This window comes from Lygodium microphyllum, chromosome 3 (assembly GCF_053477565.2).
Source record: "Lygodium microphyllum isolate KBCC chromosome 3, Lygodium_microphyllum_v1.1.10, whole genome shotgun sequence".
In the NCBI taxonomy this organism is placed as follows: domain Eukaryota; kingdom Viridiplantae; phylum Streptophyta; class Polypodiopsida; order Schizaeales; family Lygodiaceae; genus Lygodium; species Lygodium microphyllum.
In genome coordinates, this window is record NC_141137.1 from 177666247 (window position 1) to 177738335 (window position 72089).

Sequence of the window (72089 nt, forward strand, 5' to 3'; positions counted from 1 at the left end):
CTAAAGAAATAACAGCTGAGTTGGTGCATAAATGTTTTGCATGAATTTCCCCCAGGGTAGTTGAGCAAACTCCAGTAACCTCAACTGAGTCAGCCATGCCACATTGTTAGTATCTTCCAGAGACAGAATCACCTGAAAATCTTGTAGTGGGTGCATGAAATTTGATGCCAAGTCCTTCGCCGCCCTAGGCTTCAATTCATAGCCTGACATGTCCTCCTCCTCATTCAGGTCAACATCTTCAGGTAAAGGCTGCTGTGTTATTGCTTTTCCCCTTGAAGAACGCCGAGTTGGCTCGTCAACAGGCTTGTCAGGTGATGTAATTTTCTTCCTCATTATGAGAGAACTCAGGGCTGAGATAAATGAAGCAAGGAAACAATAGTTGCAGAAGAGAGAAGGGCTGTGAAAAAACGCAGGCAACCTCCAAGCTTCTAACGCGCTCAGGGCAGAAAACGCAGAAGTACAAGGTGCAAGGTAGCGTACAAAACGCAATACGAAAGCCTCCCGTTGAGTTATAATGAGAATTCGAATAAATCCCTCCACACATGCGGTGATATGACCCTTGTCACATTCAAAGTGTTGATTTATAATGGCACTTTCCTCTGGACGGAGAGCCACAACACTCTCTTCAAGAAAAGGATTAAAATAATTTTGCACTTCTAGCCAATGAGAATCCACCACTGGCAACTCCTGATTTTCCTCGTGCAAAAACAGTTTTAACCTGAAACCATTCACAGGTTTCTTTAACAGTGTGCCTTGCAAATCCATCAACTGAAATGTCCCTTGTCCCAAATCCTTGTAAATTCTATATGGTCCAACATATCTGAGTTTCAGTTTCCCTGGATGCTTTCCCAACTTTGAGTTGTATATCAGGACCAAATTTCCTTCCTTAAATCGTTTCTTCTTCAAATACTGATTCACCCATGCAGCTCTCCTGTTTTGAATCACAGTTGCGACATAAGCACTCTGAAATCTGTCTTCTTCCAGAGACAGTAAGTGTTCCAATCTGTGTTTCAGAGAATCCTCCTGTGTTAGCCTGTGTTGTATTGCTATCCTCAAAGATGGTACAACAAACTCCATAGGCACTACAGCCTCAAGGCCATACACTAGTCTAAAGGGTGTGAGACCTGTACTGACTTTGTAAGCTGTTCTGAATGCCCATAGTGCTGAATTCAACTTCAAGTCCCAATCCTTTCTGTTTTCTGAAACTGTTTTCTTCAAAATTTTAACCAACACCTTATTACTACTCTCAGCTAATCCATTTGCTTGTGGATGATATACAGAAGACATTTTGTGACTAATCATGTGTGTTTCTGCAAGCACTTTGATAACTTTATTCAGGAAATGAACACCTTGATCAGATACAAGCTCAATAGGACAACCAAATCTGGTCATAATATTGTTATAGACAAAAAAGGCTACACTCCTGACTTTATTATCCTTCAAAGCAACTGCTTCTACCCACTTGGTACAATAATCAATAGCCACTAGAATATATCTGTTTCCTGAATGTTCTGCTGCAGGTTTGAATGGACCCATAAAATCCATACCCCACTTCTCAAATGGCCCTAAAGGCAGCACTGGATTTTGAATCATCCTGTCCTGATTCCTGGGATATCCATCTCTCTGACACTGTTCATAGGTTTTTGCAAACAGGTATGAGTCCTTAATAACAGTTGGCCACCAAAGTCCACTCTGAAATATTTTCCTGCTTGTAATGTCCCCTGAATAGTGACCACCTGAAATTCCTGTATGAGCTTCAAACAAAACTGTCTTTTTCTGACTTTCAGGAACACACCTTCTAAGTATCTGATCAACTCCTTTCTTGTATAAATGTCCTCCAGTAACTGAAAATGTTGCACTTCTGAGTGCCAACTTTCTTCTGTGATCACTGTTCATATTTTCAGGAAAAACTCATTCAGTAAGATAGTTCAGCATTTGTCCATACCAGTCTGTTGACTGAGTTGGTTGAATCTGAAAAAGATCCGCATCAGGAAGATCATCTGCTATTCCTTCAGCTGGGTCTCCTGATTCCAGTCTGCTCAAGTAGTCAGCAATTATATGATCTTTACCAGGTCTGTGTATGATGCTGTAGTCAAATTCCTGCATCTGCAATATCCATCTGGCAATCCTTCCTGTTGGATTTGGTTTATTCACAAGATATACCAAAGCTTGATGATCAACATGTATGACAATAGGGTTTCCCAACAAATAGTGTCTGAATTTTTTCAGAGCAAAAATCACTCCCAAACACTCTCTTTCTGTAACTGAATAATTCCTTTCAGCTCCTGTCATTACTTTGCTTGCATAATAAACAGGCCTGAACCATCCTTTCTGCTTCTCTTGCATCAAAACTGCTCCCACAGCTACATCTGATGCATCTCCAAAAACATGGAAAGATAAATTCCAGTCAGGTGGTTACATTATAGGTGCCACCTGTAACATCTTCTTCAGTAGCCTGAATGCTTTTTCCTATTTTTCTGTCCATTCATACTTCACATCCTTCTTTGTGAGCTTAGTTAATGGAACACAAACATGGGATAGGTATTTCAAAAATCTGCTATGCCATTTTATCTGACCAACAAATCTACTGAGTTCCTTCAGATTGACTGGTGCTTTAGCCTTCTGAATGGCTTGAACTTTTCTTGGATCCACCTGCATTCCATCTTCTAAAATAATATGGCCTAGTAAAATCCCTCTTCTTACTGCAAATGCACACTTGGCTGGATTCAGACTTAACCTAGCCATTCTGCATCTTTCAAAACAGAGTTTCAACTGAGTTAAATGATCATCTGTCTTCCCAAACACACTGAAATCATCCAAGAATACTCTCATAAATGTGGTAAGATATGGAGCAAAGACTTCCTGGACCCACTTTTGAAAAGTAGGTGGAGCATTCTTTAATCCAAACACCATGACAGTGCTTGCATATACTCCCCATTCTGTAATAAAGGCAGTTTTATCTCTGTCCTCCTCTGCCATCAGAATCTAATTATAACCACTGAACCCATCAAGGAAGCTGTACATTTGATGACCTGCAACTGCATCCAGCAATGTGTCTTGAAAAGGTAGGGGAAAAGGATCAGTGATAGTGGCTGCATTTAACTTTCTGTAATCTACACATATTCTTAATTTCCCATTCTTCTTTGGAACCACCACAATAGGTGATAGCCAAGTCACCTTCTCTACAGGATAGATGAAACCAACCTTAAGTAGTTTATCCAACTCCTCCTTAACAGCTCTAGCATAATTAGGATTCATCCTGTATCTTTGGGAAATGACAGGTACTGCATCCTTTTTGAGATTAATCCTGTGCATACAGAATTGTGGATCCACTCCCTTCATGTCAGTATAACTCCATGCAAATATGTCCTTAAATTCCTATAACAGCTCCTCCAAATCTGACTTAAATTGTCCTGTCACATGAATACTGACTTTTACCATTTTGGGATTCTGTTCAGTCCCTAAATTCAGATCCTGAAGATCATCCTCTTGCACCCTAGCTGTTCTGGCCATCTGTTCTTCAAAGGCTTTTTCAGCTTGGATTTTTTGCTGAATGTGCATTTTCTCCTCCTGTTCAGTCAGAATTTTGTTTACATCCTCTCCTTCTGGTACATCCTGTAATGCTTCCTCCTGTTGTAATAGATTACCAGAAAGTTTATTCTCCTTAAACTGCTGCACAATTTTAACCACATCAATATCAAAGACAGGAATCACTGACTCATTGGCTTTAAGAAAAGCATCTTCCTCATCATCATCTACTTCTTCTAACATATTCAGTCCCTGTGCATACAGTGCTCTAGCCTCTCTGGGTAGAGTTGCAGTAGGAACCATACTCAGGTGTACTTTCTTCTTTCCTCTTCTGAGTGTTATTTGAGCTGCCCCCCAATCCTGTCTAACCTTGGACTGTTTTAACCATGGTCTTCCCAACAGAATAGGATATGGACTGTCTCCCTCATCCATTTTCAGGACTACAAAATTCACTGAAAAAGTGAGCCCTGCAACTGTAATCTGTTGATTCCTGAGAATTCCCATAGGTTGGATTCTTCTCTGATCAGCCATTTTTAACTGAAATGGAGCTTCCTCAAGATCCGGCAATTTCAGCTTAGTATACAGGAATTCAGGTAAAATATTTACCCCTGATCCTCCATCCAGAAGTGCTCCCTGTATATCCTGTTGCTGAAAAGTCACAGTAATCTTGGGAACTTTGTAATCCACATCTTCAGGTTCAATCTGACAAGCTTCAGGTTCAACTTGCTGAACTTCTTCACAGTAAAAGGTTCTCAATACCTGTCTTTTAAACTCAGGTACCAGACTGAGAATTTGATCCATTGTGATAGTGGTTGCCTTTAGCACTTCTTCTGTCATATCAGCTTCCTTCAATTCTTGCTGATGGATCTCCTCTTCTATACTGGGTAGTACAACAGGTAATGTTTGATGCATCTGTGTCCCCATCTTATCTGTCTTCTGACTTTTCTGAATTTCTTTCACACAACCCAATCTGACCTGTCTCTGTGTATCCCAAAACTTAGGATTCTTCATCTCCTTATGGGAAATAACTGGGTCAGCAACATATTGTGCACCTGATCTTGTAATCACCAAAACAGGAGCAACTTTGTCAGTAGTCACCTGTTCCTGTAAACAGTTAGAACAGTCACATTGTACATGCATAGCATCCAGATCCTCATAATGAACATTATGGCTCACAACTCCATGAATCTCTTTAGCCTGTTCTACAATTACTACATTTGCCTGTGGAGGTCTATTTTGTTGTTGTTGCACTGGTGGCCTTTGATTGTTGTATCTGACAATGGGTATGCCTCTTTCCTCTCTGTGTTTACACCATAAAGGACAGTTTGGACCCTGTCTATGACCCACCTCTGCACAGTAAGTACAAGGATCAGCAGGTCCTTGTTGATTGGGTGGTACCCAATTATTTCTTCCTCCAAATCTATTTTGTTGGCCATCCCCTGCTCTGCTCCTGTCAGGTTGTACTGCATTAGCAGCAGGTACATTGGCTCTCTGTGTTTGCTGGTTGGGATTTGCCCTGTTATTAGGGTTGTACCAACAGTTAGCATCACTATGACCATGTTTCTGGCAAGTATTACAATAGGGCTTTTCCTTCTTTGCTGAAGTGGAGATCCCCATACTTTTAAGAGTGGCAGAAATCTGTTTAGTCAGGTCTTGAACCTTCCTTTTGGATTTTCTGTGTTCTTTCTTGTCTCTAGAGTCCTTACTCCTGCTTTTCAGTTTGTGTTTCCTTTTCTTCTTCTTTGTTTTAGTTTTTCTTCCATCTTCTTCTGAATCAGTATCCTCTGAATCTGAATCATATGCTTCTGACTCTGAATTTGGGTCAGAATCTGTATCTGTACCTGAATCTGAATCCTCCTCTGAGTCAGAGTCAGTATCATGTTTTTTCTTCCTGGATCTGGTAGAACCTAGTCTCTTCTCTGCTCTCCTTGCAGCTGCCACTAGTTCATTAAAGCCTCCAACACCTCCAGGTATTTCAGTACTTGCTACTGCTGTCCTTAAAGTTCCCCTGAGTCCATTGCAGAAATATTCCCCCAACATCTCATTGGTAGGTCTTTCTGCAAGTGCTAATCTCCCATTCAGATCTAGAAACTGTTGTGCATAATCTTCAACAAGAAGTCGCTTCTGTTTCATTGTTTTAAGCTGTTTCAAAATATCAGTTGGTGTCTTCCATTTTCTGAATCTAGACAGGAATGCTGTCTGTAATGCCACTGTGTCAGGAAAATGAGCTGCCCCATACTGAGTAAACCAATTCATGGCTTTTCCCTCCAATGTGGCAGCAAATTGCTGCTTTTTCACATCATCCCCATACACTCCTGCTAAGCCACTTGCCTCCCATTTAGTGCTGAACTGTGCTACATGGGCATCAGGATCCTCTTTTTTTGAGTGACCCTTGAAGTGAGCAAATCTGACTCTCAGGTCTGCTGGGTTAGGGGGTTGTGCCATTATGACTGGTGGTACTTTTGGTGCAGTCTTCTTCCTCCCTGACAATTTAGGTAATGGTTGGAATTTCAAACTCCTTTTAGACTGTCTTTGAAGTTGGGACCATGCCAAACTTTCTAGAAACCTGTTCCTGTTTCTCTGTTATTCCTCTGGTGTAAGTGGTGTAAATGAAATAGGTGCAACATCAGGGATACTCTGGCTTGGACCAACTTCTTCAGTTTGTATCTCCTGATTACTCAGATAGCCCAGATCCAAACTGTCTACCTGACTTCCACTGCTGGACCTGTAATGTCCCTTTCCTTTCTGTTCTAATTTCTGCTTTTCCTCTTGCTCTAGCCTTGCCTGTAATCTTGTATAATACTTGCCAAATCCTTCCCCTCTATACTTCTCTGCTGACATAAAACAGGGATTTCTCTGTCATTAGCCTGTCTTAGTGCTGTTCTCCTGTAATGCAGCAGTGACAATGCTGACAAGTCAAACACAAGTTAGAAGTTCTCCCCCGTCTGTATCTGGATGATATGGAATTAAAGCCATATGCATGGTGGAACTGCCATTTCTCATGATTAACCCATATCCTCCTGATCTCTGCAGTTGTCCGACTTCTGGCTATTGGGCAAACCTTGCTCAACTGAAATTTCCAGACCCTATCCCTGACTAATCTGACCACGTCCACAGGTAAGTCAGGAAAATAATCAGTCAGGAAATTTTGGCCATACACCTCAAATTCCTCTTCTGGTGTAGTCCAATTGTAAAATTCCCTGCAAAGAGATTGCGCGAAGGCTTCTTGCTCCTCTGCTTCTGTTGTCCAATGTTTAAAATCCTCCAACCAAGACAGTAGGACCTCTTCCATTCTGAAAGCGAGAATTAGACAATTCTGCCATTCCCATGCATAAGACCTGTGCCGTCTGAACAATTCGCAGGATCGCCAAGTGTTACAGGCTAATTTACTGCCTGCGATTTACTCCCTGAAAAACTACTCTACCTGACATTTCTAAATCCAACTGACTTACTTTCTGACTGCACTGACTTCATATAACTTTCATACACACATTCCATCATTACAGTACACCTTTACAGAACCATCAGACTTCATTTCAGCAATAAATAACATGAATACTGAAAACAGTTTACCACTTCAAGATAGGGAAACAATATCTGACTCTGAACTGTTCTTCATAACTTCAGTTTCTGCTTACAAACAGACGCGCAGACATGATCTACACCCGCATATGCGCTCTGACTTGAACAGTTACATTCGGGGATTGATAACTCCTCACATCCCTTACTTATAACTATTCATTCCAAAAACTTACACCCCTTCATATCTGACTTACCCTAAGGCTTAACTTGACTTCTAAACTCCTAATACATAACTCTAAGGTGTGATGTCAACTCAGTCTTAACAAGGGGAGATAGATGGCGAAGAGATGGTGGCAAGGCAGCTCCTCCTCAATAGCGGCACAGTGTGACGATGGCCCTCTCCTCCTCTCGACGAATCAGTCTACTCTCCCTCCTCACAGTAGTTAGATGTCGACTCCCTCTGGGTGCACAGCAGTCCAGCTTCTCATCCCCTCCCTTCGACAGCCAGTAGAACCGTCGTTCCCTCCTTCACGGCTGATGTCCCACAGGCCTAGTGTAGCAGTCCTCTCACGACCACCCTCTCCCTCTCAACTCGGCATCAACAAAGTAGCGGTACCATTTTAGGCTTCACATGGCAGCGCCTTCGTCCTCTCTTTGCATGTACCTCCCCAATTTATACAGGTAAGGGGAGGGGGATCCTCCCTCCCCTGCGTGGCAGCGGCCGTGGCTACTTATCGCCTCTGAGCTCCACCGAGGAGCTTAGTCACTCCTTCTATTCCCCTCCCCCTCCAGCTCGACAGTTGGCTGGGGGGATAAGGGGAATAACTAAAAAAAAAGTATCATTATCCCAATTCGATTATCCAAACCAAATGTTATTATCCCCATGAGGGCTTTCATATGTGTTTTGTATTTATTAGCATTAACATATTTTTAAAAAATATGCATGTTTAAAATTTTACAAACCAAATCATAATGTTTTGCAAATCATATATCAAGGTTTCTTGTTTGAAGAGCTTTCTAATGATATAACAATTTCACATTTTGGATAAGATTTAGATTTGGCTAACTCACACACCAAATTTATGCTAGTTATCATATCTATGGACATACTATTTGATAAAAGTTAACCTGCGTTCAATGTGATTACACCTAATAATAAGAGTTGTGTTGAAAGCATTCATTACTTAAATCAATGTAATGCACATAATTGTCAATCACAATACTTTGTGAAGCTTGTTAGTCACAGCAAGATCCTCTAGAAGTTCTTGATGGTTAAAAATGAACAATGGAGCTTGGCATCTGCCACTAAAGGGAATTGAAGAGTCACAAGCTCGTGTAGATATGCATGACAAATACAATCAGATTCCAAGAGCATTGAATAATCATGAACCAACAGTGGGATATACTAAACCATTATTATGAGAGTGCCATTTAGACTGTCAATGTAAAACTCATATACACATACATAACCATAGATCAAAACTAAGAAGAAATCAAGGAAGAGACCCATAGTGCACAAGAGTAGATTAGAAATCCTCAAGCAATTAAAAAATTGACATAAACATTTTGGACATAACCTATGTACAAATGCAATCAAAAGCTTCATGAGATTGTAAGAAACGGGCACCCATAACCCTATAATCAAGCATGAATATCAAATGAAAGTAGCATAATGTCACCTAGATAGAGATCAAACCTGATAGAATATGACTAACTCGTACAAGACTAACCAATCGAAAGACAAAGTGGGTAGATAAGGACTAATAAAACCACCCCATCCTTGTTTGCACATTTCCTTAGTCCTAAAGTATGGTGCATTTAGTCTAGATAACTAATAGAATTTCTTATTGAATGATAACTTAATATTTAGCTCATTATTAAATTAGCATGCTGATGCAAAGTGAATCACGTTAAATACATCCCAAAGCCACTCCAACTCAAATAACAAGAGGTCTCTATAATGCATTTCATTTTAGCAATTACATGATTTGTAGTGCTATCGTGATGTAGTGTGTCTACTTAGTAAAAACTTATGGGTTTTGCACAAACACTAATATTCTATTTGTATGTCAAGATAAGGAAGTACAAGATGACAAAAGACTTGCCAAGGGTAATGAGAGTAAAATAGAGTCAAATATGACTTGCCACATATATGGTAAAGTTTACAAGATCTCTAGATGATCTATCAAAGCCTTGAGATAAAGATTTAGGGAAATTCAATGGATTAAGAGCTTTAGAATAAATAACAAGACTAGATATGACCTTTATGGGATGTCAAGAGGTGGAATAAAGTGGTTAGTGCAAGTGATTATGTCAATGACAATGTGAACATGGGATTATCCAAGTGGTTTGTGCTTGCTATGTGTGAAAAGGAGAGCTTGGATGAGTAAATGTCTTTGATTTAGAAATTTAAGCTTAATATTCTAAATCTTTATGGATCATGAAAAAGTGTAGAAGAAAAGGAAACATATCTAATCCTCAGAAAGGAGGCCACCACCCTTGAGTCTACATTTACTAAATTCATTTCAAGGAGAAAAGAAAACATTTCAAGCTATGGAAATCCTGAATCATAAAGCAAAATCCACAAGCCAAAATAGAGGTAGAATCAAAATCTCTGATGACGTAGCACTATAAAGAGGGGTTGGAGTGATTGAATGTCACCTGGGTGAATTTGGAATCAATGTATCAAAGAGTTATTGTGGAGCATTAGATGGGTGCCTCTAGCCTAGAGAGGCTCGCTCAAGAGTGTTTTAAGCTTGATTATTTTGCAAGTATTGTAGGGTTTATGATGTAGCAAGTGATTCTTTGATACAAAGAGCAATCAAGCCAAACTCTTGACAATGTATTGCCTTACTAAAAAACTGAGGTGCATCGTTTATAATCGAAGAGTGTGTCTACAATATACAAATTAGTCTTTTATAAAATAATATTTAGAGTAGTTTTGGATCTCTAGATTGCTTCTTCTGTCTTGTCTATTCTCTTGATCCACTATAAATAGTGGCTTGACACATACCCCCTTGACATTTGGTACAATTGACATTGTCATGGGAACTATTGTCCTATGTGTGAAACCTCCTAAATGAGTCATGTGATGGGGTAAATTTTATAATGTTTTTTATCTTGCACATTCTGGAGATCTAGGAGTACAAAGATGTGCTTTGAGTTTGGTTTAGGGACTTAGCTTTGAAGAAGAGATCTATCAAATCAAGTCAATAGACCCTGAGCTTGCAACGTAAGGCTATTTCTAGTCATGAGAAGGTTATCAAAAATAAAGAGGCTTGAATGTTATTGTAACCACTTAATAAGGTATTCATTTGAGAGGAGAAGAAGAGGATACTTGCTGATGGTAGTTGAGGGCCTTTAGATTGAAGGGACATCATGTGAAAAGGGAAGGTTATATTGCATGCAAAAAGCACTGATAGAGGGTGGAAAGCAAGGCTATTTTCGTGTGCACGAAAAGGCTTTTATGGGCCTGCATGAAAGAAAAAGAGAGCTATAATATTTTTGCTCCAAATATTAAGTCGACCTTAGACCCCACACACCCCGTGCAATAAGGCACCCCAAAGTGATCTCCCACATTGAAAAATGTTGACAGTTAAATGCTTACCCCGCGCGCGCGTTAATAAACCCCCAATTGTGTTGTGCCAATAAGGCCGAGGCTAAAACCTACAAGCCGCACGAGAACACCCTTATTGGAAAAAGGGGAAAATGGATAATGGTTAAGATTTAGGCAATTTTTTTTATTATTTACCCCCTCCCCTCAGCCGATGCATGGTAGGGGAGAGGAGTGTGAGAGGGAGGGTGAGTAGTCCTTGAGAGGTGGAGTGCATGGGGGAGGGAGAAGTCATGCAAGTATGCCACGCGGGTGGCTATCCCCCCTTTAAAGGCTATATAACCTCCCCCTTAAGCTTGGGGGGAGGTACGAATGAAGAGAGAGAAGGGGGAAGCCGTGCTGTTAGAGGATTGCTGCTGTCGTGAAGACCACCAGGCTTCCGCCTGCTGTCGCGCTCCTGCCGCCGCCGCCCATACCACTACCATCATCGTCATAATCTCCCCCCCTTCGTCGTCAATCTCCTCCTCCCCAATCATTTCCCTTCACATAATCCTGTTGAGAAGCAAAAGCTTCGTGGAAGCTTCTTTAGAAGCTTCTAACAAGGCTTTCATAAGCCTTGTACACGTGTGCTTCCCCGAGAATTAAAATCCAAGCCTTCAAGGCCCCTGATCCTGCGCAGGAGAGGAAGTTCGCGGACTGTGAGTCTTCAGGAAGCGCAAGTAACCCAAGGGAAGCTGCTGCAACAAAAAAAAAATATACGCTGTCGTATTGCTGCGCATTCGAGATGTGAAAACCACCTGAAAGTAGTGTGTGCGATTTCATACTTTATGCACACTTATGGTATTTGTCCAACTATTAAGCACTATAATCGCATGGTTGTCCTCTTTGGCCGTTTGGGACAACTCAATGCAGCTCTCACTATGTTGAATAAGATGCATCTCCAACCTGATCAAGCCTCCTGGAATACTGTGCTAACTGCATGCAGAGAATTGGGCAGCCTAGACCTCGGTAAGAAGGCATTTGAGTTGGCAGTTGATGCTAATGAATGAAAGTCTTCGGTTTACATTTTAATGTCCAACATCTTTGCTCATCAGGGTGTGCAATAGTATAGTAAGGGTGTGCAGAAGTTTAATGATAGACATAAAAGCTGAGGAGCTGAAAATGGAATATCTTTTCTAGTTCCATGGCCCACAATTCTAACTGATGCTTGACGGAAATAGCTGGGGGAAGAAAAGGAGCGAGGCTAATTGGGGGGATGAAGGGGGATCAACAAAAAAGGCAAAGCTCTGCTTTTTGGGGGGCAAGAAAGGATTCACTGGAACGGCTTTGCTGTGCGTAACATGAGGTAGACAGACCCCTATTATTGGGAATTTACTCCCTTGTATACAAAATCTACGCTCGCATTGGAGCAGTGGGGACAACGCTTCTTTTTTTTAATGTCATGCCACAAGACATGGGAGTCGTGTAAGGTGATGAGACGGACTGAGATCATTGACGAAGGAGACGATAAAAGTGACAGAAGACGATGCAGAACGATGGAGGTGCTGAAGTGTAAAATTTCTTCCTGACAATCTGAAATCGATCACAAGACGTTGCTGTGAAGGAGAAGAAAATCCTGAGGGTCGACAAGAGGGAATTAAACATGGATTGGAAAGTGGAATTAAGGAGATATAGAGCCTGGGCTTTGCCGTGATGTGGGAAGTTTCCTCTTCGTCTTCCACCACAGAGTAGTCAGTAAACAGCGCTGAATTCTGGATATAGGAAGGAAAGGACTTCGGAGGAACAGTTTTGTGATATCAATGTTCCAAGACAGAACAATGATTTAATAATAGATATCCCTAACACTGCAGATAAACCGAATGGAGGTTTTGGTGAGATCACTTACACGAGGAGCAAAAACAAACTTACTAATAATGCTACAAATTCAGGCGGTGCTGAATTACCGGACACAACTCTACCATCAGATCACTCTGATGCATCTGAAAGTAGTCCAGATTGTGTGGCTGAACAACTGGAGACTGTTCCTGAGTCTTGCTTGGAGGAAGGTGTGCACGATCATCTGACTGCAGCCAGTTCATATTGTGAGAAGTTTCTATCTGCACTAACCCGTCTTCCTAGTTAAAGGAATTTCCCAGGTTGATACTACTTTGTGCAATATCCACAAGGAAATCCAGCAAGATTCAGTTGGCTCTCACTCATTGCAATGTAGACCTCCTAGCCCTACCTCTGAGTTGGTTCAGGTTCATTCGCAAATCTCCCTGTGTACCAGTGAAGTGCAAAGTGATGGTGTGACAATCCTCAAGTCACCAGCAGAGACTGTTGTGGAAGACCATAAGCTTCTGGGATCTACTGGAGGTGTGAATCTTGACTTGAAGAGTCGCGATCCCAGGAAGAGATTGAGAGATGGTGGACAATTCCAGGCTGGTTCTTCCAGAGGTACTTGCAATGAGAATTTGCAGTTGACATCTTTGGAGGGAAGAAAACATGAGAGAGACGAGGAATTGTTTGGTGTTTCATTAAAACGTCAGTGTTTGCATTCGGATCAGCATGGTAGGTTAGCTTTGGAAGAAGAACCCCAAAGTTCGTACTTGATCTCCAAACAAAGTGGTACAGAAGCAATAGAAAGCACTGAATCATCTATAGGAAGGGGTTTAGTGAGTGTGGATGTGAATAAAATGGACTCATCTGAACTTCCTGACAGTGCAAGTATACTTAAGCATAAGAGAGCTCTCTAAGATGTTCTAAATGCTGGAGAGACAATTCAGTCTACCAAACAAACCCAGACCGAAACTGAGAGTACAATGGTAGAATCATCTGAAGTAGTTTCAGATGTGAGTTGTTTATAGCTGAACACAAAAGACCAGTCTCATGATGATGCCCTGTCAAAGCCACCTTCGGATTTCTCTAATCTGGAAAGTATGATGTGAAGCATGAGAATTTACATGAAAGTGGATGAATGCTCAAGCAATCATGATATGTCTAAGGAACATACCCCAAGGGAAACTTTAGAAGAACAGGCATATAGAAACAAAACATCTATAAAGGACCAGCAGATTGACATATTATATAATTCTTCAACTGAACATGAAGAAATGGACGTTTTTGTCAAGACGTTTACTGGAGATGCTCTCAATCAGATGTAGCTGATTATATGTCTCATATTATCTGAAATTGAGTTTTTAAATTGAATCTGATCTCGCTAGATTGATATTCTATCTTGAAATTTATCAAGGTCTTTTGAAGACGCGACTTTCCTTTCACAAACCCTTCGACAACGCTGCATAAATGGCCCCAAAACAAAAGATGCAAGGCGCATGTGTGGACATCCCTACGATTCCTCATGCCCAGGTTCTTAAAAGAATAATTCTGCATTAAAGCAATGCATTAGGCACGTTTAATTTTCATAGGAAGAATGCATTTACGCATGTCTCTAATTCACATAGTCAAGTTAAAATACATTTGGGAATTTATCTCCTTGGACAATTTACAAGAGATAGTGCATGTCCTGCATTTGGGTTTGCTTGCATTTCCAAGTTACAAATCGTACGCATATTGCTTAGGTTTAAAAAGATGAAATTGTTTAAATGCATCTTTGATTGGCCGCGGAAAAGAAAAGCGCATAAGGCATTTAGGTAGTAATTTTCTACTTGTGGATTCATATGAGATAATCATTCTCGATGTTGTCCAAGTACTTGCATTGCATGGAAATGAAACCATGAACTTGCCTATTGCATGCGAAGATGCTTGCATTTTAAGACGGATTAAGTGCCATAGAACAGATTAAGTCAGCATAAGTCTTATGACATTCGTCATACATGAACTTCATTTATCGAAGATGTATCTAGAAAAGGTTGCAAGTCATATTAAAGCCTAAAATTCAATTGCAAAGTTTGTAGGCAAAGTTCTTGACGTAAATCTATGTAGGTTTTATGCAAGTTATTCCCCAAATTGTCAATCATCATGATTTTTGCAAAGAAAAGAAATGGTCTTTGCAAACCTTCTAGTTGCATAGAAGTAAAAATCTATGATTCGCATACTTGCATGGAATGTTGCATCTTGAATTTATTTATTTGCATCTCTTAGGAAAAGTATTTGCATATCTTCTAAACAAAGATCACTCTTGTCGCAAGACAATTAGATCATTTTAGATAGATCACTTGTAAGAGTATAACCCTCAAGGGATTTGTAAAAGCATAACTAGTTGGTACGACAAACACTTCAAAGTGCTAGGTAGGGTTTGGTACGTTAAAAATTCTTCCTAGTATCGCACTTGGGACGCCAAGCCGAGACTTTCGAATCCAAAGGTCCTACTACCCACATTCACGGAATGCTTGGGTTAATTGGATGTCCATACAATAACGATCTATGGTTTTTACCCTAAGGATCCAATGACCAAATACTAGACTTCTGATTGAGTTTAGTAACCCTAGGGCCAAACGTTATCGGCCTAGCAAGGTTAGGGTTGGGTTGGGTCAAGAGGACTCCCAAACCCTACATCTTGACCAAACATATTTCTTGACCAAGAAATGTCGTTTGATGGGAGAAATGATCCCACTACTTAGGTGCGACACATGTGTAACAAGTTGCAATGTCGCATGGTTTTGTGTTAAATAAAAAAGTATAGTTGCCACTCCTTAGAACAAGGTTGGTAGGTTCTAGCGCAAGTCTAACTTGCAAGAGGATGAGTAGTCATCCTGCTACATCACCCTTCTTGGGCTGATTTACCAAGTTAGGGGAAGTTATGTATTTCCTAGCAAGAAGTTGACCAATCAAGTTAGGACGACAAGGTTGCCCAGGATTTACTATCTTAATTTAAGGTGTTGATTAATTTGGGTTAATAGGGTATAAACCCTAACCCAAGGATAAAAGGGTAAAACAAGCAATAAAACCCTGGAGGGATCTTGCCAAGTCACAATTGATCCTGGATCGGATGCTGGACGCATTTGGAGAAGAGGATTCACACCTTAGCAGTTGGCCAAATAAACAATCACTAGATTGATTGTGTTTGTACAGTTTAGGAGCACTGTTTGTATTACTTTGCTCAAGGAACTAAAGATAGAAAAATAATTAATGCTTCAGGTTGAAGGCCTGGAGGGAGAGGTAGCATCAGTTACCCCCGACAGTCTACCTGACCCTAACCAAGGGGATTGTTAGCCGCACTGGGTACATGGACTGAACGTACCGCGACAAGTCTCTCTGTTGGGGGCTACTTGGAGCAGGAGGACGCTTGGGTGCTAGGGGGGCTCTGGCCGTAAATCCCTTGCCTCCCGATCCTGCATAAGAGGCCGACGTGACTTTATATTGGATCTCCAGGCCGCATACTAGTCTATGCGTGGAAACATGGATTAGTAATCCCTGAGGATTGTTGGATTGCCTTCGGGAGGATTATGGAATTGCCTTCGGGTAGATTATGGATTGCCTTCGGGCAAATTATGGATTAGCCTTCGGGCTGGATTATATGATGTATTCCAAAGATAAATAAGATCAATTATTGTAAAAAAACTTGTTTGACATTGTTTTTCTATGTCAGTGGTAAGATTACATGAAGGAACCAGTCACTAAAATGCTAATTAAGAAAGCTGTTTTTGCATGTCAAATTAAATGTGGTAGATAATTAGATAACTAAAGCAAACCTCAGGAAATTGCGGCGGATGTTGCAATGGGTCCGTCCTATGGATGGGTGGTCCCGGTTGGCTGGGAACTTTTCTCAACAGAGATGATAGCAAGGAACAATGACCTAGAATCTAGGAAACTAGAAACCCGATTTATGTTGTTTTAGGGGAACGGAATGGAACTATGACTTATGGGCAGAGAGGTCGAGCTTTGCATCCCTCTCCTTTCCCATTCTCCTTGAACCAAGTGTAGCATGAATCCGCTTTGACCCTGACGTTTCTACATAAAGTAGTTCAGGTCTAGGGTTCAACGCTAGCTATCGTTCTAGGAATTTGACCACTAGGAAAACCCTGATTCAGGTCGATCCTAGGTGGGAACGGCCGGATTGCTTCCGCTTCGTGCCAAACTCGGGAAGACCTAGATTGCAAACCCCGTGTCATTCCATGGGAGTGCCGGGTGGCACTTTCTGGACTTTCTTCCCGATGGGCTACTAAGACGTGTCCTATGAGTGAGTAGGTGGACACGTTATACTTGGTATCACAGCGAACCAACGAGGAACTAATATTTGCAAGAAAACTTAATGAGGAGAAGTAGACCAAATGTTGCTGTTAAGAACATTTCTTTACTTACTTATCAATGCTGACTTGCAGAATCGTGAAGCATGGAACAGATTCTTGGTGTTCCAGGTTATGTTTATGACCGCGATGCATGCTTCAAACTATTGACGGAGGATTGATATGATGAATATCCTAGACCACATCTAGAATCCTTCACCCATGTACGTGGAATGGAGATGGACGGGTGATTTAGGAATCTATTACCTAGTTGCCCATTGATTTGCGTACCTTCGAACCAACATAAAGAGAATCAAGTGGTTCGAGGACTTAAAGATTGTGAAGCTGTTCATCTTTGTTGAGGCTCACGCAAACACAACCCTACATGTCGACGGTCCGAAGGTCAAACACAACACATATGTGTATGAGGAAGTAACTCGAGTAATCCCTACCGACAGAATTAAGGTGTTGGGACGTTATGAAAAGAACGGGTATCAAAGGAAAGGATACCCTAATCTCCCAATGACCTATCGATTCCTGAAAATCCATGACCCCAATCCATACTATTACTCAATTCTTGTAGCTCAATGTAACACAATCTTATTCTCCCCTAATTAATGTATCAGCTTTTTCCATCTTCCCAAGAATAATTGTACTCAAAGGGCTATGCCCATATGAATGAAATAGACTTTTTATCAATGATTGTGGGAGCTTTCACTCAATCGCCAAGACCCACGGACCGCTTATTGTTTCAAGAGTTCCAAGCCGAGCACTAATGGCTACCTCTCACATAACCGACATGCCATCCATATCTACGGGTGTAGTGAGCTTACCTCCGTGCCGTTCGAGTTACCTCCTCTCTCGCGCACTCCTGTAGCTCCACGATCCAAGTGCAAGCTTCAAGCAAGCTCCATTCTCAAGCTCCGCGCTCCAAGCTCCATTGCCACGAGCAAGAGAAGAGAAGAGAAGAGAAGAGAAGAAGAGAGAAGAAGATGGAGAGCTTCTCCTCCTTGGTCCCTCACCCTCACACACTCACTCCCTCACACTCTCACACTCCCTCTCTCAAGCACAAGCTCAAGCAAGCAAGAACAAGAAGAAGAAGGAGAAGAGAAGAGCTACTTCTGGCCACACACAAGAATGAGCTTCTCATTCACTTTTCAACTTTATATACAAAACCCTAAATTCCTTTTGGGCGGTCATCCCCTTTTCCCCTTTTTACATGGCCGGCCATAGCCTAGGCCCTTTTTTCCATTGTCCTTCTATCTTCCTAGCTTCCTGTCTACCGCCCGTCTACATTTACAAATTGCACGGGTGAGAGCCCTGTTAGATATGATCAATGCCCCACCCTCATTAGGTACTACCAATGATCCATGGTGCTCAAAGTTGTAAGGCCCCCATTATGAGGAGAAGCCAAGTGTGAGCCCGGACATTGGTGGAGTCCTGACTTGTATATCAGATGAGGTCTATGTGACCGGATGGCAAAAAGGTGACCATTGTGGGTCTAATCTTTGGGTTAGACAGAGTGGTTAAGCTGGTAGCAACTCGAGGCACATTGCATTGAGTTGCGTGGTAAGGGAGTTAAAAGGGGCCCCTATTGTGGGGTCCGGGGGCCGCGGAAGCGGCCCCTGGCTGGGGGGTCCCAGGGGGGCCAGCGGCCCCCCTGGCGGAGGTCCGGGGGCAGCGCCCCCGGCCCGATGGTAAAGGGAATATTCCCTGGAATATTCCCTGGCCGACTAGTGGAGGCTCATATGGTAGGTCGGTCAGCAGGCCGACCTAACGACCTTCGCGGGCTATAAAAGCTAAACCCCTTCGCAGCCATCTTACACTCATCTTTCACCCAGTCAGAGTTGTTGTTCCAGCTAGCCTTAAGCTCTTCACCTATCTTCTGTCTAGATCGCCATCTAAGCTTCACACAGTGGAAGCGCACGGGTGGACAGAGCCATCTTTGTATCAGTTGTTTGAAGTTAAAGAATTTACTGATTCTCCTCTTATCTGTTGTGTACTCTCTATCTCTTTCTCAGATTCTGTTCGCTGCGCCGTGTAATATTTTACAAGCCCGGTGCTCTTTTACAAGATTTCAGGGTGCGCCTTTTTAATTTAAAATGCGCCTTTCCCCTTTTGCCTTTGCCTTGGACTTTTAAGGTTGCCCTTGCGCTTTTGGCCTCTTCTCCTTTTCTTTCTTCAGTCGGGCTACCTTTTTTCCGCCTTTGCCCTGTGTCTTTTCCACTTCCTTTTGCTTTCTTCGTGTTGGGGTTAACATTACCCCCCTCCTAGACGAGTGCCAGTCCCATGGCACTCACCATCGTAGGTAGCAGGCTGTAGCATGTACCGAAGACATGGGTGATGAGGACGCCGGTGGTTTCCATGGCGGAGTGTTGGTGGTGGTGTGGCAGAAGGTCCTGGGGGCCTGTTGGTGGCCAAGGTGGCTGGTGGAGTTGGTGGTAGGGCTATGCTGTGTTGGGGATTGCATTGATAGCCAGCACAAGTGTTGGTTTGTTGGGGATTCTGCACATGCCGATTCCTTGCGGGCTTGTCGGTGGTAAGGGTCAAGCATTCAAAGTTGAGTGTTGATAAGGAGCGATTGAAATTTTGTTGGAGGCTTCAATACCTGCAATTTGAAAACCTCTCGCGTGATCCTCCCTAAGGGGTAGTGCTAGTCTTCTTATCATGCACAAGACATATTTGATTAGTTTGGGAGACAGGTCGAACTCTGAGCAAGCTGAGAGTATTGTCCTGCGCTTGAGGACCCAAACTATGCATATACTATGGTGCAGATATTATGTAAGTGCTCGTGCATACTTAGATATTACGTAGTTAGAAGGCTGTGGGCAGGTTTCTCACAATAATGTGTGGATGAAGCAAAGTTGTCCATGTTGAGAAGAAGTACACGTGAAGGTATATGAGACATCCTTTGCATTGTGATTGCACGACGGAGCATAATTGAATACAGGGACACCGCACTTTCAGTAGCTGGAAACTATTGGACTCGCTTGATGAGTACGGTGTACTTTTCATGGCCAATCGTGCGGTGCTTATCATCACTGATTGCAATGGTACTAAGGCAGAATGCAAAAGAAAATTGTGCAAGTGGGTCAGGGTGACAGGTCTAACCCTAGGCGAGAGACAAGCTCCCCAGGTATGTCCTGCCCTTGATGTGCCCTGAACAATTGTGGGTGATTGTAAGGGGCTAGGGGACTAGGGACGAAGCCACTCGACCAGAGGTACCTAATTTGAGGACCCCTAGGTGCTGTGTTGTGATCGTGGGTGCTTCTTATCTTTTCATTCTTTTTTTTTTTTTTGATTTGCCTAAGTACAACCATTACAATATGTTGAGGCTATCAGCCTTTCAATGGGTTGGAAAATGTCAAGCTTCGAAGGCTCAGAAAATGGATAGTACAATGATGATTGTGCCCTAGCCTCGTTGTTAGAGAAGCAATTGGCGAAAGGGGGAGATACACAAGAGATATTGCAACCCTCTTTGCAGCACATGTGATGTGGGTACAATTGAGGTAACGACTGCCGTGAGCCAACTATAGAGCTTGACCCAGAAAGGGGCGTGGCCCCGGAATGTATTTTGGGCCATGCAATGTGGGCGGTTGGCAAGAGTGATTCGTGATTTCGACAGGGTGGCTTTGCCACGGCTCCTTGGGGGGTCGATGGTCTTGTGGTGATCGAGCATTGAACGCTTTCGCCCAAAGATCTGTCCCATCCTGTATCCACTTATTGCTTCATGAGAGTACAAGCACGGCATATGCCGCAACTATAATAAGCTAGTGCAATGCAAGGAGACATCACTGATCTGAATTCCATGGTGTTGAATTAGACATTTATCACCTACGCTTGATTAGCTTTTTCTTTTGCTAAAGGTGTAAAATATATTAAACGCAGATATTAAAAGTTCATACAAGTCGGGAACATGTCAACACTTAACAATTCGGGAACACTTAACCATTTAAAAACAAAAAGTTATGGCCAGTTATCATTTGATAAGCCCTTTATGCATCATGGGCTACTCGATTTGTACGAGGCGGGGCGAGTTTGGGTGGCTAGGTGATTGGGGCTCTGCTGGTGTGGGGCTCCCATGGGGGTGAGTAGGGAACATGTCAGCCGGGACATGAATGGTGTAATCCCGGCCCGCTACCATCTCTAGAATGTCTTTAAATAACTCATTAAATTCTTTTCTTTCTCGAGCTGCCCTTTCTGCCTTTGAGCATCTTGGGCCCGAGCGGGAGCTGGGTGTTCGTGCCACTAGTGCTGCCACCTATTGCGCGTTTCGAGCCTCGACTTTGTTGACTCGAGGATTCTTCGGCCTTTTCCCTGGGCATTGTCGCTTAGGGCCTTGCTTCTTGGCGTACCTCTTGATGGTGGGCACATAGCGCTCCAGTGGAGGGGCGCGTGCCATATGCTCCCAGCTTCTGCGAAGAGCGTCTTTGCATGCTCGATCTCCATGATTCTCCATGCGTTCCGCTGCAAAAGGAAACCTACAAGACGCAATCCAAGGGTTGGTCCTTGATATAGGATACAACTGTTTGTTTATGCTAAGTCGCATGGACTGGTTGTCGTGGAGTGGGACAGGGCACATCCTTGAAAGAATAGACCAAAAAGGGAAGCAGGTGTATTGGAAAGGATTACACCGTGCCTACACCATCAGAGTTGTTGGTCAAGGCTTCCTATGGTGGCAATGTGGGTTGCATGCTCTCACCTGGAGGTGGGGCTGGTCACACGACTTTTAAAAGTGTGATGAGAGGAGGACCTGAGGAGCTTAGCCTGTCAAACCCAACTTTTCTCCCTACGCTTGACTATCATTGCTTGTGTGTGTTGATATTGTTTACATGTGGTAACACAAAAATCAATGTTTATTTATATACATAACTATGAATCCATATCACTTCACGAGGATAAGAACCAAGTGTAGAACTCAGCGTGGCACACGCATCTAGTATTCGTGGCAGCTGACTTAATACTGATAGATATTTTGCTACGTCGAGTAGCATGGAACCTTGACCGAGTCTACTGGAAATATGTAACTCCTCCTCAGTGAAGACCTTATCAATCAAAGGGCCCTGTGGCCTAGTCCCAGCTAAGTCCATACCCCGAATGTCAATGAGCACTTGAAGGGAAGTTGGTGCCACGTAGGTTGGGTCTCTTTGAGATCGCCATTTGGCCAATCGCTCTTCTGAGACTGATCTGAGTCCCTAGTTTGGCCATTACAACGCGGCTTTCGCACCAACGTTGCTCAAATTGACTCTGTCCTGCTGATAGTCGCTTTAGTAGCTCTATGTCTATGAGATTCGGTCGACAGAGCACTTCATTGAACGTGACGGTTAAGCACAGTTCGTCAGCCTCCTCGTCAGGGATGAGTCACATATGTTCATGCAGGAGCCTGTCGTAGTGCCCGTTAAGATGTTCTTGTTCTTCCCACGATAGAGGAAAGGTCAAGTAATCTCCCAGCTGCTCTTTGGGGATCGTGCCCATGTCCGCCAGGATGTAGACACACACGACCACTTTGAGCTTAGCCTCCAACTCAGTTAAGCATTCTGTGACACTTCTATGTTCAACGAGGGCCTGCTCGGTTGCTATCTCATGCAAAGTTCTAAGAGTTTCCTTAGGCTTTAGCATGGCTGGGGGCTCAGGCCTAGATGAGCAAGATTGGACAACGGTAGGATTTCTTATGCTCTTGGGGTTCTCACGTTTCTCCTAAGGTTTTGCTGCTATTTCATCATGGTTCTTCTCAGATGTGACTAGTATAGATTTGTCACCCTGTTGCGACATCGTTGTATCCACTCTTGATTGATCAATGTGAGTTCTATTGTCAGTGGATAGAGTGTTGCAAGCAACTATTGATGGCAACTGTTGCTTTGGTTTGTCAGAGCACATAGATGTGTCTGAGGTTTCACCACTGTTAGGAGAGGCATCAGTGGGTTTACTACAAGGAATTGGGCCATTAGCGACGTCGATTAGCGACGGCGGATATCGGCGTCGCTATTGGCGTCGCACATGAAAAAAACGCATCCGAAACCCGAGCACGGTTTTCATTCCTTTTGCTTCGACTTTTGAGAGCGAGAGCGAGGGAGAGAGCAAAGGCTTTGTGAGAGAAGAAGAGGAAGAAGACTTACCGCCGCCGCCGCCGCCGCCACCGCCACCGCCGTTGTTCGCGAAGGAGAGGAGGAGCCTTCATCGCAAAGAGAAGCCGCCCCACGCTCGCCATATCTCATTGGTGAGTCTCCCTCTCTCTTTCTTTTGCTTGTTCAAGGTTTAAATCATTCTCTTTTGCTTGTTTAGGAGAGGAAATGAAAGAGAAGGAGAGGAAGAGGGAGAGAGAGGGAGAGAAAGAGAGGGAGAGGGAGAGGGAGAGGGAGAGAAAGAGAAAGAGAGGGAGAGTGCATTCTCTCTCTCCCTCTCCCTTTTGCTTGTTTAATGTTTAAATCACTTTTTTTTTTGCTTGTTCAGGAGAGGAAATGAGAGAGTAAGAGAGAAAGAGAGGGAGAGGGAGAGGGAGAGGGAGGGAGAGTGCATTCTCTCTCTCCCTCTCCCTTTTGCTTGTTTATGTTTAAATCACTTTGTTTTTTGCTTGTTTAGGAGAGGAAACGAGAGAGTAAGAGAGAAAGAGAGAAAGAGAAAGAGAAAGAGAAAGAGAGGGAGAGGGAGGGGGAGGAAATGAGAGAGGGAGAGAGAGAAAGAGAGTGAGAGAGGGAGAGGGAGAAAGAGAGGGAGAGAAAGAGAGGGAGAGGGAGAGGGAGAGGGAGAGGGAGAGGGAGAGGGAGAGAAAGAGAAAGAGAGGGAGAGTGCATTCTCTCTCTCCCTCTCCCTTTTGCTTGTTTAATGTTTAAATCACTTTTTTTTTTGCTTGTTTAGGAGAGGAAATGAGAGAGTAAGAGAGAAAGAGAGGGAGAGGGAGGGAGAGTGCATTCTCTCTCTCCCTCTCCCTTTTGCTTGTTTAATGTTTAAATCACTTTATTTTTTGCTTGTTTAGGAGAGGAAATGAGAGAGAAAGAGAGTGAGAGGGAGAGGGAGGGGAAGGAAATGAGAGAGGGATAGAAAGAGAAAGAGAGGGAGAGTGCATTGTCTCTCTCCCTCTCCCTTTTGCTTGGAGGATGTTTAAATCACTTTATTTTTTGCTTGTTTAGGAAATGAGAGAGAAAGGGAGATAGAGAGGGAGAGGGAGAAAAAGAGAAAGAGAGGGAGAGGGAGAGGGAGGGGAAGGAAATGAGAGAGGGAGAGAAAGAGAACGAGAGGGAGAGGGAGAGGTGAGAGAGAGAGTGTGCATTCTCTCTCTCACGACGGGTTTGGTTGTTTGTTGTTTGAATCACTTTCTTTTTTGCTTGTTTAGGAGAGGAAATGAGAGAGAAAGAGAGAAAGAGAGGGAGAGGGAGGGGAAGGAAATTTAAGATAATAGACTTATTGATAATGGTATGCAATGTGCTTTGCCATGGGCCACGTACATTGGTGACTCTTTAAGATGGCTTAAAAATGGTAAATTCCTTCATAATGTCCAAGTAGGGGATCTAATTGTGATATGCATAATTCATTGTTTTTGTATTAACTTTATAGGCATGCCAAATTAGAAATCATGCCAACTAGTCAACGGAAGGACTAAAAGAAAATGATACCCTAGCTAATGGTCATTACGGTACTTCATCAAAATGAACCCAAAAGTATTGTTATAGAAGAAGAAACCCTTAAATTGAGTATAAGATAATTTCTCTTAGGTCTTATGACTATGAGTTGAATTGATTGAAATAAATTTTATTACTATAGCTATTAAATTTCATAGATGGCGCGCATTAATTTTAAAATGGATTACTTATACTCAAAGCCGAGATATAACAAATAATTATCTACCGGGACAAACAAATCCTTGAGCATGATACATGGCCGAGATATAACATCGGAAAATCTCTCAACTACTATATACAATGCAAGATTTATGGTCAACTTGCAACTTGACGTACATCTCCATAAAGCTATCCATTTAAGCCTCGTTTGCTGTAATGTAGATAAGATGGAAAACAAAGAATGTCTTATTGTTGAAGACCGCGAGACATATCTTAATCAGCGTGTCCCATGTCCTTGCTCTCAATGCAAGTTGGCAATTAGACGAAAATGCCGATTGTCTATAGAATACGTATAATGATTTGGCGAGTTTCAATCTGAGATCATTAATCAGGCGATTGCGGATTTTCAGCAAATGGTAATTTGAAGTTAATATTAATCATGCATTGTACTCTCAAGCTAATTGAAAACCATACACAATAAGATTGGGTTTCGTTGGCAAATTTTCTATCCAGGGGGGTGATGTCTCGACCCAAGGGGGAGTGTACCCTTTGCGGCCAATTAGAAGAGTTCGTGGACGTGCAATGGATGGATTGCAGGAGCCAATCGACCACTCGCAAGGCCCATCTATACCGTCAATGCCAGAGGAGACAGACAACCTTCTCGACCTGCCTACAATCTTGGAGCCTGAGGTGGAGGCAATGATCGATGCATTGATTCCCATGGATGTTGAGACATCTGACCCGCTTAGAGAGGAAGCATCCATACCATTATATGATGGGTGTCGAGTATCTTGGTTGAAGACATTGCTTGCACTCTTAAGTATGCAAGAAAAATACGGTTGGAGCGATACGAGTGTGACTGAGTTATTCAGGTACCTTGCACACAGGCTTCATTGATTTTTTTAAAAAACAGTATTATTGCAAACATTTGTATTTTTTCAAGGTGTTTTATGATTTTTTTTAGGTTATTGAAATATCATATATTGCCACCTGTAAATACCATGCCTGAGTCTCGTGATGATGCACGACATGTTTTACGGAAGCTTGGCATGGACTACAATAACATCCAAGCATGTATCAATGACTGCATATTGTTTCGAGATGAATACGAGACTATGGAGACATGTCCAAAGTATGGTGCTCACAGGTATTGACAGGACTTGCAAGGGCAAACCATCCCTCAAAAAGTTCTCAGACACTTTCCGCTCATCCCCCGCATAAACCACATGTTTCGCACGTCTGCCATGGCAAGCTTGACAACGTGGCATGTGCAGAATAGGTCCACGAATGGAGTTCAACGAATATTAGCGGATTCGCGTGCATGGAGCCACATTGACTCTACCTTCCCAGGCTTTGTGCGAGAGCCAAGGAATCTTCGGCTCGGTCTCGCCATGGATGATGTGAACCCATTCGGTCTGCGCTCGACTTCTTACAATGTGTGGCCTATAGTGCTTGTCAACTACAACATCCCTCCATGGCTTTCTACAAAGAAAGGACATCTCATCCTTAGCTTGCTCGTCCCGGGCTGCTACAAAGTAAAAAAATATGGACGTGTATCTTCGTCCATTAGTCGATGAGCTTAAGATTTTGTGGGAGGAGGGGGTCACGGTGCAAGATATGAGTAGGCGCAATGGTCGGCGGTCAGCCAACATTCGAGCCATTCTCATGTGGATGATGCATGACTTTCCGGGATTGGGAGAGTGCTCAAGTGAGCTGACCTTTGTTCTCGCTGGTAATATCTATATTTTATTTCATTCAATCAAGTATTCACTAGGTCGTGGCTCGCCTTACAGGTCTGGTTACCTCAGGTTATCATGCATATCCATTGTGTGGGCCACAGCTAGACTCTCGAAGGTCACGAACCATGAAGAAGATGGTATATCAAGGACATGCCGCTTTCTTTCCGGAGGATCATGAACTCAGGGAAGGTTTTCTTGGACGACCTCTAGCACGTATGAACGCTGCAAGCTGGTATGAGCTGAAAATGGTAAACCCGGAATCACATCCAAATGGAATGCGACGGTTCTCAGTTTTCTACGAGTTGCCATATTGGATCCACTTATAGGTCTAGATCCCATGCATATTTTCAAGAATGTGGCCAGCTTGCTATGGGACCACATCACAGGAAAGAGAGACACTATAGGGTCACGAATGGATTTAAAGGAGGTAGGTAAGATGGAGGCGCTTTGGCCGCAGTCGAGTGCTGAAGGGGGAGTGCAGCTTCCTCGCACTCCCTAGGTTTTGTCTACCAAAGAAGAGCGCATTGTGAAGCAAGTAATCAAGTCTATCCACACTTCGATGGGTATGATGCGTTCTCTCAGGTCCGCATTTTCTAAAGATGACCAAATGTCAGGGCTAAAATCCCATGATTGGCATAAGATATGTCAGGTTTGTGAACAGAATGGATTTTAATTAGCGTGGACATTTTGAAATTTGAAAAGTGACCATTATTCATAATGCTTTCTCATTTATGGCAGTTTGTCCTACCGATCGCGATCGCGGGATGCCTTACTCCAGAAATTCGCGGGGTCATTTACAAGTTGTCGACTTTGGTGCAATGGATCTCACAGAAAGAGATTAAGACGTCCTCTATTGAATCCGCAAGGCGGGGAGCAGTTGAGACGGTCTGTCTCTTTGAGAAATACTTGCCCACTAGCATGCTCACGATACAAGTTCACCTTCTTGTGCATCTTGTGGACGAAGTGGAGATTGCTGGACCTATCCATACGCGATGGATGTTCTTCCTGGAGCGCTTCATGAAAACCCTGAAAGGTTTTGTGCGACAACGAGCTCGTCTAGAAGGTAGCATGGCGGAAGGTTGGTTGGTGTCAGAGGCATTAGTGCATATCTCACAATGTCTACCAATAGTGGAACCAGACAATGAAATGCTATGGATGCTAAAGGACGATGATAGGCTGGCTGGAGATGTGGTGGTTGGAAATGGGGTAGAAAAAAGAATGGATGCCTCAATGGAAGAGAAGGTGAATCGCTTTTGTATGTTGCACCATGCCTCCATGGAGACGTGGCTCGCCAAGTACCAGATTGCAAGGCAAGATTGAGAGGAAGAGCGAGCTGAATTCCGACGCAGTACGCGTCACCTACCGATTCGATATCCCGAAGGCATGGAGGAGATACCGCGGTTTATGTCAACACGATGGTTGCATGGAGCCTTGACCGCAGCATCCATCGAAGGGACAGAGGTCTCAATGGAGGAGTGGGAGTTCTCGAGGGGATGTAGTCCAAAGGTAATGAGGGGTTTAGAATGTGTCGTATCTAAATTTGCTTGCTACATCTAATTTGAGTGTTTCAATGTATAGTACAAAATATATAGTGCAGTGTGGTCGCGCGGATGGCATTTTCGGGTGGAGCGTATTGACAAAATGCGCTCCACAATGGACTGTGGTGTCATGGCAAGGTTTGAGCAAGAGAGCCGGCAACAAGCAACGGATCCGAACACGGTTGTGGATGAGATGGAGTATTTTGGGAACTTGCAAAGTATTATTATGGTGGATTACTGTAGCTTCTCCATGATACTATTCGATGTGCAGTGGTTCAAAGTGGTACTTGGAGGAGCTGGAGCAACAGTTCAATGAGGTCCATCTGGATTTCTCGAAATAGATTCCGAAAAAAAATGGACGGATTTGTGCGACACCTTTGTGTTGCCGGCCTATTGTGAACAGGTGCAAATAGTCATTTGCTTGCTAATTATAATACGACATGGTTTATGTCACAATGGTTTGTACTCTCTTTGTAAGTGTTTGTGAACAGGTAATCTTCTATCCAAACCCCCGCAACCTCGATGGTGTTATGTTATACCTTCAACTCCTCGAGGTGCGAGAGTATATGATCAAAGTGATGTTCCAGGCATAGATGAAGAAAATATGCAAATAGAGGGGTCGATATTACAAGGGGTGGAGGCCACCGCAAGCTTGGAGCCCGCATCGGCTAACAATGATGGAAATACAGAAGTCGTAGAATTTTTTGAGAACGAGGCAGACTCGTTCTTTTGTGGTTTGTGGTGACATGTCTATCGACCTTCCAATGTATGCAGAGTTGTGTTAGGAGATTAACATGGGACCATAGAATACTTCATTCTTGGAGAATTGTATTACTCAATTCGTTGTTTAGATCTTCCATAAAGGTAGATAAGATATACATTTTAAGAGGGATTTTTTAAAAATGATTTATATTAATGTGCTTTGTATAGTTTAAATTGATTATTCTAACATCATTTTTTATCTGTGCAGGTATCAACATTTTCAGGATGAGTCGAGGGATGAGCGATGAGGAGTTTCAGGACATGATGGCACGCATGTCTCCAGATCAGCTCGCGAGATTCGGAGAGATGGTAGACCAGGAGCTGTCTCGTTCTTCGTTAGGGCGCTCTGCTAGATCTGCTTCAGCGCGATCAGATGCTTCAGCTTCGAGCAGACGATCTCGACGCTCATGACTTGGGCTAGAGGGAGGGGTTGCAGGAGGATCAGGGGGGTGCTGCTGTGGAGACACGGACGTGGCGTCTCCGTCTCGTCGTTCAGCTGGAGTTGCGTCACCTCCAGGATTTGTCACACTTGTGGGGACGTCCACTCTAGTTACTCCAGCCGTCGGCAGATGGCACGCCTTTTGGTGGCACTCCTTTTGGTGGCACCCCTTTGGTGGCACCCCTTTGAATGGCACTCCGGGAGAGGGTACCGCCGTCGGTACACCGGATGTACAGGGGTCTCCTGGATATGCCCAGGAGCGTGGACGGAGATGGGAGAGGGCCCATCTTAGGCAGACTCCTAGGGGTTATGGATACCTAGTGGATAGTAGGTCAGGAGCCATCATCATGAATGATGAGGGGAGGAGGGTGATGGCTCACATGAGGGAGTTGTGCCAACAAGTTTTTCGACACAACGTCTTGGATCATTGGAGAAACATACCAGAGGGGAGCAAGGACTATATAGTAGCATCCTTGCACGAGGAGTTCCTGGTGCCAGCCGCAGTAGATAGATTCTCTACGGGCTGGATGATGGATTGCATGCGTGCATACATGTCACATAGACGATTCGACGCATGCAAGGCAATCAAGAGTGGGGCTCCAAAGCCCAAGTGGTTAGATGCAGACTGGCGCCGACTAAGGGAGGAGGCTACAGATTCGCCAGGACGTTGGAGTCAGCAGCGGGAGGCGGCGATGGCACGATCGAGGCCGGATCGGTGCATCATCTTGGGAGTGGCGGCCACATGACATATTTGGAGGACTTTGTAAGTTTCTCTTTTGTTTTGCTTATTTGTTTTTTTGAGATATTCTTTGTACTGACAATCATGTTTCTAACAGTTAGCATTTTATTTTCTTTGTGGCACTCCATTACAAATCGCGATCCGCAAGGCCTTGAGACTCGATATGCAGAGAGGCACGGTCTCAGGGCATTAATCGACCGATTGTATAGAATCGGCGGCCCTGTAAGTCACTCATCTTTCTTGTCCGTAGTTACCATGAGATATTTGAATGCATTATTGTATGGTGGATTGATATGTTGTTTCTTTTTCTGCAGAATCCGTTTGATGCTCCTTTGTGGCGGGACGAGCTTTCGGGGGATGAGAATTTGTAGCTCGCCCTTGGATCCTTAGAGCTCACACACCTTTAGTTTTTAGTCGCCTGATCTATGTAGACATTTTCTATGTATTAGTGATATCGTTTCATGATTGTACCAATCGCATTTTATGCGATCATGTATTTATTTCATGTATCAGTTTTATGATTTCAGTATACATTCTTTTTGTTTGCAAGCGCTTTGTATGCAGCAGTGCAGAAACTATTTTGTATGGCTCTTATACAGCACACAGTACTATATGTGGCAGGGCAACTTGCTGCCCTGCCAAATTTTTTTTTCTCTGTTACCGTCACTATTTGCATCGCAAATTTACTGCTCGCCTCGCAATTGGCGTCGCTATAAGTGTCGCAAATTTACTGGTTGCGTCGCTATATGTGTCGATGCATATAGCGATGATTTTATGGCATCGTCAATAACGGCGCTTTTTGCGACAACGGGGGAAATTTTTGTTGTTTGTATTTTCGTCGCTTTAAACGTCAGTATAAGGTCTATATCTTGTAGTGGTTCATTGGTGGGGATGGACTCGATGCTTTATTCATCAGCTCTCTAGTGCCCTTCGTCTCAATGTTCTTGGGGTTCACAACCACCTGCAACTGTTGTTGTTTTCTCTGCTTTCTCCTCTTTTTCTTGGTCAATGAAGGTGCCTCTCTCAACGACTTAGGACCCTGGGCTATATCGACCGTTGATGTGCTTGGTCGGGCCTCAGCATTTCCCTTCTCTAGTGTGTCCTTATGGGACATAGCCATGGCTTGCTGAATAGCCTTGCCCGGTTATGAGGGCACAACTGCCTGTCTTTTCGGAGAGTCTAGCTTTTCCACCAACTCCCTTGCGTTTAACTCCTCCATCCTAGGCTTTAGGCACTTTGAAAGTGCTGGAGTTGTCAAGGGATTTGGTTGTGACACCTCCTCCACAGGTAAACTACTAAGGACACTTTCCACAAGGGGCATTGTTATAGCCAAGGGTTGTGACTGCTGTGGTCCTTGATTGGGAGTAGTAGCAGCTAGTTTAGTGGGCTGGCTACCCTTGGTGGATTGCAGTGTCAAGTCCCTAGGGCAATCAGAAGTGGTTGTGTCTTTTGTTGGCCTTTGAGCGCTCATCTGTGTAGATCGAATATGAGCTGATCTAGTCGCATTAGGTGGTTCAGGCATATCCTTGGGTCGAGAGCTACAGATGGCATCATGTCCCACCTCTTGGGCATTTGGAAGCTTAGATAGAGATGGAGATTTGGATTGAGCAGCCGCCCTTGACGACTGCTATTGTGCTTCCTGTGTCCGTTTGGCAAAAGAGGGTGTAGGAGATCTAGGACTCTTAGGTAGACTTGGCACTGGCTGAATGATTTGCTCAAGGCTATTAGACAATTGTGCCATTTGCTTTATTGATCAATTAGCCTTGCCTTGAGCAATGTTGTGCCCATGATGCTTGTTCTCCCCTTGGGAAATCAAAGGCTCTTTGGGCACTAATGATTTTCGTGCACGCTCAATGGCTACATATGACATCTGTCTATTTAGCATGCTAGGCTGAGGCTCTTTTCTTCGAGCAATAATGTCTGGTTTCCTGCCTTGAGACCTAGATTTTCTCTTAGATTTCCTCCTGTGCTTCATTGCTTTTGATGCACTCGGGCCTTCAGTTGATAGAGTCGGTTTAGCAGGGGAATTTGGTATCCAAATCCATCGATTACCTACATAATACCCTTGAGCACGTAGCAATGCTTTGGATATCCATTGTGGTGTTGTGCTGACCCTCCATTGATGCCTACGTCTATAAGGCTTAGGCTTATTTTGGGGTCTTCTACGATATTTGTAAGTCCAAAGCCCGTCCTTGGCAGTGTCTCTTGACCTTCTCTTTTCAGGCCTGGCCTCACTCACTGGTTCTTGTTGTTCGACCTATGCTTGTATCAATTTTTCCAACAAGTCCTTGCTCTCGTTAGTAGGCTTGACTATTACGTCAACACCTTCCTTGCCTTTCCCTTGAGGTTTGATGAGGTCACCCCTGCTAAAGGTTGTGACTATCCTCACACCCGGTAGTATCAGGTGTATCCTCTGTGCCACATAGTCAGCCTCACACTTGGTCGTCCTTTTGAAGAGTCTTCCAAGGAGGGTTTCTTTCCCGTATCTAGCACTATTTGTAGGAACATGAAATAGGATAGGCAATCTTTCCCTTTCAATTGTCACAAGGATTTTGCACTTCCTTATGAGTGCTTGTGGGTGTCCCCCATAAGGGCTAAGAGTTGCATTAGTCGGAGTGAGCTCTGGTTGGCCTAGTAGGGTCCATGATTCATAGGTCAAGATATTAAAATCTGCTCCTTCATCAATTAGAGCATCAATAGTATGCTCTCTTTTCGCGGTGAGTTTGATCCTAAGATAAGCAGGTGGTACTATGTTTTCATCTTCCGGGTCTTGGCTTGTAAATTTAAGCCTTCTGACAGATGCCCTTGAGTTCTCGACTGCACGACCAGATGTGGATTCTCCACTGCTGTCTTGGATCGTCAGTGCAGTGCTATTCAAGGTACATCTCTCGTCAAGAGTGTCATGTCTAGTCATCTTCGCATTTGTAGCTTGTTAAAGTTGCATTTTGCTCTAACTAGACATGGTTTGAACACAATGTCTTTGTGTTCTCGTGGTGTGGCCTTTCTGCCCTTGATGGCTAGATTGGCCCATTGATGTTCTAGGGTCTTGGTTTCTCTCTGTTCGGGTATGGGCTTTTGGTTGCTCTATTGCAAGTGAGACTCCATGCTGGTGTAGAGCCATTACTTCACTAGGGTCCAATTTGGAAGACCTGTCATGACACGCGTTTCCTCTCCAACCTACTCGGGGGAGGTGCGGAGGGGGCAGAGCCCCCTTTGCAGGGGTCCGGGGGGATAGTCCCCCCAGCCCGCAAGGCCATTACGGTAGACGCCATATGCAATTTGGAGGACCGTTTATAGCCAAATTTTAAACTACGTGCTCTAAATTTTAGCCCAGTGAAGATCTGTGATGTACCTTTAGCTCTACGCGGTCTTTGGGGTCAATTTCGAGGTTTAGATGCGTTAGAATTTGTGTTCAAGATACCTGTTCAATTTTGATAGTTTTTTGTCCCATTCTAAGATGTCCGATTTTTAGGAGTCCGATTATCAGAATCGGACGTCCGATTTTGGGTTGGTCTGATCGGCCTAGTGGTCTGATTTTGGTCACATCCAATTCTAGGAGTCGGATCAAAAAGTGGTCCGATTTTCAAAGTGGTCCGATTCTGGGAATCAGATCGGACAGGGTGGTCCGATTTTGAGTGGACAGGGTGGTCCGATTCTGGGAATCGGATCGGACAGGGTGGTCTGATTCTGGGACTCGGACGGCCTGGTCCGATTATGGATTGGTCCGAGTGTCCGAGTGTCCGAGTCGGACAGGTTGGTCCGAGCATCCGATTCTTAAAATCGGATGGGTTGGTCCGAGTGGTCCGAGTGCCACGTGGCACGTCCGATCGGGCTGGTCCGATTCTAGGAATCAGACCAGACTGGTCCGACTCACTCTCAGTCCGACAGGTCCGACCCCAAGACTCGCAGTGGTTCGATTTTGGGAATTGGACCATTGCGAGTTGGTCCGACTGTGTCGGTGGCGGACGCATTCCCACGCGTTTGACCCCTCCTTACTGTTTGCTGCACACAATCACCACAGACTTTCTAGATCTGATTAGAGCACTTGTTGGAAAACACCAGACTCACTTGGAGCAGCATGAATCGCCGGTGCCTAGAAATCGGGTTAGCACTTTCTCGTCCTGTGAATGAGAAGTTCTCTCTCTCTCTCTCTCACACAAGGCAAACCAAGGAGCTGAGGTCTGTCATGGCCTCCCAGGCCTCTTAAGGTCCTTTCCTAGCACTGCAGAACCTTACAGCTAGTTCCCTGTCCCTGTCTCACCCAGAAACTTGAATCTGGTCCCTTGTTTCCCTATTTTAGCCTGTTATATAGCAACAGAGAACCCTATTGTTTGCTTGTTTTTTTCTTTGTTTTTTTCTATATCCTAAATGCTTCCAAATCACAACTAAATACCTACACCACATTCCACAACATAAATCTCAAGAAAGCAAAAAACCTACTTGCCAAGGAGATCGAATACCCTCTTCAACCCCCTCGCTTCCTACCTATCTACCTCAAGCACCGGTTCAGGAAAACCCTTACTTTAATGCTCGATTCAAAGCACGCAAGCGCTCAAGGCTTGAATCCGTTGGTCTCGGCAACGGAACCAAAATGTGGGAGCTTTCACTCAACCGCCAAGACCCACTGACCGCTTATTGTTTCAAGCGTTCCAAGCCGAGCACTAATGGCTACCTCTCACATAACCGACGCGCCATCCATATCTACAGGTGTAGTGAGCTTACCTCCGTGTCGTTTGAGTTACCTCCTCTCCCGCACACTCCGGTAGCTCCACGATCCAAGTGGAAGCTTCAAGCAAGCTCCATCCTCAAGCTCCATGCTCCAAGCTCCATTGCCACGAGCAAGAGAAGAGAAGAGAAGAGAAGAGAAGAAGAGAGGAGAAGATGAAGAGCTTCTCCTCCTTGGTCCCTCACCCTCACACACTCACTCCCTCACACTCTCACATTCCCTCTCTCAAGCACAAGCTCAAGCAAGCAAGAATAAGAAGAAGAAGGAGAAGAGGAGAGCTACTTTTGGCCACACACAAGAATGAGCTTCTCATTCACTTTTCAACTTTATATACAAAACCCTAAATTCCCTTTGGGCGGTCATCCCCTTTTCCCCTTTTTACATGGCCAGCCATAGCCTAGGCCCTTTTTCCCATTGTCCTTCTATCTTCCTAGCTTCTTGTCCACTGCCCGTCTACATTTACAAATTGCATGGGTGAGAGCCCGGCACTCTTTTACAAGATTTCAGGGTGCGCCTTTTTAATTTAAAATGCGCCTTTCCCCTTTTGCCTTTGCCTTGGACTTTTAAGGTTGCCCTTGCGCTTTTGGTCTTTTCTCCTTTTCTTTCTTCAGTCGGGCTACCTTTTTTCCGCCTTTGCCCTGCGTCTTTTCCACTTCCTTTTGCTTTCTTCGTGTTGGGGTTAACAATGATTGTCTTGACGGTGAGTATTGATAAAGAAGATAAGTAATTAGGTCACTTGGCTGAAAGCTGAATTGGGCATGTAATATAATGTGAGAAACACTTAGCAAGTTTTTAACATAAGAATCTCATTGCCCATGCACAACCTCAAGTGCAAACCCCTAGTTCGACCCCTATACCAAGCATGGCCATGATTCAAGAGAAGACGTTTCTTCTCAAGAAAATCAAGCCACCAGAATTTGATGGCAAGGGAAGGACCGTCCAAACTGATGCTGAGATCTGGATTGAATCCATGGAGGATTACTTCGAAGCGGCAGGTGTTGCACCCACTAACCAAGCAATGCTTGCCAAGCTGAAACTTACCAGCGAAGCAAGACTTTGGTGGAAGCAATGGTGCAGAGACCATGGGATCTTAGAAGGGTCAGTTACTTGGGAGAAGCTAAAAAGAGATGTGCGAGGAAGATATCTATCACCTGCCTACCGCACATAGAAGTGTTGAGATATCGAGCTCCACTCGTGATATGCCAGGGTGACCGTTGTGCATTTATGTCACCGACGTGTTAGTTGCAGATGCGGTTGGTACACCGCCCATGAATAATAGCTACATGATAGCTATCCTTATCTACTCTAGTTCGTGGCTCAATTAGTATGCCACCTTAGTTATTTGAGTTTGGTTTAAGACCCATATATAGGGTTCTTCTATTTCTTTGTATTAGAGTTCTTTTTGGCTTACACAACTAAGAAGAGGAAAACTGTTTTCAGCCTCCACCCTTGTGTGTATTCCCCCATTGTGCAAGCAAGAAAGCTACAAGTGAGACTCCTTCCTTCTCTCCCACAATCTTGACATGGTATCAGAGCCTTGTTCGTGGTAAGGAGCTCAAGAAAGCAAGCCAAGCTCACGGTGGTCTGGTAAGAGGAGTAGTGTTGCTTTCATTTTCTGTTTTGGGAGCAGATCTCTGCAGGTAGCACAGCCGGAAATTGCAGGAGTGCATTGTCTCAGGTTGAGACGCCCTTCGCGGTGAAGCAAAAGGGCAGTATATGTTGCGGGCGAGGGCTTTAGCCCTCGGCGACCTTGTTTTTTTTATTTGAGGCCATTTTGGGGCCTATTTTGGAGGCGGAAGTTTTCTGCACGCACTCAGGAAAATGCCCAATTTTATGCTGTGCAGCCACTGTTCTACAGGTCGGTGAAAAGTTTCTGTAGAAATTGCATCGTATGCTTGTACGCAGAGACATTGGGAGTTACAGAATCATCCTTGGTTCCTGTTTATGCAAAATCGTCACTAGGAAGTGACTGTGTGGTCAAATACCACTTTCGCCAGTTTTGCAAATTTGCCCTTGTGAGGCTGAAGCTGTGTTCTTTGCAGTGACAGAACTTTTTGCAGTATTCTGTAATGGTGTCTGATTCTCTCTCACAGATTGTCACTGAAAAGCTTGACAAGAACAACTTCCAAGCATGGAAGTTTAGAATGACGAATTTCCTTATGGGAAAAGGATATTGGGAGTTTGTTGCAGGAAATGAAGAAGAACCAGTTCTTCCTGATGTTCCCAATCAACAGCAGATGCAGGCATTCAAAGCATGGCATGAGAGAGCCATGAAAGTTATGTACTGGCTATCTATCAGTATTTCAGACTCTATGATTGTGCATATTCAGGATGCAAGTACGCCAAAGGAGGCATGGGATACTTTGTCAAAAATGTATAGCACAAATACGCAAGCCAGGAAAATGCAGCTCAAGCAAGAGTTGCATAATGTGCAAAGAGAAAATATGAGCATCAATGACTACCACATGAAGGTGAAGAAGATTGCAGATGCACTTGCTTCCATTGGGTCGCCAGTGGAAGATGATGATTTAGTTTCCGTGACCTTGAATGGTCTAGGAAAGGATTATGCACAGTTTCGAACATCCATTTCCGTTCGTGAAAGATTTCCTGACTTTGAGGAGTTGATTACTCTTCTAATTTCTGAGGAGCAGAGAAATGGTGGTGCATTCTTTTCAGGAGGAACTTCAAAAGAAGCTGTCTTCTACTCAAATGCTGGAAGAGGTAGAGGCAGAGGTAGAGGAGGCCGATTTGGAGACCGTGGTAGAAATCAGAATATGCAGCAAACTCAAGAAAATCAGTCCTATGGAGGAGAACGTGGTAACTCTAGAGGCAGGGGGAGCCAAAGAGGTCGTGGTGGATGGCAAAGAAGCCAAAATGCAAACAGTAATGTTGAATGCTACTACTGTGGTAAAATGGGTCATATGGCTAAAGACTGCTATAAAAAGCAGAATGACATCATGAATGGGAAATTGCAACAAGGGAATTATGCATCTTCTAGTAGACAGGGTGACGACAGAAATGAGCATCTTTTTATGTTGCAGCACATGAACAATTCTGTGACAAGTGCAGAAGAAAGCAATGATGTATGGTATGTTGACTCAGGTGCATCAAACCACATGACAGGTCATGCAGAATGGATGGAGGATGCAAGGAAAATGGAAAAACCAAGATTTGTGGAGACTGGTGATGATACTGCACATCCTATTGTGTAGATTGGAAAAATTCCCTTGTCTATGCAGGATGGGAAAAAGAAATACATGTCCGATGTATTTCATGTCCCGAATATCACCAAGAATCTGGTTTCTGTCGGTCAAATGGTTGAGCAGGGCTTGCAGGTCAGATTTAATCCTCATGGATGCTTTGTTGAGGATATGAAAAATAAAGGTCGCTTGATAGCAAAAGGAAAGAAGAAGGACAGAATGTTTACGTTGGATGCAGACATGTCTGAATTGAGTGCAGCAATGTTTGCACATGGGACCGGTGTAGTTGCAGATATTGATATCTGGCATAAACGCATTGGTCATGTTAATGTACAGCGACTTAAATCAATGCAGGCCCAAAATATTGTTGCAGGATTGCCAAAATTCAAGGTTGCAGAAATGCATAAGGTATGTGAAGCCTGTCAGTTTGGAAAACAGGCAAGGAAACCATTTCCTAGACATGTTCAAGAGAGTGAGAAGCCATTGGAATTAATCCACTCTGATGTGTGGACTACTAAAGCTGCATCTCTTGGAGGCTGTCATTATTTTGTCACTTTTATTGATGACTATAGCAGAAAAGTTTGGGTGTATTTTATGAAAAAGAAAAGTAAAGTTTTTGGGCATTTCAAAACCCTTAAAGCTATGGCTGAAAAAGAAACAGGTCTGCAAATAAAATGCCTAAGGTCAGATGGAGGGGGAGAGTACCTCTCAAATGAGTTTGCAAGGTTCCTGCAGGAGCATGGCATAAAGCAGCAATATTCATGCAGTCATACCCCACAACAAAATGGAATTGCAGAAAGGAAAAACAGGCATATTGGAGAGGTATCTCGTGCCATGCTCAATGAAAAAGACTTGCCAGATTTTTATTGGGCTGAAGCAGTTTCTACAGCAGTCTACATAATGAACAGGACTCCCACTGCAGCAATACATGGAATGACTCCAGAGGAGAGGTATACTGGTAGGAAACCAGATATTTCTCATTTGAAAATTTTTGGTTGCATTGCCTATGTACATGTGCCAGATGAGTTGAGATCCAAGTTGGATCCAAAAGCTGAGAAGTGCATCTTTATTGGTTACTCTCTGCAGCAAAAAGGGTATAGATGCTATAACCCTTCTACTCGTAAGTTTACAGTGAGTAGAGATGTTGTTTTTGATGAGATGAGTAGCTGGTATAAACCAGTAAATGTGATTGATGATGTAGATGCACAAAATGGTAATGCTGCACAGAATTCACAGCAGCAGTCACAAAATATTAGTGGACCTGGAGTGTCCTCTAGCAGTGGTTCATATTCTTCGCCATGGACAGGCAGATTGAGATCAGGAGAATCTTCTCAAAGCAATGCAGATAGTGGTATGCAGGTATCACGAAAAGGAAAAGAGAAGGTTGATCAGCCCATGTTTGATGTGAATGCAGGTCACTCTTATGTGGATGGTGAATCCAGTGGCTCAGAACAGAGCATTGATGATGAGTTGGGTATTCCTTCTATTGTTACACCTGGAGTAAGGAAGACCAGGGATGTTTTGAGAGCACCTGGGAGTGAACCTACTTTGCGCAGGTCTATGAGAGCTAGGTATCCTGTGGATAGGCTGAAATATGACGGATTTACAGCCATTCACTATGCATATATGGTCAAGGTGATACAGGAACCAGAACCCACTTCTTTTGAGCAAGCGATGGGAAAAGAAAAATGGGAGAAAGCCATGGATGAAGAAATGGATGCCTTGGAAGCAAATGCTACATGGAAATTGGTACCTTTGCCTAAAGGTAAGAATGAAATTGGCTGTAAGTGGGTTTATAAGGTGAAGCACAATGCAGATGGTTCTGTGAACAGATACAAGGCAAGATTAGTAGTCAAGGGGTATGCACAAACATATGGCATTGACTATGAAGAAACATTCAGTTCGGTTGCAAGGATGGCAACCGTAAGAGCAGTCATTGCTATGGCTGCATCAAAGGAATGGTCTTTACATCAAATGGATGTAAAGAATGCCTTCTTGCATGGTGACTTGCAAGAAGAGGTATATATGGAGTAGCCACCAGGTTATGTGCATGCTGTTCATCCTGAGTTTGTTTGCAGGTTGAAGAAAGCCTTGTATGGCTTGAAGCAAGCACGTAGAGCATGGTTTGACAAGATAGGACAGTATCTTGTCACTATTGGCTTTCAGATTTCCAAGGCAGATTTCTCACTTTATGTGAGAAAAACAGAGAAAGGTATTATACTACTTGTCATTTATGTTGATGATTTGATTATGACAGGTGACAGTGATGAAGATATCCTTCATGTGAAAATGCTATTGAAGCAGAAGTTTGAGATGAAGGATTTGGGAGAGCTGCGTTATTTCTTGGGCATTGAGGTGATTAGATCACCAAGTGGGATACAGCTCTTGCAGAGGCAGTATGGATTGGACATGCTGTCCAAATATGGGATGATAGGCTGTAAGCCTATTTCAGTTCCTTTGGAGCAGAATGTGAAGCTGAGCACAGATGCAGGTGAGCTTCTGGAAGACCCTACTATGTACAGACGCATAGTAGGAAGTTTGATTTATATGACTATTACCAGGTCAGATTTGAGCTATGATGTTGGATTGGTAAGTCAATTTATGCAGGCTCCAAGGAAACCACATTTGGATGTGGCTAGACGCATACTCAGGTATGTGAAGTCCACATTGCAGTATGGACTATTTTATGAGACTGGGGTTCAGATACAGTTGCATGGATACACTGATGCTGACTGGGCTGGTAGTATTTCTGATAGACGATCTACCAGTGGATATGTGTTCTCTTTTGGGAGTGCTGCAGTCACTTGGAGCAGCAAGAAACAGCCTACAGTTGCCTTGTCGAGCACAAAGGCTGAGTACAAGGGTGCAGCAATGGCTGCATGTGAGGTAGCTTGGTTGCATAAGCTACTTTATGATATGCATCAGCCTACAGATGGGCCAGTTGTCATTTATTGTGACAACATGAGCAGTATACACTTGGAAAATAACCCAGTCTATCATGCTAGAACAAAGCACATTGAGGTGCATTATCACTATGTGCGAGAGAGGGTTTTACTAGGTCTTATTGATCTAGTTTATGTCAGCACAGAGGATCAGGTAGCTGACATATTCACGAAGGCATTGGGCGCAGAGAAGCTGAGCAAGTTCAGAGACCTGCTTGGTGTGCAGGAATTGGGATTGAGCTCGAGGGGGAGTGTTGAGATATCAAGCTCCACTCGTGATATGCCAGGGTGACCGTTGTGCATTTATGTCACCGATGTGTTAGTTGCAGATGCGGTTGGTACACCGCCCATGAATAATAGCTACATGATAGCTATCCTTATCTACTCTAGTTCGTGGCTCAGTTAGTATGCCACCTTAGTTATTTGAGTTTGGTTTAAGACCCATATATAGGGTTCTTCTATTTCTTTGTATTAGAGTTCTTTTTGGCTTACACAACTAAGAAGAGGAAAACTGTTTTCAGCCTCCACCCTTGTGTGTATTCCCCCATTGTGCAAGCAAGAAAGCTACAAGTGAGACTCCTTCCTTCTCTCCAACAATCTTAACAAGAAGATGAACAAGTTCTATGAGCTGAAATAGCTTGGCTTATCTCTTGATGCCTACTACTCAAAGTTCATCTCTCTTTTGAAGTATGCACCACAAATGGATATGACACAACAGGTGTCAAAGTTTTGTGCCAGATTAAACCCACCTGTAAACACCCGCCTCGAATCAATGCGCGTGACAGATCTTCAGGATTTGCTCATTCGAGCTACACCCATAATATAGAGGTGCAAACCAGGCCAAGAAGTAGCAAGAATTGGCCTTATAAGGATTAGAACAAAGGAGTGTATAGGTCCTAGGCGAAGAGAGCTCAAGGCCAAAATGAGGGACAAAGGAAGAAAGCTAGAACCAACAATGTCAATAATTTTGTTTCTACCCAAGGTAATGGCCGCGATCTCCATTGCTTCCATTGCAATGAGCCTCATCATTTCAAAAGGCAATGTCCCAAGCTTGGCGGAGGACAACGTCAAGGACCATCTCAAGGAACCCTCCATGGCCAAGGAGCTACTGTCACGACTAGAGGAAGAAACGTCCGTGTTGCCAATAGGGAGATATGCAATGAAGAAGACCCGACCATGGAAGCACACTTTGAGAGGGCAACAGCCCATGCCACTCTTCATAAGAAGGGCCTGAATCGCCAATTTTTGGTGATTCAAACACCATTGGATTATAAAGCTAAAGGCTTCAGAACCTTGATTGATTGTGGCAATACACATTCCTTTATTTCACTAGTTTGTACAAGAAGATTAGGAATAGCCACAAAAGATGCACCCACCTTGCTTGTGGAATTAGCAAATGGTCATGAGGTCACTTGTACTAGGTAAACTGCTAAGGTGGAATTCTTATTGGGAGGAAAGTCGACTTCGGTCCAATTCAGGGGTTATGAACCTAGGTATCCATGAGTGTTTGCTCGGAATGGATTGACTTAAACATAATGATTCCCACATTCATTGTGGAAAGAGCCAAGTTTCCTTTCGAAACTCTAAAGGGGAACTGGTCACAACTCAAGGAGAGACTGATAAGCCAAAAATTCAATTGGCCAAAGAATCTCCGATAATAAAAGGATTTCAAAAGGGGCTACTTGTCTATTTGATTAAGCTTAATAAGCTAGATCAAAATCAGGAGTCTAGGGAAGAACCTCCATGGCTAAAGGAGTATGCAGACGTATTTCTTGAAGAGCTGACAGAACTTCCACCTCAAAGGGAAGTTGATCATGAAACCAAGCTAGTGCCAGGAGCTACACCCATTGCAAAGAGGCCATATAGAATGTCCATCTCAGAAGTGATTGAGTTGAAGGAGCAACTCAAACAACTGTTAGATCAAGGCTATATCCGTCCTAGCAGTTCACCACGGGGAGCTCCAGTGCTGTTCCAGAAGAAGAAAGATGGAAGGCTTCGGCTATGTATTGATTATAGAGGGTTGAATCAATCAACCATTAAGAACAAATATCCTATTCCAAGAATAAATGAACTTCTTGACCGTCTTTAGGGTGCGAAGATCTTATCCAAGATTGATCTCAGGTCATCAAGGAAGAAGATATCCCAAAGACGGCATTCAGCACAAGATATGGGCATTTTGAGTTCTTGGTCATGTCATTCGGGCTAACGAATGCACATGCCACCTTCAATAGGTTAATGTAGGATATCTTTAGATCATCTTGATGATTTTGTACTCATCTTCTTTGATGATACCTTAGTCTACTCTAAACATGAAGAAGATCATGAACCTCAGTTTCGCATTGTTCTTAAAATAATGAGGGCACACAAGCTTTATGCGAAAAAAAAGAAGTGTGCATTCTTCAAACGATAGATTGAATATTTGGGATTCATTGTTTCAGCTGCTGAAGGAATTTTAGTAGACCCTGGCCAAGGTCAGAGACGTTCTAGAATGGCCAACACCAACAACTGTCAAAGAAATACACAGTTTTCTTGGATTGACATGATGGTACAGGGTCTTTATCAAAGACTATGCTTTGATTGTAGCGCCCCTGACAGATCTACTGAAGAAGCAAACATCAATTGTATAGTCACCTACTGAATAATCCAGCTTTGGTAAGGAGTTTGAAGTGATAATTGATGCTAGCGCACTTATCTTAGGATGTGTGCTTATGCAAGAAGGTCATCCTATAGCAAACTCTTCAAGGAAACTGAAGAGCCATGAGAGGAACTATGCTACCCACGATCTGGAGTTGTTAGCTGTCATCCATGCTCTCAAGCTCTGGAGACACTACTTGCTGGGTAACAAGTTTACCCTAGTGACAGATCATAAAATTCTTAAGTGGATCTTTACCTAGAATGAGCTCAACATGAGGCAATGTCGATTGATTGAAGTGCTGGAGAAATACGATTTTGAAATCAAATACCAGCCTGGAAAGGAGAATGTAGTTGCCGATGCACTTAGTTGCAAGGCATTTCTAAATTCTCTAATCTTGAAGATCCATCAACAGCTAGATCTCTAGCCACAAAGGTATCCACGCCAAACAACCCAATACTTGAGCTAGCTAAAGAAGAGGTATGCCATGATCCAACCTATTGGAAGATGCTAAGGGAAATCCCCATCAAGGATCAGGGCCTGAAGCTACAGGCAAAGTATCTAGAATTCTCTATCAATAGTGGACTTGTCTACTATAGAACGAGATTATGTATACCGGCAAGCCAGTTGCTCAAGCAAAAGATACTTTGGAAAGCTCATGACTCCCCTTTATCAGGACATCCTGGCTATGCCAAGACCCTCAATGCAGTTCGAAAGAGCTATTACTGGGAAAGGCTTAAAGGTGATGTTCTCAAATATGTCACTGAATGTTTGTCTTGTCAACGTATTAAGGCTGAACATGTCAAAATGCCAAGGAAGTTGCAACCACTTGACATTCCCCAAATGAAATGGGAATTCATTAGTATGGACTTTGTTGTTGGCCTGCCCCAAGTTCAGGGAGGATACAACTCCATTATGGTTATGGTGGGTATGCTCACCAAGTTTGCACATCTTATTCTCGTTAAGACAGACTATAAAGCCTTAGACATTGCAAGGTTGTTTATCAAGGGGATATTCAAACTGCATGGGTTACCCAGAAGAATCATTAGTGATCATGACTCTCTCTTCACATCACATTTTTGGAGGGCTATCTTTGAAGCCATTAGGACTCAACTCTGTTTCAGTACAGCTTACAATCCCCAAACCGATGGTCAAACGAAGCGAGTCAACCAAGTCATTGAGGATATGCTAAGGGCACATTGCTGTCGTGAACCCAAAAAGTGCATCCAATATTTGCCACTGGTTGAGTTTGCCTACAATGCTTCTTACCAATAAAGCATTTAGATGACCCCTTTTCAAGCATTGTATGGGCACAACTGTGGAAGTCCTTTAAACTTTTCAGATCCAACCTTAAGGGTTGAAGTCTCAAAGCAGATGCTAGAAGATATGGATGACCAAATCAAGTCAATAAGATAGGACATCCAAGCCGCCAAGGATAGACAAAAGGCTTACGCAGATTTGAAATGTCAAGACAGATCCATCACTGAAGGAGATATGGTCTTCATTCGCGTATGCCCAAAGAAGAGTTCCCTATCCTTAGGTGAATGCAAAAAGCTAAGTCCAAGGTATTGTGGACCTTACAAGATCCTCAAGTGCTTAGGGCCTAATGCTTATAGACTGCAACTCCCCGAGAATCTAAAGGTTCATAATGTATTCTATATCAGTCTACTGAAAAAGTATGTACCTAACCCTAGTAAAGTGCTTGATGATCAACAAGTTGTAATGCCTAGCCAAGGAGTCCTTGAGCGCTTGACAAGATCTTAGATGTTAGGGAGAGGCATTTGAGATCTAGAACCTTGAGAGAATACCTCGTCCTGTGGAAAGATTATCCCGAAGAGGATGCCACTTGGATAGATGAAAGTAATCTCAACCAATAATACCCCTAGTTCTTCTCAAGATAAGGACATCTCGATTCCTCTAAGGGGGAGAGAATGTAATATTTCCGCTCGAAATATTCAGTTGACCTTAAACCCCGCACACCCCGTGCAATAAGGCACCCCAAAGTGATCTCCCACATCGAAAAATTTTGACAATTAAATGCTTACCCCATGGGCGCATTAATAAACCCCCAACTGTGTTGTGCCAATAAGGCCGAGGCTAAAACCCGCAAGCCCCACGAGAACATCCTTATTGGAAAAAGGGGAAAATGGATAATGGTTAAGATTTAGGTAATTTTTTTTATTATTTACCCCCTCCCTCAGCCGATGCATGGCAAGGGAGAGGAGTGTGAGAGGGAGGGTGAGTAGTCCTTGAGAGGTGGAGTGCATGGGGGAGGGAGAAGTCATGCAAGTATGGCACGGGGGTGGCTATCCCCCCCCCTTTAAAGGCTATATAACCTCCCTCTTAAGCTTGGGAGGAGGCAGGAACGAAGAGAGAAAAAGGGGGAAGCCACGCCTGCTGTGTGCTGCTGTTGCCGCCCATACCACCACCATCATCGTCATAATCCCCCCCCCTTCGTTTTCAATCTCCTCCTCTCCAATCATTTCCCTCCATGTAATCCTATTGAGAAGCAGAAGCTTCTTTAGAAGCTTCTAACAAGGCTTTCATAAGCCTTGTACACCCGTGCTTCCTTGGGAATTGAAATCCAAGCCTCCAAGGCCCCTGATCCTGCGCGGGAGAGGAAGTTCGTGGACGGTGTGTCTTTAGGACGCGCGAGTAACCCAAGGGAAGCTACTACAACAAAAAATATATATACACTGCATAAATGGCCCCAAAACAAAAGATGCAAGGCGCACGCGCGGAAGTCTCCAACCCAAGTTTACGCACGGACATCCCTACGAGTCCTCATGCCTAGGTTCTTAAAAGAATAATTCCGCATTAAAGAAATGCATTAGGCACGTTTAATTTTCATGGGAAGAATGCATTTACACATGTCTCTAATTCACGTATTCAAGTTAAAATACATTTGGAAATTTATCTCCTTGGACGATTTACAAGAGATAATGCATGTTGTGCATTTGGGTTTGCTTGCATTTCCAAGTTTCAAATCCTAAGCGCATATTGCTTAGGTTTAAAAAGATAAAATTGTTTAAATGCATCTTTGATTGGCCGTGGAAAAGAAAAGCGCATAAGGCATTTAGGTAGTAATTTTCTACTTGTGGATTCGTATGAGATAATCGTTGTCGATGTTGTCCAAGTAGTTGGATTGCATGGAACTGAAACCATGAACTTGCCTATTGCATGTGAAGATGCTTGCATTTTAAGATGGATTAAGTGCCGTAGAATGGATTAAGTTAGCATAAGTCTTATGACATTCTTCATACATGAACTTCATTTATTGAAGTTGTATCTACAAAAGGTTGCATGTCATATTAAAGCCTAAAATTCAATTGTAAAGTTTGTAGCCAAAGCTCTTGACGTAAATCTATGTAGGTTTTATGCAAGTTATTCTCCAAATTGTCAATCATCATGAATTTTGCAAAGAAAAGAAATGGTCTTTGCAAACCTTATAGTTGCATAGAAGTAAAAGTCTATGATTCACATACTTGCATGGAATGTTGCATCTTGAATTTATTTATTTGGACCTCTTAGGAAAAGTATTTGCATATCTTCTAAGCAAAGATCACTCTTGTCGCAAGACAATTAGATCGTTTTAGATAGATCACTTGTAAGGGTATAACCCTCAAGGGATTCGTAAAAGCATAATTAGTTGGTACGATAAACACTTCAAAGTGCTAGGTAGGGTTTAGTACGTTTAAAATTCTTCCTAGTATCGCACTTGGGATGACAAGTCGAGACTTTGGAACCCAAAGGTCCTACCCACATTCACGGAATGCTAGGGTTAATTGGATGCCCATACAATAACGATCTATTGTTTTTACCCTAAGGATCCAATAACCAAATACTAGACTTCCAATTGAGTTTAGAAACCCTAGGGCCAAATGTTATCGGCCTAGCAAGGTTAGGATTGGGTTGGGTCAAGAGGACTCCCAAACCCTACATCTTGACCAAATATATTTCTTGACCAAGAAACGCCGTTTGATGGGAGAAATGATCCCACGAGTTAGGTGCGACACCTGTGCAACAAGTTGCAATGTGACATGGTTTTGTGTAAAATCAAAAAGTAGAGTTGCCACTCCTTAGAACAAGGTTGGCAGGTTCTAGTGCAAGTCTAGTAGTCATCCTGCTACATCACCCTTCTTGGGCTGATTTACCAAGTTAGGGGAAGTTATGTATTGCCTAGCAAGAAGTTAACCAATCAAGTTAGGGCAATAAGGTTGCCCAGGATTTACTATCTTAATTTAAGGTGTTGGTTAATTTGGGTTAATAGGGTATAAACCCTAACCCAATGATAAAAGGATAAAATAAGTAATAAAACCTTGGAGGGATCTTGCCAAGTCACAATTGATCCCGGATCGGATGTTGGACGCATTCGGAGAAGAGGATTCACACCTTAGCAGTTGGCCAAATAAATGACCACTGGATTGATTGTGTTTGTACAGTTTAGGAGCACTGTTTGTATTGCTTTGCTCAAGGAACTAAAGATGGAAAAATAATTAATGCTTCACGTTTAAGGCCTAGAGGGAGAGGCAACATCAGTTACCCCCGACTATCTACCTGACCCTAACCAAGGTTGTTGTTAGCCGCGCCGGTTATGTGGACTAAACCCACCATGAGAGGTCTCTTCGTTGGGCACTACTTGGAGCAGGAGGACGCTTGGGTGCGAGGGGGGAGTTTGGCTGTAAATCCCTTGCCTCCGAGTCCTGCACAAGAGGCTGACGTGACTTGGGATTGGATCTCGAGGCCCGCATACTAGTCTGCGGGTGAAAATTTGGATTAGTAATCCCTGAGGATTGCTGGATTGCCTTTAGGTGGATTATGGAATTGCCTTCGGGTGGATTATGAAATTGCCTTCGAGAAGATTATGGATTGCCTTCGGGCGGATTATGGATTAGCCTTTGGGCTGGATTATGTGATGTATTCCAAAGATAAATAAGATCAATTGTTGTAAAGGAACTTGCTTGACATTGTTTTTCTATGTCAATGCTAAGATTATGTGAAGGAACTAGTGACTAAAAGGCTAATTAAGGAAGTTGTTTTTGCGTGTCAAATTAAATGTGGTAGGTAATTAGATACCTAAAGCAACCCTGAGGAAAGTGCGGTGGATGTGGCCCTGGGTCCGTCCTACGGATGGGTGGTCCCGGTTGGCCGGGAACTTTTCTCAACCGAGATGATAGCAAGGAATGATGACCTAGATTCTAGGAAACTAGAAACCCGATTTATGTTGTTTTAGGGGAATGGAATGGAACTATGCCTTATGGGCAAAGAGGTCAAGCTTTGCATCCCTCTCGTTTTCCATTCTCCTTGAACCAAGTGCAGCATGAATCCGCTTCAACCTTGACGTTTCTGCGTAAAGTAGTTCATCTGGGGTTCGATGCTAGCTGCCATTCTAGGAATTTGACCGCTAGGAAAACCTTGATTCAGGTCGGTCCTAAGTGGGAACGGCCGGATTGCTTCCGCTTCGTGGCAAACTCAGGAAGATCTAGATCGCAAACCCCGTGTCATTCCATGGGAGTGCCGGGCAGCACTTTCTAGACTTTCTTCCCGATGGGCTGCTAAGACATGTCGTACGAGTGAACAAGGGGACACGTTACCGTTGGTATCAGAGCAAACCAACGAGGAACTAATATTTGCAAGAAAACTTAATGAGGAGAAGTAGAGCAAATGTTGCTATTAAGAACATTTCCTTACTTACTTATTGATGTTGACTTGTAGAGTCGTGAAGCATGGAATAGATTCTTGGTGATCCAGGTTATGTTTATGACTATGATGCGTGCTTCGGACTATCGACAGAGGATCGATATGATGAATATCCTAGACTGCATCTACAATCCTTCACCCATGTACGTGGAACGGAGATGGATGGGTGATTCAAGAATCTATTACATAGCTGCCCATCGATTTGCGTACCTTCAAACCAACTTAAAGAGAATCAAGTGGTTGGAGGACTTAAAGATCGTGAAACTGTTCATCTTGTTGAGACTCACGCGAACGCAACCCTACATGTCAATGGTTGAAAGGTCAAACAAAACGCATATGTGTACGAGGAAGTAACTTGAGTAATCCCTGCCAACAGAATCAAGGTGTTGGGATGTTATGAAAAGAATGGGCATCAAAGGAAAGGATACCCTAATCTCCCAATGACCTATCGATTCCTGAAAATCCATGACCCCAATCCATACTATTACTCAGTTCCCGTAGCTCACTATAACACAATCTTATTCTCCCCGAATTAATATATTAGCTTGTTCCAACTTCCCAAGAATAATTGTAATCAAAGGGCTATGCCCATATGAATGAAATAGACTTTTTATCAATGATTGTCTTGACGGTGAGTATTGATAAAGAAGATAAGTAATTAGGTCACTTGGCTGCTCGCGGGGTTCACTATATATATATTCTCTATATAACGTGTGTTCATAGCCTATTTATAAATATCCTAATCTGTGAATTTTTCTTGAATAAAACACAATTCTTTTCTATTCAATTTGTAAATAACCCCTTTATATGACACCCTTCTGTATGTAAAAAATGTATAAAAATGCTATTTTAAAAATCCCTTATTTTGAACTCACGTTATATATACATATATTCATGAATGACCCCCCCAAGCTTGGCTGAAAGCTGAATTGGGCATGTAATGTAATGTGAGAAACGCTTAGCATGTTTTTAACGTAAGAATCTCATTGCCCAGGCACAACCTCAAGTGCAGACCCCTAGTCCAACCCCTACGCTAAGTACGATCGTGATTCAAGAGAAGAAGTTTCTTCTCAAGCAAATCAAGCCACCAGAATTTGATGGCAAGAGACCGTCCAAACTAATGCCGAGATCTAGATCGAATCCATGGAGGATTACTTCAAAGCGGTAGGTACTACACCCTCTAACCAGGCAATGCTCGCCAAGCTGAAACTTACCGATGAAGCAAGACTTTGGTGGAAGCAATGGTGCAGAGACCAAGGGATCTCGGAAGGGTCAGTTACTTGGGAGAAGGTAAAAAGAGCTGTGCGAGGAAGATATCTACCACCTGCCTATAGCACGTAGAAGATGAATGAGTTCTATGAGCTGAAATAGTTTGGCTTATCTCTTGATGCCTACTATTCAAAGTTCGTCTCTCTTTTGAAGTATGCACCACAAATGGACACAATAGGTGTCGAAGTTTTGTGCCAGATTAAACCCACCTGTAAACACTCGCCTCGAATCAATGCGCTTGACAGATCTTTAGGATGCCCTTATTTGAGTTGCACCCATAATACAAGAGGTGCAAACCAGGCTAAGAAGTAGCAAGACTTGGCCTTATAAGGATCAGAACAAAGGAGTGTATAGGTCCCAGGCGAAGAGAGTTCAAGGCCAAAATGAGGGACAAAGGAAGAAAGCTAGAACCAACAATGTCAATAATTTCATTCCTACCCAAGGTAATTGCTGCGATCTCCATTGCTTCCATTGCAAAGAGCCTAGTCATTTCAAAAGGCAATGTCCCAAGCTTGGCAGAGGACAACATCAAGGACCATCTCAAGGAACCGTACGTGGCCAAGGAGTCACCATCAGGACTAGAGGAAGAACCGCCTGTGTTGCCAACAGGGAGATGTGCGATGAAGAAGACCTGACCATGGAAGCAGAATTTGAGAGGGCAACAGTCCATGTTGCCCTTCACAAGAAAGGCCTAAATTACCAGTTTTTGGTGATTCAAACACCATCAAATTATAAAGGTAAAGGCTTAAAAACCTTGATTGATTCTGGCAGTACACATTCCTTTATTTCACCATTTTGTGCAAGAAGATTAGGAATAGCCACAAAAGATGCACCCACCTTGCTTGTGGAATTAGCAAATGGTCGTGAGGTCACTTGTACTAGGCAAATTGCTAAGGTGGAATTCCTACTGGGAGGAAAGTCGACTTCGGTCAAATTCAAAATATTGAGTCGACCTTAAACCCCACACACCCTGCGCAATAAGGCACCCCAAAGTGATCTCCCACATCGAAAAATATTGATAGTTAAATGCTTACCTCACTCGCGCGTTAATAAACCCCCATCTGTGTTGTGCCAATAAGGCCGACGCTAAAACCTGCAAGCCGCACGAGAACACCCTTATTAGAAAAAGGGAAAAATGGATAATGGTTAAGATTTTGGCAAATATTTTTATTATTTACCCCTCCCCTCAACCGATGCATGGCAGGGGAGAGGAGTGTGAGAGGGAGCGTGAGTAGTCCTTGAGAGGTGGAGTGCATGGGGGAGGGAGAAGTCATGCAAGTATGCCACGGGGGTGGCTATCCCCCCCCCTTTAAAGGCTATATAACCTCCCCGTTAAGCTTGGGGGGAGGCAAAAACGAAGAGAGAGAAGGGGGAAGCCATGTTGTTAGAGGATCGCCACCGTCATGAAGACCGCTAGGCTGCTGCCTACTGACGCCCCCTATACCACCGCCATCATTGTCATAATCTCCCCCCCTTCATCGTCAATCTCCTCCTCCCCAATCATTTCCCTCCACGTAATCTTTTTGAGAAGCAAAAGCTTCTTGGAAGCTTCTTTAGAAGCTTCTAACAAGGCTTTCATAAGCCTTGTACACGGTGCTTCCCCGGGAATTAAAATCCAAGCCTCCAAGGCCCCTGATCCTATATAGGAGAGGAAGTTCGCAGACTATGAGTCTTTAGGACGTGCGACTAACCCAAGGGAAGCTGCTGCAACAAAAAAAAAATGCTGCATAAATGGCCCCAAAACAAAAGATGCAAGGCGCATGCGCGAAAGTCTCCAACCCAAGTTTACGCGTGGACATCCCTACGAGTCCTCATGCCCAGGTTCTTAAAAGAATAATTTTGCATTAAAGCAATGCATTAGGCACGTTTAATTTTCATAGGAAGAATGCATTTACGCATGTCTCTTATTCACGTAGTCAAGTTAAAATACATTTGGAAATTTATATCCTTGGATGATTTACAAGAGATAGTGCATGTCGTGCATTTGGGTTTGCTTGCATTTCCAAGTTGCAAATCCTAAGTCCATATTGCTTAGGTTTAAAAAGATGAAAATTTTTAAATGCATCTTTGATTGGCCATGGAAAAGAAAAGCGCATAAGGCATTTACATAGTAATTTTCTACTTGTGGATTCATATGAGATAAATGAAACCATGAACTTGCCTATTGCATGCAAAGATGCTTGCATTTTAAGATGGATTAAGTGCCACAGAACGGATTAAGTCAGCATAAGTCTTATGACATTCATCATACATGAACTTCATTTATCGAAGTTGTATCTAGAAAAGGTTGCATGCCATATTAAAGCCTAAAATTCAATTGCAAAGTTTGTAGGCAAAGCTCTTGACTTAAATCTATGTAGGTTTTATGCAAGTTATTCCCCAAATTGTCAATCATCATGATTTTTGCAAAGAAAAGAAATGGTCTTTGCAAACCTTATAATTGCATAGAAATAAAAATCTATGATTCGCATACTTGCATGGAATGTTGCATCTTGAATTTATTTATTTGCACCTCTTAGGAAATGTATTTGCATATCTTCTAAGCAAAGATCACTCTTGTCGCAAGACAATTAGATCATTTTAGATAGATCACTTGTAAGGGTATAACCCTCAAGGGATTTGTAAAGGTATAACTAGTTGGTACGACGAACACTTCAAAGTGCTAGGTAGGGTTTAGTACATTAAAAATTCTGCCTAGTATCACACTTAGGATGCCAAGTCGAGACTTTCGAACACAAAGGTCCTACCCATATTCATGGAATGCTTGGGTTAATTGGACGCTCATACAATAACAATCTAGGGTTTTTACGCTAAGGATCCAATGACCAAATACTAAACTTCCGATTGAGTTTAGAAACCCTAGGGCCAAATGTTATCGGCCTAGCAAGGTTAGGGTTGGGTTGGGTCAAGAGGACTCCCAAACCCTACATCTTGACCAAACATATTTCTTGACCAAGAAACACTGTTTGATGGGAGAAATGATCCCACGAGTTAGGTGCGACACCTGTGCAACAAGTTGCAACATCGCATGGTTTTGTGTTAAATCACAAAGTAGAGTTGCCACTTCTTAGAGCAAGGTTGGTAGGTTTTAGCGCAAGTCTATTAATTTGAGTTAATAGGATATAAACCCTAACCCAAGGATAAAGGGTAAAACAAGCAATAAAACCCTGGAGGGATCTTGCCAAGTCACGATTGATCCCGGATCGGATGCTGGACGCATTCGGAGAAGAGGATTCACACCTTAGCAGTTGGCCAAATAAACGACCACTAGATTGATTGTGTTTGTATAGTTTAGGAGCACTGTTTGTATTGCTTTTCTCAAGGAACTAAATATGGAAAAATAATTAATGCTTCACGTTTAAGGCCTAGAGGGAGAGGCAGCATCAGTTACCCCCGACTATTTGCCTAACCCTAACCAAGGTTGTTGTAAGCCGCGTCGGTTACGTGGACTAAACCCGCCATGAGAGGTCTCTCTGTTGGGTGCTACTTGGAGTAGGAGGAAGCTTGGGTGCGAGGGGGGACTTTAGCCGTAAATGCCTTGCCTGCGGGTCCTGCACAAGAGGCTGACTGACTTGAGATTGGATCTCGAGGCCTGCATACTAGTCTACGGGCGTAGAATTGGATTAGTAATCCCTGAGGATTTCTGGATTGCCTTCGGGCGGATTATGGATTTGCCTTCGGGTGGATTATGGATTGCCTTCAAGTGAATTATGGATTGGCCTTCAGGCTGGATTATATGATGTATTCCAAAGATAAATAAGATCAATTGTTGTAAAGGAACTTGTTTGACATTGTTTTTCTATGTCAGTGCTAAGATTACATGAGGAAACCAGTGACTAAAAGGCTAATTAAGGAAGCGGCTTTTGCATGCAAAATTAAATGTGGTAGGTAATTAGATAACTAAAGCGACGCTGAGGAAAGTGCGGTGGATGTGGCCATGGGTCCGTCCTACGGATTGGTGGTCCTGATTGGCGGGGAACTTTTCTCAATGGAGATGATAGCAAGGAAGATGACCTAGAATTTAGGAAACTAGAAACCCGATTTATGTTGTTTTAGGGGAACGGAATGGGACTATGCCTTATGGGCAAAGAGGTCAAGCTTTGCATCCCTCTCATTTCCCATTCTCCTTGAACCAAGTGCAGCATGAATCTGCTTCGACCCTGACATTTCTGCGTAAAGTAGTTCGACGCTAGCTGCCGTTCTAGGAATTTGACCGCTAAGAAAACCATGATTCAGGTCGGTCCTAAGTGGGAACGGCCGGATTGCTTCCGCTTCATGGCAAACTTCAGAAGACCTAGATCGCAAACCCCGTGTCATTCCGTGGGAGTGCTGGGCGGCGCTTTCTGGACTTTCTTCCCGATGGGCTGCTAAGACGTGTCCTACGAGTGAATTGGTGGACACGTTACAAGAGCACCAAAGTGGAAAAAACTATGGCAGTCATTGTATGGGCACATGAAAGCAACCTTGAGGGGCAGCTGGGGTGCACTCCTATGCACAAGAAGGAAGCTCGTTGAAGGTGCCATTGGGACGATTGGGAGCAACAAAAGTAGTGATTACTAGGAGAAATGATTGCAATGTCAATTTTTATGTGAGATGAATTATGATGGAGTTCTCCTAAAAGCCAAGGGCTAGGAGAGGTGTCAAATTATAGGCTAATTGCCTAGAGAATTTCTTATGAGTATTGAGTTATTTGTTCATAGGAACTAACAAGGTGACTACTTTGGTGTTTTCCAATCTTTCTATCCTATTTTTCACCAATACCAACTCTTCCCTTGTTGTGCGTGTTTCATGAGACCTTGCATTTTATCGGTCATCCACATGCAATGCTTTGACAATATGGGAAGATATTTACAAGAATGCTAGATTCTATGGATGATGTAAGAAATCTTTTACAAGCCTTAAACATGTATATGCAACAACAACAACAAAATTAGTAGGAATTGCAATAGTAATAAGAGGTACATCAGCAACAAATAGTAGAATATGTTAGAAATCAAGCTCACCGTTAGTGTGTCTTTATCTATGACCGACATCTATGACAGCTAGTGTGTGCAGCTATCTACATGTGACTACATTAAATAAGTCAGGTTAGTAGTCAGTTAGTGACCTGACTAGAGTTAGTCTGTCTAGTCTACACTTACACTAGGTCCCTTTATCTTTGTATTGTGTGTGCTTTTCAGTTTTAGTGTGTGGAACATGAAGGAATGACTGTGAGAGCCTGAAGGCTCAAGACAATGGAGTTTCCCTATCTCTCTCTCTCTCAACTTTGAACATGGTATCAGAGCCTTACTTGGTGGACCTCTTGGAGCAGGAGGGAGTGAAGATGATCTGTAGTTGAAGACTTGTGTCATTTTTTCAAACAAGCTGAATGCCATTGTAAACCGAAGGTATGCATTGAGTGATTGCCTACTCTATGGGTCAAGCTGCAAGTTGTGGCTTGTTTAGAGCCTTGTGAAGGGGGTATTGAGCACTAGTGTGTGCTCCATCAGCATCAAACTCAGCAAATCAAGCTGCTGGTGCAGAGGACAGATCTGCGTGAACTGTGCCTATTTGCTGCTATCAGTTGTTGGGCTGCACTTCATCAAATGCTAGTGCATTTGGTCATCAAATGCTTGGTTATGTTTGGTATGAAGTGCTTTGAGATGGCAAGAGGCAAATGCTTAACCTTGAGCTTTGACATGAGCTGAGATCAGAGTGGGTAGATCTGAAAAAAATGGAAGCATTGCTGTATAAACAGTATACATGGTATATGCAACGCATTGAAGAGCTTTGGAAGCTCTCTGACAAGCCGAGAAGCACTCTTGGAGCATAGGTATATGCTGGAGGTCATATGTACCTGTTGTGATCCATTGCAAGCTGATTTTGGTAACTGAAATACTCAGATGTGGAGCATTTTAGACATGCTGAAAACTGTCATTTAATATGGACAACAAGCATTTGTTCTTTACTGAAGCATAGTGTGACATTTGGTGATATCTATGAGATGTATGTACTGACATGTGTATGTTAGAATGTTCATGGGTTGAGAAAAGCATTAAGTGCTACTGAATGCTGAAATTTTTGGAGCTGAAGCAAATGCAATCTTGTCTTGTTGGCTGAGTACAAATTGCAAAAGTAATGTATGACTTTGCTCATTAGAGACAGACAGTCTATGGTCACTACATAGTCATGCATTGACCTTGTCATACTGGAGCAAATGTATGATTTGGTTTGAAGATACTTTGAAGCGGTTTGGAGCTTGTTATGCTAAATTTTGGTTGACTGCAACCTGCAACTAAATTTGTTGACACTTGTATGTGATGGTTATGCACTGTTCTGTGCCTCTATGCTCATGTCTTGACTACCAAATGTACTAGCAGCTACTTGGGAGATTTTGGAACATGTATGACATGATTACCACTCAGTTTTGGACTTGAAATTGCAACTGGTTACTCACAGTTTATAGTTTTCAGATTGCATGTATGTACCCTGGTAGTGAGGTTACAGAAGCTTAAGCTGAAGCAAACACATAGTTTATGTATTGATAGTTATATCTACAGTTGAGACCACTTGTTTATGGGTTGTTTTTGGGTGTCAGTGGGCTGAAATACCCTGTTTTTTTCTGCAATTTAGTGCAGAAAACTGTCATAAACTGTTATGGACTGAACTTGGTCAGTCATACTTATTGGTCTGCAGGGAGTCAGGCACTTGATAGACAGTCTATTGCATCATGTCTAATACACATGGGACTGACAATGTCACTCAGATAGTTGGAGAGAAGTTGGATAACAAGAACTTTGCATTATGGAAATTCAGAATGAAAAACTTTCTGGTTGGCAGAGGTTATTGGGATCTATGTACAGGAGATGAGGTTGCTCTTGAATTGCGTGAAGCAAATGCAACAAATGAACAGAAGAAAGCTCATAGGTTATGGACTGAAAGAGCATGTAAGGTACTACATTGGTTTTCACTATGTATATCCGATGCTATGGCTATTCAAATCATTGGCTGTGAGTCTCCGAAGGATGCTTGGGATATACTGATGAGAAATTATGGAACCATGACACACGCACGGAAGATCCAGTTGAAATAACAGTTCAATGATATGTCTAGAAATGGGAGGAGCATCTAGGTGTATACCACGGAGATTAAGACCATAGCTGATCAACTTGCTACTATTGGCTCAAGTGTATCAGAAGATGATATGATTGTTGTTGCCTTGAATGGCTTAGGCAAAGAGTACAAAGCTTTTGAAACTTCCATTTCTGTTAGAGAAGAGCCCCCTAGCTGGGAAGAGCTAGTTGCTTTGTTGTTGCATGAGGAATTCAAACGTGGTTTGAATACAGGTTCTAGTACATCTCAGAGTAGAGACACTATATTATGCTCTAGCCAGCATGGCAGAGGATCCAGAGGTCGTGGTGACACTCGTAATGCTTATGGATAGCAGCAGCAGCAGAGACATGGTGCAAATACACAAGGCCAATGTGGATCTCGTGGGTTTAGAGGCATGGGGAGATCACCCCAAGGTAGAGGTGGTGGATCTGGTTCATGGCAGTCATCTGATCAGTCCAACACGGACAAGGATTGCCATTATTGTGGCCGGTATGGGCATATTGCAAAGGATTGTTATAAGAAGCAGGGAGATATGAAGGCAAATGGTAGACAGCATGGGCACTATGGATCTTCCAGTGGTGCTCATGATGAGCCAGTTGATAGACTCTTTGCCATGCAGCATGTAGCTAAAAATGCATTGAGACATGATAGAGATGACAGATGGTACATTGACTCTGGAGCATCAAACCACATGACACCGCATGGAGAGTGGTTTGATTAGATGGTTGCATGTACACATGGTCATGTATGTACTAGGGATGACACCCAACATGACATAAAGCATAAAGGGATTGTTCCTCTTATGATGCTTGATGGCAAGAAGAAAGGCTTGCATGATGTATTACATGTACCAACCATAACAAAGAATCTGTTGTCTGTGGGTCAAATGGCAGAATAGAATTTGCAAGTGAGGTTCAACAAAGATGGGTGTTTCATTAAGGAGTATGGAAATGGCTGCAAGTTAATTGCCAAGGGCAGAAGGGATGGCAAGATGTTTACATTGGATGCGACCATTCCGGGACTCAAGGCAGCCATGTTTGCTCATGATGAGAGTGCCATTTGGGATGTAGACATTTGGCACAAGTGGATTGGACATGTCAATGTACAAAAGCTAAAATCTATGCAGCAGAAAGAAGTAGTACTTGGATTACCTAAATTCAAGTATAATGATTTTGGTCATGTATGCCCTGCATGTCAGTTTGGGAAGCAGGCACGGTTTCCTTTCACGAGACATGTAAAAAACAGTACTAGGCCTTTACAGTTGGTGCACTCTGATGTCTGGGGTCCTTCACATAATGCTTCTTTTAGCGGTGCACGGTATTATGTCTCATCTATTGATGATTTCAGTAGGTACACTTGGCTTTATATTTTGAAGCATAAGGATGATGTGTTTGATGCATTCAAAGACTTCAAGAAACATGTTGAAAATGAATTGGGCTGTTATATATCATGCTTGAGATCAGATGGAGGAGGTGAATATGTCTCAAACTACTTTGATAGGTATCTTGCTAAACATGGGATCAGAAGACAGCTCACATGTAGTTATACACCGCAACAAAACGGTGTCGTAGAGAGGAAAAACAAGGTTTTGATGGAGTCAGCTAGAGCTATGCTGAATGAAAAATGTCTGCCAGGGCTGAAGCAGTGGTGATTGCTGTCTATGTGCTAAATCAAACCCCTACAGCAGAGATTCATGATGTCACTCCGTATGAACGGCTGTATGGTCATAAACCTGATATTTCACACTTGAAGGTATTTGGAAGCATTGCATATGTGCATATACTGGATGAGAAGAGGAAGAAATTGGATCCTAAGGCAGTGAAAAGTGTGTTTATAGGATATGCACATGAACGGAAAGCTTACAAGTGTTATGTACATTCTACGCATGAGACACTCATAAGCAGAGATGTGGTATTTGATGAGTTAGCATCCTGGTATGGGAATCCTGTTGCAGTGCCTACTGATGGCTCACCTAGTATGAGTCATGCTGAAAATACTCCTACAGAGAGTACTTCCATGAGTGGTTAGACAGGTGATGTATCATCTACAGTGAGTCCTTGGACATCACGATTACGGAGTCACACTATTGCATCCACTGACATGGATATGTCAGTGAGGGGGAGAACATATAAGGGAAAATAAAAGGTTTTTGAAGATGTAACAGGTCCACTCACTGCAGGTTATGACTCATCTAGCAGTGACAGCTTAGATAGTGAATTAGGGATTCCGTCTATTATGACGCCAGGTGCTAGGCAGAGCCGTTATGTGCTGCCTCATGAGAGGCAAGCTCAAAGTGAGCCACAACGCAGGAGATCAGAGAGGGTCACACGACCTGTTGACAGGTATACTTACACTAGATATTCAGCCCGTCATTATGCTTATATGACGAAAGTAGCAGGTTTTAGAGAACCAAGTAAGTTTGATGAGGCAGTTGCAGATGAGAATTGGCGTGCTGCTATGGATGAGGAATATTCAGCTTTGGCTGAAAATGGTACATGGGATTTGGTACAGTTGCCTAAGGGAAAAACACCTATTGGATGCAAGTGGGTGTATAAGGTAAAATGTAAATCAGATGGATCATTGGAAAGATATAAGGCCAGGCTGGTTGCAAAAGGGTATGCGCAGCAGTATGGTCTTGATTATGAGGAGACTTTCAGCCCTGTAGCAAAGATGGCTACAGCTAGAACTATGATTGCTTTGGCAGTAGCTAGAGGCTGGAAACTATGGCAGATGGACGTAAAGAATGCATTTCTCAATGGAGAATTACATGAAGAGGTTTACATGGAACAGCCTAAAGGCTATGTACATCTAGAATTTCCAACACATGTATGTCGGCTGAAAAAGGCACTATATGGACTGAAACAGGCACCCAGAGCATGGAATGCTCGCATAAGCAGTTATTTGCAGCAACATGGTTTCTGATTGGGTGATACTGATCATAGTCTATTTGTAAAGAAGATAGATAGTGGCTATGTTTTCCTAGTTGTCTATGTTGATGACTTAATCATTACAAGAGATGCTGAAAATGGGATTGCTGAAATAAAGACATGTTTACAGGCTGAGTTTAAGGTCAAGGATCTTGGAGAGCTGAAATATTCTTTGGGGATTGAAGTTATCTCTACACCTCAAGGCATATGGCTGCTATAGAAGCAGTATGCTCATGACATGTTACAGAAATATGGTATGGCTGATTGCAAGCCTATGGATATGCCTTTGGAGCAGAATGTCAAGCTACAGATTGATGTTGGGATAGAGATTGAGAATGTTACTATGTACAGACAGATGGTAGGCAGCTTGATATATCTCACGATCACTAGACCTGACTTGAGTTATGCTGTGGGGCTGATCAGTCAGTTCATGCAAAAGCCTCGCAAACCACACTTGGATGCAGTTAGGAGAATTTCGAGATATGTAAAGAGTATCACAGATCATGGACTGTTTTATGCATATGGAAAACCCCTTCACTTGATGGGGTACACTGATGCTGACTGGGCTGGTTGCACGTATGATAGGAGGTCAACTAGTGGCTATGCATTTGGATTGGGTAGTAGCATGATCAGTTGGTAGAGTAAGAAGCAGCCTACAATTGCATTGTCTAGTACAGAAGCAGAGTATCGTGGTGCGGCCTTAGCGTCTTGTGAAGCTAAGTGGTTACAGAAGTTGCTGAATGACTTGGGAGTACACTTGGACAACAAAGTCAAGCTGTACTGTGACAATTTGAGCAGTGTTATGTTAGCAAGCAATCCTGTTTATCATGCAAGATCAAAACACATTAAGGTTCACTACCATTTCATCAGGGAAATGGTTTTAGTAGATCAGATTGACTTGGAGCATGTGAAGACTGAAGACCAGGTAGCAGACATCTTTACCAAATCACTTGGTAAAGATAAGTTCATTCACTTTAGACAACTACTTGGAGTGATGCAGATGATTTGAGTTTTGTTTTTGAGCTTGAGGGGGAGTGTTAGAAATCAAGCTCACCGTCAGTGTGTCTTTATCTATGACCGACATCTATGACAGCTAGTGTGTGCAGCTGTCTACATGTGACTACATTAAATAAGTCGGGTTAGTAGTCAGTTAGTGACCTGACTAGAGTTAGTCTATCTAGTCTACACTTACACTAGGTCACTTTATCTTTGTATTGTGTGTGATTTTCTTTTTTAGTGTGTGGAACATGAAGGAATGACCGTGAGAGCCTGAAGGCTCAAGACAATGGAGTTTCCATGTCTCTCTCTCTCTCAACTTTGAACAGAATAGATATAGTTACAAGAAGATGTACACTATGAAAATGGGGCAACTAAAGTTATAGAAGATGTGGCAAGTGAGAAGAAATTATTTGATTGATGGAATGCCTCTAGTTACTTGAAACTATATGAGACACGAATGAAATTTTTTGAGGTATTGTATGAGACACATATGGATTTGTTTAGGGTTCCTACTTGCATGATGAGTTGGTATTTTGTCTATTTTGTCCAACTTATGACCCCTGCATTGAAGGCATGCATAAATGAGATCTATGGATAGGATGTTGAGTGGAAAGCATTCAAGAAAGGACTAAAAAGAAAACATTTTTTAAAAGACCCAAGATTGGATACCTGAATGACACTAGGGAACATGTTTACAAGCCCAATAAAGGGCCAATTACATTAGAATTGTTGTGGATCTTTGAGGGTAAATTCAGCCATTTAGATGCTACAAAGTAGGTAATTTTGCAATAAAAGAATATTGAATTTTTTTTACAAGTTTTAGATTCACTATTGCACATGGAATTAGGGTAAATTCTTGAAGATAGAACTATGCCAATAGCTCTTAAAATAGATTGGCATAATGCCACGAATGATATATCTACATTGTTTAATGATAGATATGGAAAATCAAATCGGAGAATGGGTTGGTTACTCCTATAACTTTTCCTATTTCTACTTTCATGGCTACTCCTTCATAGCTTGAGCCTGTACCTACGCCATGAACCTTTAGTATCTACTCATGTATGACGGAAAGAGGGTGTCACTTATAAGTTGGTAAAGAATATTGAGGATTTCTAGATTAAATTGGTTGAGTCGAAAGATTTTGGAAGAGTTGCTCCTTCACAAGCTCTACCTAGGAATGACTTTGTTTGTAGATGCATGTGGTGTAATAGCATTCATCATGAAAGAAAGGACTATGAATCCTTCTGAGATGCTATGAGGAGGAATTTGATCTTCTAAAAAGATGGAAGGATTTTTGCAAGCAAGATAGCAATGCCCATTACTACAAATTTGAGAAAGGAGGTAAAAGAAACTTCTAGAAGATTTGTTTGTACGAATAGTTTATGTAGTCATAGATGCAATAGTATATGGGTTATAGGTAGAGAAAAAGAAGCCGAAAGCAAAGAAGATAGAACTATGGTCATTTGACAAGCAGTATGTTTGCACAAAATAGAAAACTTTGAGAAGATATAGCTTATTGCAAGATAATGATGGGTTATCATGTATAGATATTGTTACAAATATTTTAGCTATGCTAAAAATCAAAATTACAAATAGTTTTTAATGTTGTACAAGTCATTCTTTGGACATATATCATGAGGTTTCTAATTCTATGCAACAAAAAGAGTTGAATACTGAGATTTCTTGGTAAAAAAAGCTATTGGATATTTTATTTTAGTAAACATAAAAGAGAGTTGAATTATTCCAGCCCCAATAGAATTTCTCAGGGCTGATGTATTTCGGCCAAAGGGTTAAAAACTTGATTTAGTTTAGCAAAAATAATTCAAGGTTTCTTTTATATAATGAAAAGGAAGAAACTTGAATTATTTCAACCAAATCAACTACAAAGAGTTAATTTGTTTCAGCCAAAAGAGTTAAAGCTTGATTTAGATTTGCTTATTTATTTCAATAAACAGGAAAGAAAGCATATTTATTATTATTAGAAAATTTGATGACAATAGAGGAAATGGAAAATTCTATCAAGAATCACGTGGTGGGAGGACTTGCTTGAGCTACTATGCCAAACACATATCATACACACAAGAGGAAGCTCACTCAAGAAATAAGAAGATAGATGGAGGCCAAAACATTTCATTGTTGGTTTCTTCTTCTTCTTTCTTACACAATACAATACACAAAGTATAGATATGATACAACATAAAGGAAAGTGGCCTACTAAGTCAAAAAGTGTATAACTAACTATACTAATTGATTGGTCCTATAACTATGCTAGTTGTAGGTAAGTGTAACAAACTAAATATAATAAGTGATAAGTGAGTGGCCATATGAGGATGATAATGACTATCAAGGTTGCTCATGTTGTCATAGTAAATGAAAACTGAACCATGTTCCTGCACATCCAAAACACTCAATGAATTTCACAACCATACCACCTCAAGTCTGCCATAGCAACATCTCTGTATTGAGTCTCTATACTTGATAAAGCAAACATAGGTTTCTTTTTACTAATCCACGTAATTGCTACACTACCAAGAGAAAACATGAATCCATTGGTAAATCCTATGTTAGATATGCTACTAGCCCAATCTACATCTATGTATCCAAATGCCTATATATCCTTACCTACCTCATAAAAAAATCTCTATTAAACATGTTACTAGCCCAATATACATTTGTGTATCCAAATACCTATATGCTTACCTACCTCATAAAAATTTCCATAATGTAAAGTGAACTTCGCATACATCAATATGCATATAAGTGTACCCAAAGGAGACTTTCTAAGCATCTACATGAACTAACTAACAAGACCAATATCATAACTTAAGTCTGGCCTTGTAATAGTCATGCAAATTAGACTCCCTACTATTATCCTACACATAGTAGGTTCTTTTATCTCATCCCTAACGTCAGCAATACTCGACTTCACATTTACTCCAATGGCACTAAAAGAGGCTTGCATGTTTTCATAGCATGCTTGGACAACATATCCAAGCCATACTTCCTTTGGGATAGTCATGCACCATCACCACATATGATCACCTCAATACTAAGAAACTACCTTAGCTCATCTAAATTATTCATCTCAAACTTTTTCTTCAAAAGTTACTTAACTTCAACAATCCCATTGTCATTGCCACCTATAATAATGAAGTCATCCACATAGATGACTATGATGACCAATCCTATATCTCCATTTTTCACATATGGTGAGTAATCAACATCAAAAACATAAAAGCCAATGTTAACAAGATACTCTCTGATCTTGCTAGACCATGCTGTAGATGCTTGCTTTAGCTCATAGAGTGCCTTCTGTAACCTACACACATATGTGGGATGCTTTAAATCTTAATAACCTAATGGTTACTCCATATACACTTCTTCTTATATTTCACCTTGCAAGAAGACATCATTGATATCTATTTGTTACAAACTTTAATATTTAGCTACTACCAAAGCAATCACATATCTAACAGTTGCCATCCTAGTAACTGGACTAAATGTCTCTTCATAATCTACGCCATATGTTTGAGTCTAGCCTTTTGCAACTAGCACAGCCTTATACTTGTTAATTGAACCATCTGCATTCTACTTAATTGTGTAGATCTACTTACAACCAGTAGATTTCTTGCCCTTAGACAATGATACTAGATCCCAAGCCTTATTGTACTCTGTACAATTCATAGTAAAAGTGAGATCTCTCTTGATCATGTTAAAAGTGGATTTTAATGGCGTATATAGCTCATCCACCAATAGCAATATCTAAATACTTTAACAATATTTTTTCTTCATCCACCTCACTCAACAAACTTTACAATTTTTAAAAAATAATTTTAGTTTTAAAAAATTATATTTACATATTTAGCAATGCACACATACACTAAATAAACACAACACATATAACCCAAGATTATTCACCTTTATCAAAGTGTCTTGGCATTGCTCTCCTAGCTAGCTACACGCTAGAGTTTTCAATTTGCTATTAAGAATCATAAAAGGACTTAGTTATCAAAATAAAAACATCCATATTTATCTTAAGAGACACTCAAAATACCTTGTATTTATTATGATTCTCTATAGCCCTTGAAGTTTTTTTTTTTTCTTCATGTTATCTTTCATCTTTTCACTCCACTAAAATATAAAAATAAATAAATTAAACAAAGATAATATTTACTACAAACTATAGAGATAAAAAGAATGAGAAATATCTTATTACCTTTGGGATTCATTTGCTTTTTCAATTTATAACTATAACATTATTTACCAACATAGTGCTCTCCTCAATCTATAATTCTTTAAAAAAAGTATTAAATTACAATGCAATAAATATTAATATTTAATTTTTACAAAGCATTAAAGAGAACTAACCTGCATAGTAGCATATACAAGAAGATTGGTGAATGATCTATACTTCCTGAACATGTTATCCTTTCAAAAAAATGAAACATATTAGAAAAATGACCCAAAGTTTTCATTAAAAATAATTATGAATATCATGCTCACCGTGTCAAAATTCTCATAATTTTCTATGTGATTTGAATCATGATGTGTATGTGAAGGTAGTCATGGATGTTAAATATCCTCTATCTCCATCTTGTTTAAAAGAAAACTTGATAATTTAAAAAAAGCATGAATATTCCAAAAAGTAATGATCAATGATGTGGATTATAGTTTTATTGACAAACCTCAAATCGTCATTTTTTTCATTGTTAAAAGCTTGGATTGCTATAATATTTTTTTAATATAACCAAAAAGAATAATTTATATGAGTATAGTTATGTAAACTAAATCATAATTCAAAAAAATATCACTCCAAAAAGGAAATAGATTTTTTGAAATAAACATGTGGAACGTCTTCTTGATCATCTTTAACATCTTCTCTAACTATGAAAGTACTTGATTTCTACAAAAGGTATTGCATTATGATGGGACCTAAAATGGGCCGGCACTAAGGCACTAGACGGACCTCATGCTCTCAACAAACAACCCCACCACATGGCCTCGCGGGCTAGGAGCATCTATCGAGGGATACACTATCCTAAACGTTAATCACTATGCGTTTATAGTCTATAGTCCAACAAATGTTCCCTTTCCCCGTCTCCTCGGAGGGAGATTATACATATGATGGCATAAATTCTACACATCATAGACACAAGGGCACCCCACTCGCTCATTGCCGTGGCCCTACTGTAGCTCTCCTACATCTTGGGGATTGGCCCCTCGATGTGCTGCCTCCACACATAAGACACATTCAAAACAAACTCCCCTCTTAGTGTCAATATACCTAACGTTCCAGGAATGCACTTATCCATTCCCTTTGAACCCACCGTCTAGACGTACAGTCGGGTTGCTCACTCTAATCTCTAGATGGTCAAGTCCTAAAGAAACCAAGTGCCATGCATCTAGAAGCTTGTAATTGATACCATTTAATGATGCTTGATGCAAATATGTATTTAATTAAGTGGTCAAATAATTGAAAAACAGCCTCATGCATTGTGCAAATCCATTCTTTTCATATTTCCGTACACTAATGTATAATTGTTGTGATGAGAGAAGACACTGAGCCTTACACTCGTGCTATACTTCCCTTTGTTTAACTTAATGTCATCCTATATGAATAATGCAACAAATACATCAGATTTTATATCACATTTCAATACTCAAACTCCCCTCTTTCCCTATCGTTTAGAGTCTTAGTTGCAATGATAGGTAAAAGGGTAATTTTATGTGTATTTTGCACAAAATAAGTAGTGAATACTCACAAAAACATATAAATGGGGATAATCTGAGGCAAACCCTCATGCTTTATCCTCATTATACACTCATAGACACATCCATAATTTTCTATAATTTTCCTCATCTGTTTTCTATTTTTTTTATTTTAAAAAATATTTTTTCCTAATTTTTCTTAATTTTCCTTATTTTTTATCATTAAAAATAGAATAAAATTAGCATTATTCTAGAGCTGTGGCTCTTGAGTCTTTAAACAACAACCATGTAGATTTTATTGGTGTTTTGTTTCATGCTTTTCCAATTTTAAGCCAAAAAACCCCATTTTTACTCTAAAAACCATGCTTTTCAGGTTTTTTCATTTATTTTCCATACTTTCAGTGTATATTTTTTAAAAAAATTAATTATGAAAGACTAAAACCAATAGCCAAAAACATGTCCATCAATTTTCAGCCCATATAAACATTGCTAACCTCATCAAATGCGAAAAAAGAGCCAATTTCTTTGTAAAAATGTCATTATCGTGTATTTTTCATTATTTTGTGTTTTGAAACTTGTTATGGGCCTGAAAATGAAGGCCCATTTGATGCTCAACCCTCCTCCACACTGCAATCTTCAATCCACATTCGGTTTGGAAGCAATCCGGTACCACATCACACGAGCATTCATCAACCGGGCTTCATTATTCTTCACACGCAGGATCTGCCCCTTGCAGGAGAGAGAGGGAGGAGAGAAAAAGATTGAAATCTGATCTCCAAAACCAAGAAACCATTTGAGGAGCAGACTGGAGCGATGGAGAGCGAAGATAGGAAGAAGACTATGCATCAGATCAATTGGGGGGTTGCTTTTAGGCTCTCCAACCCCCCTCATCATGAATCGTGGATATGGCGCCTCTATCCCTGCTTCATGCAAAAAAAAAAATGCCCCTCCCCCCCCTCGAATTTGCTTTTTTTAGGGGCCCCCTTTAGAGAGTCCCCAAAGGTCATGCCTTTTGGCTCTTGGCAAGTCCCATTCACACTTGGTCTTTGAACTTGGCCTCCCGGACGCTCCCATTTCCTCGTCCGATGTCCATTTTGAAGTCTAAAAAATCTTGGGTATCTGTCTTGAAGTCCTCCACTGCCAAGCATCTCCCAGGGTCTCGTTTGACACACAAAAAAATTGTCAAAATTTACCAATTGTCGTCAAGTGGATTTTTAAAGCCTTTTCCGGGCATTGCCGCTTAAAATTGTACTGATTGCCACTGCTGCCTTTGACGAAGTCTATTTTTCCACTGAAATACAAAATTTTTGGCTATTTTTAAGCACTTCTCGACATAAAAAATCATTTGTCATTGGCGACAATGGGATACGGCGGCTCAGTCCATCAAATCCCATGAACAAATCTGCACATAAACACAACCACAAAGAGCATCAAGCTGATACAAAATAGATACATAACAAAAATAACTCACAGCTCTCACCCTACCCCCTGTCAAAACCAAGGCATGAAATCCATGAGGAGTAGGTCTAGCATAATCTGACAGCAAGTCGAAAGCTAGTCATTAACCAACTGCTCCAACACAACCAAGCTAAAAAGATCTTTCAAAGAGGTCATCCGAAATGGTGGTCTAAACTACCTACCTAACTAAGGACAACTCAACTAGGAGCTCCTACTAGGTGAGGACTCCTATAGCCTGATCAACAAACATTATCTTTTAGCACATTGGGTCTTTAGCCTCTTATTTTCCATACTTGAGCATGTAAAAAGGAGAGAGCTGAGCGTAGTGACCCAAGAAGAGTAGGGCATCAGCCTTAGGTCCTGTCTCGGTACCCAAGAACCTACCAAGCCCGCGTAAGGCGACACTTAATCCTTTTCTAATGCTTACTTTTATTTTTGCTCCAACCTTCTTTTATTCTTTGTTTTTTCTGCTACAAGCCACCCTTAGGAAGACAAGGCATCGGCCTCAGGTCTTGTCTCATCTCGCTAGGAACCTACCAGGCCTTTGCAAGGCGATAAACAAGAGCTCAAGGATTTTTCTTTCTTTCCATTTCTATTTTTATAGGGGTTAGAACCCATTTTTACACACCTCTCTATATTCATATATTATCTTTCAGATATTTAGGGTTTTTTTCTTTCCATCATTATTTTAGTAGGCTTCTCTAACTGCCTCACAACTAACAGGAACTCTTAGAACGGCCACCTACCAGGTCAGCAGAACAGGGTCACTAGAACTAGGTCTTACAATGCTTGACAATGCCTTGCAAGAGGAAATGACTACTCAGACCTCCCTTAGACATATAGAAGACATACAGTGTCTAATCCCGACTTCATGCCTTGATTGCCGGTCCCCACCACCAAACAAAAGAAAGTAACCCTTACACACACATATATCATTAATTTCTTAAGGGAAAAGACTTGAAAAGGGGACGAAACCACCTGGAATGGCCACAAGAAGCTCCTTCGCGGCAAAGGCTTCCTCCAACGACTTTGTCAATCGTGTATGATTCAATCACTACAACAAAAACCATTAACTGTACCCACACCAAACAGACGAATGGCCCTCTTAGCCTAAAGAAATAGCACATTGCACTGCAAACTAGTTGGCCTTCGTGGCCTAAAGAAATAGATCATTAAAACCTTAAAACAACTGGTTCTCTTGGCCTAAAGGAATCAAGCAAACCTGCTCATATAGATCCCTCCTTGGAAGAAGGCAGATTTGCAAACACACACTCCACTCCAAGGGGAAAGACAGGGCGCTCAACCCTAAATGAAATGCATCAAGCTATGACCCATTCCTCCTACATATACAGCAAGAGGAGTATGCATAACATGTCGTCGAATTGACCTAGTGGTTGATGGGTCTCGGCTACTCTTCTCATTACCCATATCAACCATTGCCTGCCATATAATGCATGGTCTAATAACATTCCCCACAAGCAACTAGGTCCTGTCGCATTATCAATAACAACATCCGGACTAGAACCACAGTTGAAAAAGATGTCCTCCTCATAAGCGAGATTGGCTAATGAATATGCAAATTGATTCCAATAACGTGGAATGAGATGAAGAGATATGTTCTCAAATTCATCAAGTAGGGTTATAATAGTTCGATGATACATATGAGGGATAGGATTCCGGACTATATATGTCCCATAAAGTTGATTTAAGATCAGCTAGGAATCCCCTTTTATTAACAACTTCCTAATGCCACTTTTCTTGGAAATATTCAATCCCATAATCGGGGCTTTATACTCCGCCATGTTGTTAGTGAGTCCCACCCCGAGAATAGTAGCTAATTTCATTGTAACTCTACATCGGGGATCTCAGATAACTACTCCAACACTCCCTTTTCTATTAGGCCCCCGGGATGCTCCATCAAAGTATAATGTGTACGTCCACAATGGGTTTACACAAGCAGCCATCAGGAACTTCTGTATTCATAATTATGATAATCAAAATTCAACATATTTAGAGGATGAACTGATGGCTCTATCCCACCTTCTTCATTAAAGTCAACATGCATGCTTGTCAAGATTTGTAAACAGTGATGGGCAGAAAACTTTAATCTCCCACACAAAGTGCCGTCTTCTTGCTCAACCACTTTATCTCCCTTGCTCCACCAGATAAGCCTCCCCTGATGATATCTTTGCTCTAGATATGGGTGCTCCAAATAAGGGATTAATTGCCCCATCAACCAGTTTAAGCTCTCCTACAGGTCTCAAATCAGCCCTAGCATGGACTTGCAATGCATTTAGCAAGTTAGCATATTTAGAAATAATAAGGTTTAATCTTATTAAGATTAACCTTATTCTTAAATTCCACTCCTTGTAGATCAACTAATAAAACCATGGACTTATTTTTACCTATCCGAACTATCTTGTAAGGGCCATCCCAGTGAGGTTCCAACTTTCCTAGAAATAGCTCCCTATGCGCATCGTAATGTAGAACTAATTGCCATTTTCTAAAGGTATACTTCTTTGCCTTTAGATCATGCATTTGCTTCATCCGACATTTAGCTACCTCCTGGTGCAAGCTACACTAGGCTTGTGGGACAGCAGTCGTGAAGGAGGAAACGACTGTCCTACTGGCCGTCGGAGGGAGGGGACAAGAAGTTGGGCTGCCATGCAGCCAGAGGGAGTCACCGTCTAACTACCGTGAGAAGGGAGAGTAGACTGATTCATTGAGAGGAGGAGAGGGCCATCGTTGCACTGTGCCGTTGTCGAGGAGGAGCCGCCTTGCCACCATCCATTTGCCATCTATCGTCTCCCCCCCTCCCCCCACGTACTTCTAGAAGCTTCCAAAGCTTCTGGGGGGGGGGGGGGGGGGGGCTCTATAAGCCCCCTTTCCCCCCCTTAAGAAATCCTTACCTCAAAAGGGCCTTCACACGACCCTTAAGCCTTCCTCCCCCCCCCCTCATGTTTTCTCCTAAGGGCCCCCTTAGGCCCCTTTCCCCCCTTTGATTAATTCTTTCCTAGTCCCTTGTTTATACCCTTGTTTTCCCCCACACAAAAAGAAAAAAAAACCCCTTTCATGTGGCCCTTAAGTTTTTTTTATCCCCATACAAAAAGTCATTTTTAAAGCCCCTTCATACCCTTTGTCCCTCACATGAGAATCCACTCTTGAGGATCTTCTACACCCATTTCCTCCCCTTTTCGAGGTTCTTTTGGAAACCCTAGCTACGAGGGTTGGTATTCCCTCCCCCCTCGGGATTCAAGAAAAAGCCTCCTTTCCATGGCCTTAAAGAAGCCTTACCTTCGAAAAACCATTTAAAGCCCTCCCGAAGTTTAAGCACCCCCTTTTTCATGAAATCCCTACTTCAAGGAGAAAGCCTTCTAAAATCGATTTCAACGAACGGTTCAAGTTATCACAAAGGGAGGTACGGTGGAATTTCAAAAACGAGTTGCAAAGCTACATCCATAATGGAAAGTCTGCATTCGCAATGCCTCCTAAGAAAGCCCAAGGCGCAACTCGTAGGAGGATCGTCTCCTAGCATCCACGTGGACATCTCACCCCAAGTCCAGGTTTTCCTTCCTAATTTTTATTTGGTATTGTTATTATTCAATCGTGCAAGGATAATTGTTGGAAATAGGATGCATTTTTTGTCTTAAATGCTTTAGAAAAATTAGCT